Source organism: Camellia sinensis, chromosome 4 (assembly GCF_055761805.1).
Source record: "Camellia sinensis isolate YWXY chromosome 4, ASM5576180v1, whole genome shotgun sequence".
Classification (NCBI taxonomy): domain Eukaryota; kingdom Viridiplantae; phylum Streptophyta; class Magnoliopsida; order Ericales; family Theaceae; genus Camellia; species Camellia sinensis.
In genome coordinates this window covers 85,104,366-85,176,454 of record NC_138964.1, presented here as the reverse complement: position 1 = coordinate 85,176,454, position 72,089 = coordinate 85,104,366, and the positions used below count along the sequence as shown (strand labels likewise).

General features: G+C 37.0%; 3 protein-coding genes across 5 annotated transcripts; 2 read left to right on the top strand and 1 right to left on the bottom strand.

Moving 5' to 3' along the window:
- Positions 1 to 14,930: 14,930 nt before the first annotated feature.
- LOC114315782 (histone acetyltransferase HAC1) lies at positions 14,931 to 57,706 on the bottom strand. 3 transcript variants are annotated; one of them, XM_028262388.2, is made up of 18 exons: positions 57,413 to 57,706; positions 56,843 to 56,928; positions 56,515 to 56,711; positions 54,635 to 54,746; positions 54,069 to 54,384; positions 53,495 to 53,986; positions 51,518 to 53,355; positions 48,046 to 48,342; positions 47,694 to 47,972; positions 46,825 to 46,953; positions 46,527 to 46,727; positions 46,000 to 46,142; positions 45,592 to 45,904; positions 44,986 to 45,125; positions 30,952 to 31,030; positions 30,424 to 30,816; positions 15,980 to 16,197; positions 14,931 to 15,842 (listed from the first exon to the last, which is right to left on the bottom strand). In XM_028262388.2, exons 2-18 carry the CDS (start codon positions 56,876 to 56,878, stop codon positions 15,728 to 15,730), a joined length of 5,298 nt encoding a protein of 1,765 aa, XP_028118189.2. In that variant the 5' UTR covers positions 56,879 to 56,928; positions 57,413 to 57,706; the 3' UTR covers positions 14,931 to 15,727. The 3 variants fall into 3 exon arrangements, with proteins under 3 accessions (XP_028118189.2, XP_028118190.2, XP_028118191.2); XM_028262389.2 differs by having other exon boundaries at positions 56,515 to 56,699; positions 57,413 to 57,692; XM_028262390.2 differs by lacking the exons at positions 14,931 to 15,842; positions 15,980 to 16,197; positions 30,424 to 30,816; positions 30,952 to 31,030 and adding an exon at positions 40,068 to 40,374.
- A 2,964-nt stretch (positions 57,707 to 60,670) lies between these two features.
- Positions 60,671 to 61,409, top strand: LOC114315790 (uncharacterized). Its single transcript, XM_028262409.1, has 2 exons — positions 60,671 to 60,995; positions 61,129 to 61,409. The coding sequence occupies exons 1-2, from the start codon at positions 60,671 to 60,673 to the stop codon at positions 61,407 to 61,409; spliced, it is 606 nt and encodes a 201-aa protein (XP_028118210.1).
- Positions 61,410 to 62,238: 829 nt separating this feature from the next.
- LOC114315791 (uncharacterized) lies at positions 62,239 to 63,096 on the top strand. The gene is made up of 2 exons (XM_028262410.1): positions 62,239 to 62,943; positions 63,046 to 63,096. Exons 1-2 carry the CDS (start codon positions 62,239 to 62,241, stop codon positions 63,094 to 63,096), a joined length of 756 nt encoding a protein of 251 aa, XP_028118211.1.
- The last annotated feature ends 8,993 nt before the right edge of the window (positions 63,097 to 72,089 follow it).

Here is a 72,089-nt window from a genome sequence, read left to right as displayed (position 1 = left end):
TAGGCAGATAACCCAAGCCAAAGGTATGCGGGTTGTGTGGCACTTCGGCCAACGCTGCAACGCCCTTCCGGCCGCTCTTTCCCAATCCCATCCCGGGGATATGTTGAAGCTTGTTCATGAGGTATACTGATTGTGCGCTAACATATACCCCCTCATTAACAGCTAAGATGTTTTGCATGATCCGGGCCTCAGCCAGGGTAAAACCCGACATGAACACATCCTCTATACCATGCTCAATTTCCAAAACTGGCGTAGATACTTCTAGCGGTGGATGGATCGACGAATTTCCAAAAACGATGGCTACTCCCTTCCCATGGGGGTATTTCACCATCTGATGCAAGGTGGACGAAACTGCCTTTACTTGGTGCAACCACGGCCGCCCCAAAAGTAGATTGAAGGTTGCAGGAACTTCTAAGACGTGAAAGTCTACCTCATGCTGTCCCGGCCCAACCTTGGTCTGAATTTTCACTGTTCCCATTACTTCTCTACTTGTCTTATCATATGCCCCAATCACCTGGGCTGTCGACACAAAGTCCGCGGTCTTTAAACCAATTGCATATGCAGTCCGTGCCGAGCACACATTGATAGCGGACCCTATGTCGACAAACACCATGGGTATCCATTTGTTTCTGCACTCCACAGAGATGTAGAGTGGCTTGTTATGTTCGCACCCTCAGGTGGCAATTATTTGTCGGAGAAAGTCAACATCGGGGTAGCCCCTCCCGGAAAAACTAAGCCCACCAGCTGTTCAGGCGTGGTGTCTATTGAGAGCTTGGCCTTGTCCATGGCCAATAAGACAGCTTGTCGATGCACTCGCGATGCCATAAGCAGTCCCCAGACGGAGATGTCTGCCTGTATCTTTTTCAATTGCTTCAGTACAGCCTCTTCTTCGAGTTGCTTCTCTTTCCGTTTCTCCGCCTCCTTATCTTTCCCAGATGCCTCTGGCTGATCTAGATGTGGGGGCTTGAAATACCGCCCGCTTCTAGTCATATGATTGACTTTGCCGATGTACCAGGTATCGTCTGGCTGGTTGCTCCCCCAATCCTCATCCGTGTGGGCAAGACATAGATCATCGTCCTCCCATCACATTCCATCGGCAGCTAACAGACACCTGTTTGGCTCCGGTTCCACTATCCTTGTACTCGCAGTACCTTCTGTCCACATGCTCGCAGCATTCTCTATCCTCATGCACACAATACTTTCAGTCCTCACGGGGCCTTGGCTTTTCTAATTCTCTCAAACTCTTCAATTCCTTTTTGCTCCAACTGCATCAGTACAGCTGGCTGCTCTATAATTCCTATATTCAAAATGCCCAGATCCTGAGCGAAATTCTTAGCGCCGGCGCTCTCCGGCGATGCATTCTGATCTCCGGCCCTTCCAGCCACAATTGATATCCTTGCACCTACCGGGCCCTGTCCCAACTGAGTTTCGTCGACAACATCTGGTAGGTCATCAAGCCACCCGGTGAGCTCTGCTGACTCCTCAAAATCTGACCAGTTGACTACTATGCCCTCAGGATCTTGTTCATTGAAAAATTGGAGGTTAGTAAAGTCCCCTTCCACAGCTGCCAAGTCATCTATCCTCTGACCAGATTCATCCCCATGTATCACACAAAGCTCTGTCCCTTCCAGCAATTCCATATTTGGCCCAACCTGGCCTACTGATAGAATGTAGTCACTCGGACTGTAGACCTCCTCAGCAAAACTCCCAGATTCCTCAGATTCTGACTCAACAATCCCATTCTCCCCTGAAATCTCCCCTGTTCTGTCTTTGACAGTCACCACCATTGGTTCAGGTTGGGTTTTGGAGATGTCCAACATGCACAAGTCAGTGCAGTCAGGATGGAGCACCTCCGGCTTAGGTAGGTGGGACGGGGTAATATATATGCTAGGATCGTAAGACACGACCCCAGTCTGGATAAAGTTGATGCGTTTGGGAGGTGGAGCTTGGTTGTGCGGTGGGAGAGGGTTGGTTGTGACGTTGGGTTTCTCTGGAGGCACAATCACCCTGTTGTCAACGAGATCCTGAATCTCGTGACGCAATCTAAAACATTGGTTGGTGTCATGACCGTGTTGTTGGTGATATGCGCAGTATTTTGCCGAGTTATGAGAGGGTGGGAGTGGATTTGGCAATGGCCTCGACTCCAGGGGCTTTAAGTGCCCTTTCCTGATTAATACCCCCAGAGCCTTGGACAGGGGCATATATAATAGGGTGAAGGTTCTCTGGCCTCGAGGTTGGTATTTGGTGGTTTGTGTGTTGCTTCCGGACGCGCCGGAGAAAAGTGTAGCTGCCATGGGTCTTGGTGGGGGAATGGTGGTGACCATGTTTACTTCTAAAGCTCTAGCATTTGCGGCATTGCTAGTGCCTGTATTGTTGTTGCGGTTGAAGGTTCTTCTGGGTTGCTCTTTGTCATTATCAATCAAACCCTGCTTTAAGGCATCCTCAATCTGTACTCCTATCTTATGCAAATCTAAAAAGGTAGGGAAAGGGAGCACGATCATTTTCTGCATCAGCTTAGGCTGGAGATTGCGCACAATCATTCGGATTTGGTCTTTATCAGTAGGCCTTAGGGTCATCATCGAAGCCTTCGCCCTCCACCTGGCTACGAACTCCGAGAAGCTCTCCTTAGGCTCCTGCCTTGTTGTCTCAAAATCACAGGTTATAATCTTGATTTACGTGTTATAGGAGTACTGTGCAATGAAAGCCTCGGCCATCTCATCCCGATTTCGCTTAACATCATCTTCTAATTTTGCGTACCAGATAGCGGCCACACCCGACAGGGTCCAGCCGAATAATGAAAGCTTCTGCGATCTGGTGAAGCCCATCAGCGGTAGTATATCTGAGAACAACTGGAGATGCACCATGGGATCCCCAGATCCGTCAAAGCGGTCGATTTGAGGCATTTTGAACCTATCTGGCAGTGTCACAGCCACGTCAGTGTACCCGTCCTCAATGTCTGGGATGGACTTTACCCCTTGGGATTTCTTGAACAACCTCTCAAGTTTGCTCAATTTCAATGCTGTAGGGTCGACCTCGAATTCGAAGGGAGAGTCCGGTAGGTTGGTAGGTGTTTTGGACAGCTGGGGTAAGATTGGGGGCGGAGCCGACCCTATCGGAATGTCCATACCCTCCTTGACATTTGGTGTTTCCTCGGGTGTCTGAACCCCTGGTGGTGGAGAAGCTTGATGTGAAGCAGATGCTCCATTTTGTTGTTGCAACCTGGTGATTAGCTCGGCCTGCTGAGCCATGGTCGCAGCCTGCTACTTGGCAAATTCCGCTTGGCGGACGACGTCCTGCTGCATAAGTTTCATACTTTCTTGGAGTTGACGCATCATTGCCTCCATCCCTGATGTGTTCTGCTGATCCATTTGACCGACTGGTATATCTATTTCTATGGCAACAATTGAGACCTCAGCCCGACTGTCCACTGATGGGGTAGACCACTGCTCTGGCAACCTTTGCTCAAATACACTGCGTTTTCTCGGCCTTCGTCTAATAACCAGGGGTAGAGAGTGGAACACTGGTTGTCCGTCGATTAGATCCTCAGATCGATTGAGTCAGCGACCTCTTATCCAGAGTGCTTGGGGAATATCTGCTTGGTCTGAAGCAATTGTGCTAAACTACCTAGCAAAAAGATAAATAAAGCAATAATAAGGAAATAAACAACCAGACAAACAGACAGCATAACGACTTTAAATAAATACACAACGCACAGTTGGGCATCACAACACACAGTCGATAAGCTAAAAATACTGTTCTCAAACACTGATCATTATCCCCAAATCACTACCCCCAAAAACTGAATCTGATACCCGCAGATAACTGATTCCCAAAATACTGAACTGGTGCCCGCAGGCCTGATGCCCAAACTTGCAAACTGATACATGCATTCCTGTAGAGACGCACTCTAAAAGCACAAAACAAGCAAGTGAGAGCCAAAACACCGCTATGTTCGGGTAGGGTTTCCCTGTCCTATTTTGTCAGGAGCTAAGGTTTCACTATGCACGCAGCGGTTTCAAACAACCTATAATCGGGTAAGTAACCTGTCCTAGCTTGGAATGGTCACTATGGATTCCGAATATGCACTAGGTCGAATCATCAAAAAGGGTGCCCTGGTAAAATCGGGGTTTGTGTGCCCGTCGTGGCAGAGCCCGCAACCAGTCAACCTTATGGCACCCTTCTCAAAGCGAGCCTCGGCAAACCGTTCAGGAATAGCATACGGAAAACACGATGTCCTAGGTGCACCAATGCAAATGCAATGTAAAGAAACACACAAGTATAGTCAAAACCAGATATCAAAAGTTCGAGTTAAGTTCTCTAATTCCCCAGCAGAGTCGCCAAAAACTAAAGACGTCCCCGAACGTCCCGAGGGAAATCCCCCCGTTTTATTCGATGGGCTCACTATAGTTCGGACTCAAAAGTCACGGTCCTGTATCTAATCTCGCAGAGTGCAATGCAAGACCGATGAATCATCAAAGAGTCCAAATCTGGAATATCGTTTTGGAAAACAGATTTTTAGAAAGAAGTGTCAAACATGGACTGCTTTGCCAGATATAGAGTCACCACCTAAATATTTTATTTTGGAAAATTTAGGAAACCCTGACTCGTGCCTAAGGCCACCTGTCCGTCATCACCAAAGTTGCCTCGGCTCAGGAAATTGGATACGATTGGGGAAGGTCACTTCGTGAGCACCCCCACTCGCCCGATCAAAGATCGGCCTCTACTAACCATGATATCGGGTTTTGAAAACATTATGCATTCTTATTCTGGTTATTAGCCTAGATTTACTATGTGATGCGCACAACATACAAGTATAGACTGGATTGCCTAAGTTGGAGCAAAGCATCGCACATCCGAATGTTTTGAAAATGGATCGAAGTTTGCTACTCGCAAGTAGGCTAAAACACGGGTTTCGACGAATTTATCTCAACTCAAGCAACCCAACCTTCACCCACAGGCATTCAGGCAGGTATATCACATAAGCACATAGCCTCATGGTAAGCATGCTATCATGGCGCACACATACAAGGATACTAAAGCATAAACACTTACCGAGTACTCCGAGCCAAAGAAAGAAGCTAATTAGAAATCATGCATGAATCCTAACTATGTTAAGAATGCCTAATGCAACACATGCAAAAATGCAACTACAATAGGCTCGGCTATTCTAAGATGGCATATGAGATGCAACAATCGATACATGTATTCAACTTGGAATTGAAATACAATGCAGTTAGCATGATGCGCCGAGCCCGGTGCATGCAATACAGATGAATGAATGCAAACATGCGAACATATAGATGCTAATTGAAACATGCCCTAATCTAACCGTCATAAGCTGGTAAATAAAAGGGAGAAAGACGTGGGGTTGGAAGACATACATCACACACACACACACACTTATTACAATTGTGCCCTCACTCGGAGGGTCCGAATGAATAGTACAAACCATTTAGCTAATCTAAGCTAAATAACAAATTACAGCTAATTATTACACAACATTAATTAATCAACATATTAACTAAGTAAGCAATAAACTAGCATGCAAACTAAATACAATGGACTGCCTCAGCTCTATTTTGAATGGCGAAGGGTGTATGCATGCTCAAGTCGCCTTGTCGGTAAATTCCATCGCGATGCCTCGCCTCGCCCTTGTTTTCAATTGATCTCAGAAACTTGCACAAAGCTCCCTCGCCCTTGTTTTCAATTGATCTCAGAAACTTGCACAAAGCTCCAAAAGGCTGAAACTCCACCTTGGGAGGGCCACCGACCAGTTATTAGCATGGGAGACCACCTGCCGACCACCCTTTATGGTGGAGACCAAAGAGGGTGGTCGGCCTGCCAGAAAATCTGGTCGGCCGACCAGTTTCCACCTCTGGTTTCTAGTTTTTCTGTAACAAAGGCAAGATAGAAAGAAGGCAATGTATTTTCAACAAATGTGTGCATGACCACTCTCCCGTCCTTGCACAAGCTCAAGGGAGTGTAGTCCACGATCCTCGTGCCACCAATCACGCATCTTGATGCATGATGGCTGAGAAGTCAAATTGCACGACTCAATGGGACGTGAATGCACATATAAGCAACTAAAGCCAACGACTCTATCATGGATAGTCAAGAGTGTCGGTGACCGAGAATCGAGGCACGTTTCGTCACTTGGAGTACGAAACGTCCCTCGTTTCCCGTGTTCGGACTAAACCCTACTCCAAACACAAAGCAATGTGATGGCATACACAATGCGACGACTAACATGCAACCTAGCATACACAATGCTATGGGCTAAAATGGCATACACAATGCACGTGACATAACATGGCATACACAATGCACTTACGAAGACTATCATGCGCACATGAACTAAATGGCATATACAAATGCAAGATGGACTTACACCAATATGAGTGGACCTCAGCCACACTCACATCAGTGGCCATATGATGAAAATGAGACAATCGAAATACATGCAAGCATGCACGAATGCAACGGACCGATCCTAAGGCACAACATGCAACTCTAAATAAGCATGGCAAAGGATGAAATATGGCATACAAGCATACATTTTCTAGCTCTGAAACATGATGTACAATGGTCCCGAATCATGCAAATATGTTACCCAATGCATGCTAGATGGCCCGAATACCGAAACTAGTGAAGTGCGTTACACTATAGGTACACAAAGCAATGCACGAATGGCAAAACCAACCCCAAAAAGACCCCAGGCAGGTCTGAAATAGTGGGAAAATGGCCCGAAATGATGGTTCAAAGTGCATGGAAATGAAGCTCATTCAATGTTCCGAAAACAAGGCATTCATGCACAACTCTCAAGCACACTTAAAGAGGAAAAAACATGAGGATATGGCATTCACATAGGCTCTGAAATATGATGCAAAATGACCCCAAAGCGTGAAAACACCTCAGTATATGCATGCAATAGACCTCAAATCTCAAAGCTAGGCAAGTGTATTGAACTACAAGCATGAAAAACAAGCGTCATTCGACCATAAAACCCAAAAACAGAGCTAGGGCAGTCCAAAATATGCACAAAATCAATTTAAGGCAAGGCCAAAAAGTGCTAAAATCAAGGGTCAACAAAGCATGCAAAATAAGCTAGTGAACCATGATTTGCACTACAACTATATGAAACACATGAGAGCTCACCAAACCAGCCAAAAATAGAAGTATTCCATGCCAAATAATGCCCAAAAACCCACTGAAACTCAGTCAATGCATGCAAGAATGATGTGTCCCTTTGAAAGGCCAATAAGAGGGTTGTTCTACACATGCAAGATAGACATACAAATTGGAAAAACCACCTCTGGAAAGATGCTATGATGGCCCTAAAACTCACTAAAAAGGGCCTAAAATTAGTCTAGGAAGCATGCAAGTGAAGGCCCCTTTGAAAGGCCTTGAAGAAGATTACTCTACACATGCATAATAGACATCTAATATGGAAAAACCACCTCTGGACAGAGGTCATGCAGGTCACAAAACTCATCAAAAATGGCCGGGAGCATGGCTTTGAAATATGCAAATAGGGGCTCCTTTGGAAGGCCAAGAAAGCTAGTAAAGAGAACAAAGGGTGAGAGGGTCACCCCTCTCTGATTTTGAGGCTCAAAGACACATGTTAGCCACTGAAAATCCACTGGATTTCAGTGGCTAAAAGGCCAAACCAAGGCCGCCACAAATACTCTAAAGCATAGCTCAAAACATGAGGAAATGAAGCATGCAAGGGGGTAGATGACCCCCAACAGAAAAATGGTCTTAAACAAACATGTTTAGAAGATCAAAATAAGACTTTTTTCAGTTTATGACAAAGCCTAAATATTCTTTCAAATAGAGCTAAACTATGAAGCAAAACAATGTCAAAAAGAGGGAAATGGAGTGTTACCCTCTTAGCCAAAGGAACCAGCAACTTTTGGACCAAGATAGCAAGTCTTCAACCTCCGCAAATGAACTCCAAGGTGCTTGGATGGATGATGGAGAGGTTAGGCTAAGAGGTGTAGTGCAATGTTGCAAGAACAAGGGACCTTTGGAGCTTAAATGGAGAGAAATAGGGAGGGAGGTGTATGTATGCCTTGAAGCAAAATTTTGAACCAAGGCCAAGGAGGGGAGGCCCTTCCTTTATAGAGGAGAAGGTCTACAGCTTCTCAAAGAAGCTTAAAAGCTAGGCCAAACATCCTCCATACACGTGTATGGAGGATGCACCAAATGCCTCCCAACTGGCACAACTGGAACACACTCAGAGAGAGGAAAAAGCAGATGGCTAGCCGACCAGTTCAGGTGGTCTGCCGACCATGCCCCCTGGTCGACCGACCAGGGGTCAAAAGGGTCAAGCTCAAAAGGTGGTCAGCCAGCCCATATTGGTGGTCTCCCAGGTGAATGCAACTCAGTGGTGGTATAGAAGACCAGAAAATGTGGCTCAAAAGTGAGGGAGACCACCTACCTGTCAAGAAAATCGGCCTACCGGGAAAAGGTGGTCTCCAAGAAGAAAAGGTGGTCTCCCACCCCACTACCACCTTCCTAACAATGAAACTAGGGTCCATGCCAAAAATGAACCCACACCAATGCGAAACAAAGGTTTCGGGGGCCAAAACGCGTAGCCGGGGGCCCCGAAAACTGACTATTAAGCATCGAAAGTGGCGTGCGATCATGAAGGTGGTCTCCCGGGCCACAGTGTCCCTCTAAGAAGAGGAAACAAGGTGTGTGCCAAAAATTGGAGCAAACGGAGGTAGTTAAGCAGTCCCGAACCGAGGCACACGGCCGATGGCTCCGAAAATCGGAAACTGGTCTCCAAACGGGAAAAATGGCCTACAACCACGAAACGTAGCCTACGGCCACTGAGAGATGGTCTACGAAACCTCTCCCTCCCTTCAGGAAAAGAAAACAGAGAAAACAGGACCTGGTTCGCAAACCAAGGCAAGGCACAAAAAGTTTCCAAAGCCCGGAGGCAAGGCTCTCAGCCGAGACTTTGCAACCTCAGAACGAGCACAATATGCAACATCACCGAGCGCTCAGTTGGTGATGTCTGAGTCTTAAGGTCAGTCAAAAATGGGGTGTCTACACCTATATGATGATCAAACTGCGGCATGCATGCTAATTATGTGATTAAAATAAACCTAAAAATATGCTATTCTAACAGGATGAGAAGAATACAAAAAGGAAGTCGAAGAGAATAAGCAGAACGACTAAAATATGTAAACGACATGATGGTTACGCCAAAAGAAACTACCTTACATACTTATTGAGAACACAAGAAGAAAATATGACTACATTTTTTTTAAAAAAAAGTTAAGAGTACCTGCTAGTTTTGCTTAAACCGAAGAGCAATCCAAGAGATGAAGATACCAAGCTTTGCTTGCTTGCAAACCTCTCTCAAGCTTAAGTTTCTAAGTTTGGGCCCAAGTGCCAAGTCTTTAGGATGTTTTCAGAAGTTTGTAAAAATTGTAAGGGTGAGAAGTTTCGTGGCTAAGGTTAAAGGTGAGGGAAAATGGGTGATTTTGCTCTCAAATGCTCTCAAAAGACTCAAAATTCTGAACTCCTTCAAAGATAGGGGGAGGTGCTCTATTTATAGAACTAGGGAAGCCTCTGAAACCCTTCTAAGGTTTCATCACTTCCCCCTTCGCCATTCCCACCAAAAATGCACCCAGATTGAGTTTCCAAAAATAATTTTGCGATACTTCAATGTGCGCACATACAAACTAAGTGTGCACGTGTAACAATGTGTGCACTCACATCTAATGTGCACACACACATTTTACCTTGGTACATGTGCCATGCATGCATGCACAAGTACGTGGTCCTATGCTCTTGGCTTGCTTGTAGCACAAGTAAGCTTGAATTGCATTTTGATTAATGTTTTTGATAAAAACATGTCACTAATTTTGACAAATACAATCAATCAAAGCACAATAGGGCTTTTCAAGGTTAAGACGTTGGTTTTTGGCTAAAAACGGGTCATGGGTAAAATGGTCATTTTTACAAAAAGTTGATTTTTGACCAAAATGGGTTTATTACGGCATCTCTAAACAACTTTAAACTTTTTAAGGATGAAGTAAGTACCATTTCATCATCGGAAGACTTACAAGCGCCTGAAATCTTAGGGTCAGTGAAAATGGGGTATCTACAATCATCCAAAGCATTGGAATTGGCATTAGCATTGGCATTGGCACACAAATCACTTGGCATAGCAAAAATATTCCTCAAAATCACATTTGGCATCATCGCATCACTTGGTAAATTTCGGCACCCACTTGGTAAAACTTGGCACTATTTAATACATTTTGGCAAACACTTGGCAAAATTTTGGCAAACACTTGGCACCATTCAATACACTCAATTAAAAAGTTGGAACCATTTCGTACAACTTCGCACTTAGATTCTCATGTCTTGTCAATGCAAGCATGGAAAGGAATCACTTGGCAATTAATTTCCTACATCTTGTCAATGCAGGCGTGAAATAGCATCTAAACCTCCAAGTCTTGCCGATGTGAGCATGGAAAGGAATTCTTGGCAGTTAAATTCCCAAGTCTTACCGATGTGAGTGTGGAATATTTAAACCTCCATCTCTTGCCGATGAGAGCATGGAAAGGCACCACTTTAGCATTTAAACCCCCATGTCTTGCACCCAATAAACCCTTATGTCTTGCTGATGTGAGCATAAAAAGGCACCAGTTGGCATTTAAACCCCCTACATCTTGCTGATGCGAGCGTGAAAACGACATTAAACAAACCTCTGTGTCTTGCCGACGCAAGCATAGAACGACACCTAATAAATTCCATGTCTTGCTGAAAAAGTAACAGCCCAACCAAAAAACGTATATGTTGTTTTATTAGGATTCTAACCAAGAATCTACACCACATGGCTGGAAAACCATCAAATACCCTTTAAAAAGGGTAAACTATCAATAAGTCCTAGTAGTTAGACTTAATTCCCATCAAGTCCTATTGAAAATAAGTCCTAGTAAAATCGTCACTATAAATAATTTTTTGTGACGATTTTTTGCATTTGTCGTTAAAAATGGACAATTATTGACTTTTTTTCACGATTTTTGTAAATTGTCGTTAAAACTTACAATTAGTGACTTTTTTTGTAATAAATTTTTCAAACTATCGCTGAAAGTTAAAAATTAGGGACTTTGTTTTAGACGATTTTTTTAATGTTGCTAAAACTTATAATTAATGACATTTTTGGGACAATTTTTAAATTGATGCTAAAAATTAATAATTAGTGACGTTTTTTAATAGTGTTTGATGAAAAATGCTATTAATTCCCATATGACTTATTGGATAATAAGTCTACCTATTAGGACTTACACATAAATCCCCCCTATACAAATTCCACGAGCTTGTTATAAAGCTTACGATAGCATGACAAAAGCTAAAAGAGCTTTTTACAATGCACCACACATGCCTCTGATAAACAAACAGTTTAATCGGATGATAACTGGACCCAATTCAGTTGAATTATTGAATCTGTCATCTAGACAAGATGAATAAGAAATAAAAGATTTTTTCAATCCAGTTATTCTCAGAGAAGTTTACATTTAACTTAATGTAGTTTGGAAAACTCACATTGTGAACAACAAAGTGAAGTTTCAAAAACATATGGGAAGCCTAGCCAACAAACTAATTGAACAAACAACTAAGTTAAATGGTTTACAAAATTTTGCTTTAGTATCATCATTAAACAACTGAATTGGAATGAAGATTTTCATTTTGAAAATCAAATAATTTTCTTCAATTATCTACCCTCATAGTAGATCAGTTTTAGGATCCAATTTTTGAAAAAATAAAAAGAATTTGTCTCTTTAAACAAGCAAGAACTTTACTTTCAAAAGAGATTTTTTTTTTTTTTTTTTTTTTTTCCTTCCCTAAAATAATAGGTCGAAGATCATCGCAAAAAGATTAAACAAATCTTTTTGCAATATTTTCACAAAATCAATTACAATGATGGAATTCCCAAGTTAACCATTATGACAAATCATGAAGAATGGTCTTTGGAAAATATTGATTGGGAAATTACTAATCAAGTTATTTTCTAAATATTAGATCCTTTACAATGGCTTAATTTTCCGATGATGATTAAGGTTATGCTCTTATAGGAAGTACAAAACTACATTTGGCGCAAATACTTCACATTTTGGATATTAAGCACAATTTGCTAGAGAGAACGAGAACATTTTTATCAACCTTATCAAATTTGGTACCTCAAAGCCATGGAGGAATACTAGTTTGAAAATAGTTTACCAAATAAAGAAAAGGAACAAGAAGAATGGAAGAAGGTCCATAATCTTAGTGCAACACAGTATAAGACAGACAGTCTTTTAACTGTGTCACAAGCTGCTTCAAGTAATAATGACAACAGATGGAACAAGACTATTTGTTACTAATTTTTCCATGACATTTCGAAGAACTCTCGAGCAAATGCATGAGGCACATAAAATGTTATTGAACATGGCTAAACAATTATCAAACCCAGTTCAAGTTTCATTAATATTAACGAGCTGAGCTAAGCTCGATAAGTAAACGAGCCGAGCTCGAGCTCAGCAAAACTCAGCTCGGCTCGGCTCGGCTCGGTTCATTTGCAGCCCTAATGATAAGCAGATGAAAGAAGGCTCTTTGTTACTAATTTTTCCATGACATTTCAAACGATTCTCGAGCAAATGCATGAGAGACGTAAAATGTTATTGAACATGGATAAACAATTAATTTAGATCCTCTGCTTGATCTAGCAATGACTGCGGATAATGTAGAAGAATTTAGAAATTGGCAGTTCAGTTAAAATCCTGATTCAGCTCCATCAAAAGATGATGTTGAATATCTCAACATTATTAATGCAATGGAAGCATAGTGAACCTCAATAATTAATCCACTATTAATTGCAGAAGACTCCGAATTTACTGTAGAGTAATCTGCACAACTTGGCAGAAGTGATTAGATAAGTCACAGCAGCCAACGTTACAAGAGAAAATTACTTTAGATAAAAGTAAATGTCAGTAAATAATAGTTATCTCCTCCAAATAGAGAGTATAACGTGTGTAGTGAAATAATTATGAAAGTGGGATCATTAATAAAGTAAAGGGTACTTACCTGTAAGTCCTAATAGGTGGACGTATTGTCTAATAGATCTTACGGGAAAAATTTGTCATAAAAAAAGTCATTAATTGTAAGTTTTAGCGACAATTTATAAAAATTATGACAAAAAAAAAGTAATTAATTATCAATTTTTAATGACAATTTTACCAAGACTTATTTTCAATAGGACTCGATAAAAATCAAGTTCAACTATTAAGACTAATTAGTAGTTTATCCTAAAATAAATAGATAAAATTGTATGCTGTGAACGTTAAAATGTTATTTTGAAATCCGCTATACTCTGTATAAATAGACAACTTTGCCATTAGTAGTACACATGTAAATTCTTACCATCATAGTCTCCTTCCTACCTTTGCCTAACTTCATAAATATCATAAATATTAGTCTTGTATAGTGTAACGACTACCACCGTCAATAAAAAAAAAAATTATTACCTAACTACGTAATCTTTGACCAATGAACTATTGATTTATGCAAACAAAAATTTGCCAAAAATATAACAAACCAACACCCACGTAACTTAGCTGGTAAGGGACTATGCTAGTTTAAGCAAGATTTTGGATTCCAGACTTGAGAATGCAGCTGTGTTTAAAACCTTGTTGGGAGAGCTCTGCCGCCCTTATCGTCTTACACAGCTCAAACCGGATTAGTTGGGGTCCTGTGGCCTTCCAGATACCGGTGGTTTATACCTAAAAAAATATATATATATATAACAAAAAAATATAAGGGTTGACCAGATGAAATGAATTTGATTTTGACATTTGAAACTTTGAATTTCATTATATATTTGTAATACATAATTTTTATTTTATAATTATCTTAAATTAAAAAAAAGGGTCCAGTTTGTCTCAAGTTGAGATCAAGACTGGACCCGTCCAGTTCGGCCCATGGGACCCATTTTTTGGGCTCGTTTTGATAATCCGAACTGTTCAATGTGTAGAACTCGTCGAGTACTACATTTTTGTAAAAAATCACGTTGATCGGATATCAATAGCTATGTGATCAAATCAATTTTGTATAAAAAAAAAATAGACGGTGAAACAATTAACGATTAATAAAAATTGTTTTGTTTACATAGCTATCGATATCCGATCAACGTGATTTTTAACAGACATAGTTCTACACATTGAACGGTTCAAGTTATCAAAACGAAACCCGTAATGAACCCCCACAGACTCAACAACACGATCCAATCCGATCTTGAACTAGATCAAAACCAACTTGCCTTAAAAAAAAATATCATCACAAGTACAATTCTGACATTTAACTCAAGCGGATGGGCCCACAAAGTTTAATTTCATGTCCGCTATTTGTTTGCACTCTTGAATTGAACCTTCTATTTTCTTAACTTTTTGTGTGCAACCACTCTTGATTGACCCCTTATGATTTATTTATTTATTTATTTTGTGCAACCGCATATCTAAGAGCATCTCTAAAATCATCAAATTAAAATTTGATAACAAAAACTACATAAAAATTATCTCATCAAATTAAGAGTAATTTTTTCATCAAATCTAAATTTTATAAAAATTTAAAAAGATGAAATATTAAAAATGATTTTATATATATATATATATATATAAATTTAACGGGAAAAAAAATTGGAGATAAAGAGATTTTTTTTAAAAAAATTATAAAAAAATTGATGATGAATTAAAGTAATTCATATAAAATTAAACTTCTTACTCAAATTTAAAACATGAAAAAATTGGTGAAAAGTTAGTAATCTTTAAAAGTTTTTTTTTTATCGCATGAAAGGTGAAATGTGAAGTCCGCATAACGTTCATAGAAATAAATAACCACTCAGCAGCATTATTGAATAAGTAAATTCCAGAAGAGAAAATCAAAATCAAAATCAATAAATAATAGATAAACGACTGATCGTCGTTCCAGAATCACTACGTTTCTTTATCATTATTTTTTTTCCCATCATTAAATAAGAAGACAATCTACAAAAGGGGATTTTAGGAGGGAATGACAATAAACCCAAACAAAAAAACAGAGACTTGAAAACTTACCTCCCTCCCAAATTCCCCATGTGAAAAAACATTCCTAGACAGACCATGAAAAAACTATGTAGCACACGGATGGTTGGATAAAGGAGGATGATAAAATCAAAGAATCACCAAATTGGCCACAAAACAAAGACACTTTGGACTACTATTTTCACTCCAAAGGGCATAGTAGTTAGTTAGTGGATGATGCAGTTGCAGTTGCAGTTGCAGTTGCAGTTGCTGTTGCTGTTGCTGTTGCTGATGCTGATGCTGATGCTGATGCTGATGCTGAGGCGGCAGCTCTGATCTAATTCTGATCAACAAACTTCATTCAGTCTTTCCTTGGGTTGGGAGAGAGGGAGAGAGAGCCCCATGACCAGCCAACCAGCCAGCCAGCCATACACGAAACGATACCAATGAAAGAATTACTCACTATCACTATCACTATCAGTATCACTATCTGGTGATTACCAACCAATCTGTGCAGCAATTTCTTTTTGCAATCTCCCTCTAAACTTCTAAAATCTCCCCTTCAGCTATCTTGCTGCCCTGCTCAAAACAATTAACTGGAAGGTCCTCTGCAAAACATGTACAACTTATAGATATATATATATATATTATGTACAACGCACGGCGGTTCATCATCCAGCATTGCCAGCAACCTCAGCAGCCCGTTGCCTCATCATCTCCATTACTGCTGCCCTTCGTCGGGAATCAGATTGCTGTTGCAGCCTCCTCAAATGTTCTTTCAAATCTCTGGAATTATTTTTAAAAAATCACTATCATATACAAAAAGTATTTATGACATGTTCAAGTCCTAATAAGTAAAGCCTCCATATAGAGGGGAAGGGGAAGGGGAAGGGGGAGGAAGTTGATAATGATGATGTACAAACCTGCAACGTGGTACATGGCATTCAGATTCCTTGCAAGCTCGAGCATGAAGTTGAAGCAGATACCACATTTTCCTACAGAGAACACAACCTCCAGAAGCACGTGTTTTGCATTGTATACCATGGCGGAAAAGACCCTTCACCTTGCGACAATTTGGATATTGACAATGTGGAGAACGGCACTGAGATGCGTGCACCAGAAGGTCAAGCATTTTTCTAAGCTGCATATCAAAAAAAATAATCAAAATCATCATGTCAAGCATTGTGTAGAAAACATGAAACTTTTTTTTTCAAAAAAAAAAAAAAAATCATTCTATTAACAACACTTTAAATGACAAGATTTAACAGGTAATGGAAGTACATGGAAAATTGACCTACAGATGTAAACTATTGAAAACACTGATGAGAAATTTTTGATTTTTGATGAGTGACAGAAGATAAAACAACAAAACTTACAGTATGTGAAAAACAGAGAAACTATAATTCATAATTCTTTATGCTGAACTGATCATAAGTTAAGAACAACATAGCAACACATATTCCAAACTTCTCAAACCATCAAACGTTCTTTCTATTGTTAAAATATCAGCCATAGAGTGCTTGGCTGTGGACAATTGGAATAACTAGATGCCTATCTGACAATTGTTTTGTTTCCTGTGTTTATATTTCATGATTTCTATGAAACAAACATAATTTAATGGTGGTGTTATTGCTTTTGTAGTTTAACTGTGTACCATATTAAGAGCCAAATATGGGCACAAAATAGAATCTGTTCACTTGTTTCCAGAACAAGTTGGCATCTGTAATCCATGCACTTAGAAATACAGAAAAGCCTTATTTGGTTCAGCACCCACAAGCAACAAAGACAATTTTTTACATGCTAAAAGGCCTTCAAACCCAGCGTTACCAGAGAACACTAGTAACCTAACAATTTACATCTTGGAATGCACATTCCGAAACATAGTCCACTTTGTGCCAAAATGGTAAATTTAGCGATCCAAAATAACCCCAATTTTTCCCCTATTTATTTCCTTAAAGATTTTCTCATGAGGGGAAAAAAACAAATTCTGATATAACAAACTGAAGTACATGGAGAATGGAGTTTTGGCCAGACAAAATGTTTAAAAAAATGGGCCATAATGCTCTTAAAAATGTGTTTTTACATAATTAAATTGGAAAAAAAAAACAAACTACGTCATTAGCCATCTAATTGTTAAATATGAATGCTTTTTTTTTTTTTTGGGTTGATAAATTGGTTAAAATAAGAATGCTTTAAAATACCTTAAATTCTGATGGTATAATGAATACAAGTCTACCCTATTGTATCACATCTTAGAGCATGTGATGTACCCACATTTCATTCATGTTCTACCTACTAGAACGATCCACATATTTGAACAAACATAATGCACCGAATTTAAACCAAAAACACAACTTTTAATGTTAGAAAAGTGTAAGGTGCAAGAAATTAGGGTTAGGGTTAGGATAGGAGAGACTGAGAATGAAGAAGAAAAGAGAAGAATTCAGACTAAGAGGTTTCGGGTGTACATGAAACCCTCCACCGAATATGATAGTATGACAATAATACTTAAAGATGCTTATAAACTCTTATCTTTGAATTAAAATCGGTGTTTCATAATGCTTATGGAACCCTTGAATGAGATTTATGAGTGTCAAACCCTTGAAAAACAAGTATTTAATGTTGAATTTGGAATTTGACACATTAAATTCATAGGGATAAGTTTATCAATCACTATTTAAACTCATAGAAATAAACTGGATACAGAGCCCATGATCAGTTCATGCTTTTCTGGCCATAACTCTATACATATAATTTTTTGTAGTGAGATCAAGACCAAAGTAGACATCCATACCTTTCCAATGATAGGTCACAGAAAAAAATCCGAGCTCAAATGAGAGAGATACGCTTGTTTTAAGTTGCAACATCAAATATTAATGTTAGTCATGAGCCCAAATTGATAAAGCAAGTGTTCTCTATGTCTAGTCGTCCTAGCGACCCTACAAGTCACTCCAGCGGCCAGCAACAATTTGTACTTTTGTGATGCTTAAGTGACTTGGACCCTACCTATGTATACAAATTGGACTTATGAATGAAGTATTTGACTTGTACTGGGAAATAACCTAAGAATGGAAACAGTTGAAGGGAGATAATAGCAAATAGAAATACCTTGTAGCACAAGGCAAGTACGTGTAGGATAATGTGATGCAAGAAAGCACTGTAAGGGGCTGTTCTGGGCCTATGAAAGCACTGGAAATTTAAGAAAGAAATAATGGAGAAGAAGATAGGTCTAGGAATCAAACCTAAAATCCCTTAGGCTTCACATCTAGGATTTGATTGCATCACACAATCCATAAGAAAGCTTCAAAACTCTGAAAAGTATTACGTAACTTTGTATAGTCTTTAGAGATTTCTTATTTCAACTAAACTACTAAAAATACTTTTGACTTCCCAAGCCAATTTAAGGCCAAATAAGAAACATAAATAAAAACTAATTAAAAAAAATAAATACTTCGAATTATCAAAACGAATCCTGTAATAAACCAATCCTTTGAGAAAATAACTTCATATCAACTGTTTGTAAGCCTATGTAATTAATTATAAATAATATAAGAGAAAATTGGTGAAAAATCTATTACAAACGAGATACAAGGAATTAGATATAAGGTAAAATCTTATTTGATAATAAGGATAAACAGGAAAAGTTATCAAAAAAGTTGTTAAAAAATTAATCGTAAAAGTCGCCGCTGATTAGCCAATCAACAGTGGCGGTGGTCGGCAGCAGTAGGTGGTGGTAGTGAGTAGAGAAATGTGTGATATTTAATAGATATGATGTTAAATGAGTGACATATGTCACATTTCAACAGATAAATTGTTGAATGAGTGACATGTGCCTTATTTTCAATAGATAAGTATTTTCGTGAATTTCAACAGATAGAGAGATATATTGATTTCAAAAGATAGATAGATAGGTTGATTTTAACAGAGTGATTCTATTTACACACCATAAATTGTCTCAATAGACACCATTACTTAGTTCCACCTTTGTTATTTTTAACTTTTGATATTGTACTCAAAACACACAACAATCTTCCTTTTTTATCCTAAGAGAGTAAAAAAAAAAAACAAAATGAAGATCTCAATACACACCACTATATACATCATATTGTATACACAGTTCACCCTCACTTTCACCATAACTATACATGGGTGGTGATGACGCATGAACGAAATGATTGCTAGCATTAAAGATCTTGGACTCTAACCACCGAACAAATATGAAAATTACCAAAATAACCCTAAACTAAAAATCCTAAAAAAAAAAAAAAAAAAATACAATAATCATAAAATAAGACTAATAATCTTAGACAGATACAAGCTTCGAAATTGCAACGACGACTTCACATTAAAATCTTCAAGTTATCTCCATCTTTTCTTCGTTGGAGATAAAAAGAAAAATAACGAGAGATTAAACTTTTCAATTCTGCCACTAAATTTGCATGGAATAACAAAGTCAATTGGCATAGGGCACACATCTGTGAATTGATCCGAATAAGCGATGAAGGGGGTATACAGCGAAAGAAGTATTGAAGGGGTCATCTTGGGTTACTGTCTGATGCCGATGGTGACACTGGTTGGGTAAAGACTCTAATGGTGTGGCCATGTGCAATCGAATGGGTCATTTTATTCCCCCCATGTGTGCGGGAACACAGAAAGACATTATCGCCTTCGCGGCAGTAGAGTATATTTCCATCATTACCAAAAAGTACACGGATAGCCACCCTTTCCTAGGCCAGACAGGAGGTGAAGACCATAAGTGAAGATAAGTTACTTTCTTTCTTTGATATTCCCACCAACAATCTTGATGCCTTTCATTTTATTCTCTTTTCCCAACACAAGATCATCTTTCGATACCGTTTTGGCCACTTCACAGATTATGATTGAAGCAAATTCACTAGGTGACTTTATGGGTTGGAGACCTCAAATTGCAATATCATGACCTCTAAAGGCATAATAAGTTCTGGACCAGCAGCAAGCTGATTTAATTCTTTAGAACCAATCATCATCTTGAGTAATAATTAGATCTTTTTGGGGTGCTTTTGAACCATCAATAAGAGCTTTTTCACCCTCATTATCTTTGTCATTCATCATTTTGGTTTGATTTCCATTCTCTTCCTCCACTTGTAACTCTTAACAGCTTAGAGTATTGATGTTCAACAACATTCATTGTCTTCAATGGTTCATCAGAGGACTTTGGCAACAAATTAGCCACATCCAAGCACAGATTAGATGTAGGACCAGCCGTGGAATTTTCCAATAGTGCAGTTACCTTGGCACAAATGTCATCCAATTTGTTACTTTCAACTTTTTGTGCTTCCAGGACAATACTTTGAAGCAAAGTCCCACATCACCGAAGTGCTAAAGTAATGTTAAGCATATAAACATGAGGGCACCTTCACCTTAATAGCTAGCTTTTGGGATTGAGTTCTATCCAAGATTGTGTAACATAGTATCAAAGCTCCGAGGATTGGTAGGGTGTGTCCCTAGCCTGCACACCGCAGGTGCTGCTGAGTGAGCACGTTGGGCATAAGGGAGATTGTGAACCAAAGTCCCACATTGCCTGAATACAAAAGTAATCTTAAGCATATAAGCGTGAGGGCACTCTCACCTCAATAGTTGGCTTTTGGGGTTGAGTTCTACCTAAGACCGTGTAACAAATACATCCAACCTCAATTGGAGGCTTCTCAACCTTCATAATCTGGTTATCCTTCATCTTGTGCAAATTTTGATTGTTCTCCTTCACTTGTAGCTTCAATTGCATAAGCTTTTGATCTTTCAACTCTAGCTCTCGGTTTTGGAGCAACTTCTTATGTGTATTTTTTTTTTTTTTGATCAGCAACAAAGAAAGATTTTATTAAGGCACAAAGCCAAAAGAAGGGAGGATAAGGCATCCTCTAAAAAAGAATACCAAGTTAAAACTTACAAAAACAACAAAAGGAGGCGAAAACCAAAACGATGAAAAACACTACATGTCACAAACTGACACCCAATCTGCTGCAATCAAAAAAGAGTAATTCCTTTGAACAAAGGATTCCCTGACACCCAAAACGATACTAAATGTCAAACTTTATCCCATAAAAAATCAACTTCTAGAGATACTTCTTCAAAGGCGTGCCCATTTCAAGTATTGGGCAGGTCGAAGAGGGCCAAGGTGCTTTGGCTTTGTGCTATCTTTGAGATTTTCTGGGTCATTTGTTTGTATCTTAATTGATGTGGCACTTCTTACCTAATAATAGGCCTTAAAGTAGGTTTAAATTCAACAAGTTTTTGACATGATTCTTCCACAACTCAATTTCGAGTGTTGTGGCACTTCTTGCTATATCTTGGACTAACAAGTTTCTCAAGGAACTCTACATGATTATTTGAAGGCATATACTTCTCGTTAGCTTTCATCTCTTGCCAAGGGTTCAGTTCATTGCACCTCTTTGCTTACTCCATCATCTATTCTTCATGTTCCTAATTTTTCCACTTACTTTTTGTTAGTAGCATTACTAACTGCTCTCACTCGATTGCTCTATAACATTTTTTCTGACTCATTGTGTCTTTCAGGAACTGGCTATGGGGAAAATGATTGGCAGTGGTAGAGCACAAGGTGGCCTATACTTTCTGGATGCCGTTCCTCCTCCATCAACTTTGTCCTCTCAGGCTCTTCAATCCACTTCCGGCTCCTCTCTTTGTCTTCTTCATCAGTGGCATCGTCGTTTGGGGCATCTTTCCTTTCATATTTTAGAGAAACTTTTTCCTTCATCAGTTCGACATTGTCCTTGGAATCACTAAGCATTACAAACAAAGTGATTCCTAGAATCACTAAGCATCACAAACAAAGTGAATCACTTGGATTTCTTTACTTTGCACTAAACATGAGATTTTCTCGTGCTTCAAAATTTTTCATAATATGGTATCTAATCTCTTCAATGCTACTATCAAAATTCTTCAGAGTGATAAATATCTTGCTGGAGCTTTCAGGGTATACCTTGAGGAGCATGGCATTATTTATCAGACTAGTTGTATTGGCACTCTTGAGCAGATTGGAGTTGCTGAACGCAAAAATGGCCACCTCCTTGAAGTTGCTCGCTCTCTCTTGTTTACCATGAAAGTTCCTCAATCTTTTTTGGGAAATGTTGTTCTTACCACTCTTTTTATTAACCGTATGCCCTCTAGTGTCCTCAATTTCCAACTTCCTCTTGAACTTCTTCCTGTGGCTTATCGCACTTCTTCCCTTCTCTCTCGAGTTTTTTGCAGTGTTTGTTTTGTCCATCTCCAACTCGTACTCGTGAGAAGCTTGATGCTAAGGCTATCCGGTGTGTCTTTCTTGGTTATTCTGCTACTTACAAGGGTTACAAATGCTATGACCCTCACACTCGTAAGCTGTATGTTAGTATGGATGTCACCCTCTGTGAATCTGAGTCTTTTTTCCCAAATCCTCTGCTATCTCCTCAGGAGGAGAGTGTTACGGATGAGGTGGCTTCATATCAGCACGAGTTGTCTTTGTTCCTTCCTAATCAAGGGGCTGCTATTTGTGGTAAGGGGGAGCCTAAGAGTTCTGTTGATGAGACTGATATTGGTGGTTGTTTGGACAGAGCTGATCTTAAGACTTATTCACGGCGTCAGAAAGAGTAGACTTCTCTTGTGCCACTCGGTCAATCATCATTTCTCATGCCAGTTCCATACCCAGTTTCCATTGACTCTACAGGTAATGATCCTCAACTATTTCTTCACCAGTTATTGATAGCCCTGTTGCTGTTGATTTGAGTCTTCCTATTGCTCTTAGAAAGGCGATTAGAGCCTGTACTCAATACCTCATTTCTAAATTTGAGTCATATGATTCACTGACTTCTATATATCATGCCTTTGTTTAGTCTCTTTCTTCTGTGTGTATTCCGCAGGGTTGGAAAGAAGCTATAAATGATCCTAAGTGGAAGGTAGCTATGGTAGAAGAGATGCCAACTTTGAGTAAAAACAACACTTGAGAGTTGGTGTCTCTTCCTAATGGAAAAACACCAGTTGGATGTAAGTAGGTGTTCACCATTAAGCACAATGCAGATGGGATGATTGAACGGTATAAAGCAAAACTAGTGGCCAACGGATTTACCCAGACATATGAAATAGACTATCAAGAAACTTTTGCTCTTGTAGCGAAGATGAATTCCATTCGAGCTATTCTTTCGCATGTTGCTAATTTAGGATGGCCTTTACAGCAACTAGATATGAAAAATGTCTTTCTTTATGGGAATTTGGACGAGGTATATATGGATGTACCTCCAGGATTCTCATCTCATACTACAGTTGGAAAGATTTGTAGATTGAAGAAGGTTTTGTATGGTTTGAAACAATCTCCTCAAGCCTAGTTTGGTAGATTCCTAAAGGCAATGCTGGGATTTCGGTATAAGCAAAGCAATGCAGATCACACCATGTTTGTCAAACGCAATGTACATAAGGTAACAGTGCTTATTGTATATGTGAATGACATAGTTGTGATAGGTAATGATGAGGAGGAGGTGACTCATCTCAAGATGCAGTTTAGCTAAGGAATTTGAGATCAAAGACCTTGGTCCGTTGATGTACTTTCTTGGAATTGAAGTTACCAGATCTGATAAAGGGATCTTTATTTCTCAAAGGAAGTACATTCTAGATCTTCTTGAGGAAACGGGCATGTTGGGCTACAGACCAGTTGATTCACCGATTAAGACCAATCATCACCTTTGTAGTGGGGTTGGTGAGCTTGTGGAGAAGGAAAAGTACCAAAGACATGTGAGAAGACTGATGTATCTATCTCATACTTGGCCAGATATTGCCTATGCAATTGGGATAGTGAGTCAGTTTATGCATGATCCTCATGCAACTCATTTGGATGCAGTCTATCACATTTTGAGGTACTTTAAATATGTCCCTGGAAAAGGAATTTTGTTCTTTAATCATGGTCACTTGAGGTTGGAAGCATTCACCAATGCAGATTGGGCAGGATCTATAGATGACTGACGTTCTACCTCCGGTTGCTATGCTTTTGTAAGGAGAAATCTAGTCACATGGCTGAGTAAGAAGCAGGCGGTAGTATCCAGATCTAGTGTTGAAGCTGAATACAGAGCTATAGCACATGGAACATGTGAACTGATGTGGCTTCAATCTTTGTTGAGTGATATAGGGCTTGACTGAGTGATCCCATGACTTTGTATTGCGATAACAAGGCTACCATTAGTATTGCGTACAATCCTATTCAACATAACCAGACTAAGCATATTGAGATTGACAGACATTTCATTAAGGAGAAATTGAATAAGGGCGTGATATGTATGCCTTTTGTTAAGTCTGAATATCAACTGGCGGATGTTTTTACTAAAGGTCTTAGTAGTAAGGTCTTTCACCCCATTGTTGCAAGTTGAGCATGAGAGACATCTTTGCACCAACTTCAGGAGGAGTGTTAAGTGTTAGGAGTAGTTTGGTCTTTATGTCTTATTCTTATTATTATAAATAGTTGTGTGTATGAGGGAAACCCTATGTTTTTTAATCAAATAATATACAGCAGCTTCTCCCTCTCTCTCGTTATGCTTCTGCAACTTCTTCTTCTTCTTCTTCTTCTCCTCATCTATACATTCAACACTTAGGCCTGACACCTAGGGTTTGATTGCATCACACAATACATAAGAAAGCTTCAAAGTTCTTAAAATTCTCTAAAATATCAACTTTGTTGAATTAGAAGCATTATATGACTTTACATAGCCTTTATAGACTTCCTATTCCAGCTAGAACAAAAAAAAAGGAAACTTCCGAAGCCAATTTAAGAGCAACTAAGAAACATAAATAAAACTAATTAAATAACTTGACCCACTAGACAATCAATACGCAACCCCTACATCCCATGTTAGCAAATATGAAAATTACCAAAATGCTCCTAACCTAAAAATCCTAGAAAACATAAAAATAATCATAAAATAAAACTAATAATCTTAGAAATATGATTATGTATGGTTCCTATTAGTTTCTCTTTGAAATCGTTCCAATTTTCAAATATTGTCGCTTCTTTGAATTTACTCTTCATTGAGCTTCTTATTGCATCATAATGTTCGCATTTAATTCTAGAAAATGTTCTATTTGTGAATAATTTGTAAAATCTTTTATTTTTTGATATCAGAGCATTATGCTTGTTTTTCATGAAAAGTAATCTTGATTCATACAATTTACAAACCATATGAATATGATATGCTCTAGAGTCTCATGTATATGATATGTTTGGGCTAACAAGTAGGGTAGCAAATGATTATACTCATTGCTCTTCTTATTTGATATGGATATCTAAACTTCAGTATACGAGACTCAAGTTATATGGAATGATCCGCCTTGTATGATATGTAGTGTATCCCATGTATCATCCAACTAGGGCATCTAGCCCCACAGACATTGACTATTGGAACATCAATAGTGGCATTGTCTGTCTATGATTAGGAGTTTGAGATATTCACAAAGTTTTTAAAGGCGAATGTGTAACTCAGGGCTTTTTATCCCTGATACAACGAGGCATAAGCATTTCAAAATTTAAATTTCAATGGTTAGTAAATAAATTAATTAATTTAAAATAATAAAAAAACTAAATATAAAGGAGTAAATACTTTTCTTCTTAAGGCGTTGAACATTTCACTATAGAGAAGAAAACTTGCCTTCATTAATGAAATTGACATTCTTAGTTTAGCGATTGAGCTTCTCACTTTCGCACTAACTTTGTGTTGTTCCTTGATTGGTCATTTACTCATATAGAATATAGTTGCAATAAAGAATCTTTTTTTTTTTTTTTTTTTTTGCTTTGTTATGTTTCAACCATCTACTAGACTAAGTTTAACAAGAGCCTGAGGCAATCTGTTCATATGCGTACTCCCCATATACTTATGCACAAAAGGCATACAAGGCACTCCTAAGGTGCATGCCTCAAACTATGATGCGCAACCCTTTGGAGAGTATAACCTAAAAATCAAAGTCTTTATGAGCTTTACCTTAGCCTCAAGGCAAGTCACAGTAAAGCCTTCTAAAACTTTGTATATTCTCTAGATATTATGTATATTTTGTAGATATCGTAGATATTATAGAGATTGCTTTGTGTAATATTCTAGGAATTATGCCTATTTCCTTTTTCGTTTTAAAGTTAGCCCACGCTATATGTAGTAATGTAATTCTTCTATATTAGACACACAATTGAGTGTACGATTTCTCTTTTCCTCCGAAACTTTCTAGGTATTAGGTTTCTGAAAAACCATAGACCTAAGTTGTCTCTGTTTCAGCACCTTTGACAATCTGACTTTATTTTTTCGTCTCTGCTTCTTCTCTCTAAGAGCAGTAGCCGAATGCCACTACACCTTCCCCTGCGCCAGTTGACCACCATCAGCCCCGCCGAGCCCTAGTTCTACCTTATTCGACCACCACAAGGTCACTGTGACCCTTCCTAGTCCGCCGCAATTCTTCACAGTCAATCCCAACGCTATTCTCTATGTCCTTTGACTTTGTCCAACCCTAAACCAAACAATTTTCAGCCCTAGTTGACCCTACGCTGAACCCCTTTCTTGATTCTTTTTTTTTTTTTCCCCTTGTTTGAGCTCTCTCACAATATCAGATGACAAGATTCAGGCCAGCAGTTGCAGACTCATTGGCGCCAATTACACCTGTTGGCCCAGTGTTATGAAAAACTTCATTCTTGGTTGCAAGAAGTGGGGTTATATTTCTGATTCTATACCTTGCCCATAGGATCCTAAGAAAGGGGTATCTAGCCCTGCATGCGAAGCTTGAGATTGTGATAATTCCCAAGTTTGACTTGGTTCCACAACTATGTGGCAAATCATATTGGAATGATGTTCTCAGTACACTACTGCAAATGAGGTGTAGGACCATTTACTTGGAGTTTATCAGTAGTCTAACTTTGCCAAGCGGTATGAGTTTGATAATGCTATTTAGAGTGCTCGCTAGCGGGACAAGTCCATTTAGGACCTATGTTACATGGACTCGGCAAAAGTGTTAGGCTCGGATATGTGTCTTAAGAGTTGAATTTGAATACAGGTACGAGGATACATTTATTTATATATATTTAAAAATATATGATGAGTTTTAAAGAATAATTATGTAAGACTTAAAGAATAATTTACACATAAGATTTAATAAGGCCCAAGTTATTCTTTTATGGTGATGAAGGTTTTTTTCTTAATGAGAGCTCAACATTTTTATTTAATATTGGATTATATTGGGCCAAGTATTTGGGATTAAAAATATACACATTTTCATAAACCTCTAATCCAATACTAAAATACCCTAGCCTATTCAAAATAAAGCTGAAAAGGGTTCACAAATCTTAAAAAATCCCTAGCCACTAGTCGTTACAACAAAGAAACTATAAAGTTCATCATCCGCGATTTCGAAGCAATGCCAAACAGGTACATCTTTGATCCTCCTCCTCCTCCTCCGTCTTCGTCATCTATGGTCAATCACGTCTGTCACAAGGTTGTGTCCGACTCGAGTCTCGCACCCGTATTCGTGTTGTGCTGTATCGTGTTGACTCGAATACTCCGGCTAAAATCGGCAAGTCCATGTAACACAGTCTAGGACTTCTATATCGAGATGACTGGTCTCTGAGATCAATTGGCCTTGATGGAACTACTTAGCGTCAAGGCGCTAAATGATTATTTGAAGTTTTGAGAGGGCTATTTGTTGCAGTTTTTTATGATCCTTTCTCCCAGTTTGAGGCCATCCATGGTGGCATCCTTCACTAATGTCCTCTCCCCTCTGTAGATGCTATTGTTTGTGAGCTCCTCTCCGAAGAAACCTCGGCTCAAGACTGTCAATTAGGTTTTGTCTCCATATGTCTTCTTGGTTCCTACTCAGCTTCTCCTGTTGTCGACTCTATGTGCTCATTTGGGGAGCTTCTATTTGCACACACCCATTATACTTTATACACATCTTTTTCAATAAATAATTGGTTTAGAAGTAGCATTCTGAAAATAAACAATTTGTTCGGAAGTAGAATTTCGAATTTTTTTTCATTTTTTCAATATTCAACTTCCGAATGTGTTTATTTGAATTGTGTATGATGTCCATAATAGTAATTTCACTTGGAAATAAAATTATAATAAAAATAATTATCATTAAGTGTGTGCAAAGAGGAAAATGGAGATGTGCAAATAGAAGCTCCCACTCATTTGCTTCAGATTACCAAAAAGCCCAAGTCCAAGCTCTCTTAGGACGTGTACTTTCCGCCATCAAAATGGCCACTGAAAGTGCAACTGCCCAAGAAGGGTTGTCAGTCTGGACAATCTTCTCCCAGTGACTCTGAATTTGCTATGCTCAGATTGCTCAGTTTTAACACATGATGTCCTCTAACTAGCCATCTACTCTGACCTCTACTTTGACCTCTGTTCATTTAGGTTTGATTGAGTCCAAGCTATGAAGGATGAGCTGTCTACTTTGAAGAAGACCTTTACTTGGGAGCTAGTGCCTTTGCCTACTAGCAAAATTTTGGTTGGATGCAAGTGGATCTACAAAGTCAAGTCTCATTCAAATGGATCTCTAGAGTGTTACAAAGCTCTCATAGTGGCTAAAGGTTTCTCTCAGAAGTATGGCCTTGATTATGGAGAAATTTTTGCGCCTATAGCCAAGATGACCACTTCCTATACCTTGATCTATGTGGCTATTGTCCGTTGTTGACCTCTTTATCAGATGAACATCAAGAATGCCTTTCTTAAAAGTGGTCTACATATGTTCTCTTTCTAGTCTACTTCATTCTTTTGGACAAGTGTGTCATCTTCTCCATGCCCTTTATGGTCTGAAGCAATCTCCACATGCCTGGTACAACCACTTTCAGACTATTGTTACTCAACTTGAGCTCCATCCTAGTGCCCATGATTCTACTTTGTTACCCTTTTGCTACTTAGGTCAAATAACATCTTTTCCGCACCTTCAAGATAAAGAATCTAAGTCCTTTGCGCTATTTTCTTAGTATTGAGGTTGCCTCTTCACTAAAAAAGTATATTCTCTCTTAAGCCAAATACGCTAATGAGGCTTATCCATCATGCCTGTCTCTCCAATACTAAGACTTTTGACACCCCGATTGAGCTTAATATGAAGCTCAATACTACTGATGGTGTTCCTTAGGGTGATCCCTTCGCATCAATAACTTGTGGGTTGCTTGGTCTATTTAACTGTGACTCTCCCTGATCTTGCCTATGTTGTTTATGTGGTCAGTCATTTTGTTTCTACTCCTCGATCCACGCACTAGGTTGCTTCAGTTAGACTGCTGCACTATCTCTAAGGTACTATATTCCAAGGCTTACTGTTATCCTCCACCGCTTCTTTAAAACTTCAGGCCTATTCTGATTCTGATCAGGCTGGTAGTGTCATTGATTGTAAGTCCACCTTTGACTTCTGAATGTTTCTTGGCGATTCTCTCATTTCCTAGTAAAACAAAAAACAAACTATTGGTTCCCACTCTACTATTGAGGTTGAGTACCGTGCTATAACTCATACTACTGCTAAGATTATAAGGCTTTGTTGCCTTCGGTCCGATTTGGGAGTTTCTTGGTCTTCTCCAACCTTGCCTTACTATGACAACAAAAGGGCCATCCACATTGTCCATAATAGTCTTTCATGAGAGGAAGACATACATTGGGATTGATTGTCGCTTCATCCATCAACATCTTTAGTCTGGATCAATTTATCTTCCCTTCATCACTTCAATTCTACAACTTGCTGATTTCTTCATGATGACTCGCACTATTGCTCGATTCCGGATCCTTCTAGACAAACTCTCGATGTTTTTTGGCCAAACACATTCTCTAGATATTATGTATATTTTGTAGATATCATAGATATTCTAGAGATATTATCCAATGTTCTATTCTAGGAATTATGCTTGTTTCTTTTTCTATTTTAAGGTTATCCTAGGCTATAAATACTGATGTAATTCTTCTCTATTGGACACATAATTGAATATACAGTTTCTCTTTTCCTTAGAATCTTTCAAGGAGACCAGGTCAACACAGTCCTCTTGTTTAGTCTATCAAAAATATGAAAGATATGGGAGATGTGATACATGTTAAGGCGAAGTTAAACGACAGACAAGTGGATAGAATACATGATATTAGCATGTTCATATGCTCTTTTTATCTATGATTTCGATGATGCTCAGGTTCGCATTCCATCCAGTTCAATAGGCCAAAGGTAGCAAGTGCTACTGGCTGGTCATGGTCCTAAATCAACAAAAGATGGAGTTTGGCTCGTGACACAAGAATTTCCCAACAAAAAGGGAAAAGAACAAACCACAAACAGTAGCAAGTGCCAACAGAATGACAAAAAGAAACTGGGAAAATAAAACTAATTTATTTTAAGGAAAAAAAAAAACCTCTGAAACTCGTAGTTGCCTAGCTTCTTTGTTCTGTGCATCACAATCGGCCATCGATGGATGGTTTGTCAACTTATGAGGATGATCAATTCCTTCATCCTTTTCATAACAAGAATTGCATACATCGTAATCGGGGCAAATCTCACATCGCCAACCTTGACCAGTTTCAATATCAAGATGACATATATAGCAAGTTGTCACAAATGCAGGAGCAGTGGGATTGTGAAGATGGTAAAGTACCATCATAGAAGAATGTTTAGCCCGGCGGAGTGTATCATATTGATAATGATTTCCTTGACAAAGACTCAAAAATGCCTGTCTTGTATCAAAGAATTCGCTCTCAAGAATCTCATCTTTATCCTTCGTATCTTGAGGTACATCATTGATTTCAACCTGCAGGATTTATCCATCTCACTTCACAATCAGGACAGTGACAAAATATCCATGAAGTAATAAATAAATAGAACTCAATGAATGGCTCCTAAAACATCAACCAGAAAGTAAAAACTCACGGCTAGAACAGCTTACCTGATAAAGCATGTGTCTATCCCTATGATTGATGGGATGTCTCTCTCTCTCTTCAAGTTTTTGTTCAGTTTCATAACACCTGTAAGAACAGAAGCACAAACATCAAATGCACATTGTAATCAAAGTCACTAAGAAAGTGTAACACCCCAAGTTATACCAATTTCGATAATTATATTATTATCCTTCATTGATTGACTTAAGCCAAATTAATTATATTAATTTATATAAAATGGATAAGTTAATGTTTAGAAAGAGCATAATTAATAAGTTAAGAACACATGAATTCCTTTGTCAAACTAATTTTAACATATATAAAAATATTTAGTTGACTTTCAGTACCTTAAAGTATCAAGGAATAGAAATGAAAATTAGAGAATAGAAACTAATTAGAAATGAATACAATTGGTTAGGAATGTGAAGGAAATACATGTGTCAAGAATTATAAAATTAAGGAAAAATTAGATCAATTTTAAAACGTTTGCGTAATCCTGGTGGATCAAATTAAGCCAAGGAATAACTGCAGACTTGAAATTGAAACGTTTATAAACCTTAGAAATATTAATTGAGAAGCCTGATAGCATTAATTTGACGTGAAGAACATTTTAGGCATTTTGTCGAAAAATCGATTAAGATTAACGAAATTACGTAAAATTAAATTAGCTTAATTGAGATTAATCTACCATCTCTCTCTCTCTCTCTCTCTCTCTCTAAAAACGAGACATTCTCTCTCTAACCCCTTCTTTCTCTTAGGGTTTTTGTACGGGAGGGGGAGGGAGCTTCGGCCTCCGGCCACCCCTCTCCTCTCTCCTCCTTTTCTTTCCTTCTTGTTTCTGCTCAATAACTCTTAGGAGATCTCTCTTCCCAACATCTCCCTCTTTGTGAGGAGTTTCTTCCCCCATGGTGGAAGTTTGTTGTGTTGCTCGTCCTCCGTCTCGCCAGTGGTAAATCGGCCATGTTCCTCCTCGTCCATTGCTCACTATAGCCGTAATCTCCATCCCACCGCCAGATCTGCTTCAGATCTGGCCACCTCCACGGATCCGGCCGGTTTCTTCGGGTATGAGGTTGTGTCTTTCATTTTTGTTTTTGTTTTTTTGGTTTGGGTGTGTTTTTTGGAGTCCATTGATGCTAGGCTGTGACTTACCCACTCTATGGTTGTAGCCTATAATCTATCTCAAACATGCTCTATGGCCGATTGTGTTGACCTTTGCTTCACAGCATGAGCACAAGCACAGGTTGTGCGTCTGCATTTTTCATAGTTTTTACTCTTGTGTATTTTCTGATCTAATTTTTTTTTTGCTTGGTGTAAGTTTATAAATTGGATGGATTCCTCTTTGTAAGTGCCGTTTGGCTTCAATATTGGAAATTTCTTTCTTTCTGATCAAAAAATAAATAAATAAATAAAAATTGAGATTAATCTAATAATAAGAATTAAGAATTAATTCTAATTGATTGGAACTAGACATGATTACTAAATTAGAATTCATATAGTGATTCGTTTATTAGGAGATTTTATTTTGAATCAGAAATTGAAAGGCTAGATGATTTAAGAAACCATAAGTGACGAGCTTTAATTGATTCAGTTTATTGTATAGAATCATATGAGAGTTTAATTAAAAATTTGATTCAGATTAATAAAATTAAATATGATTAAATTAAGCCTTAGGTCTCGTGTGTCAACTATACATTTTAGCCAAAAAATCAAAAAAATACTATAAGTTGTCACATTACTCTCTACGTTTCTGCGCATCTTTTCATAAAAAATCAAAAAGTTACTAAAATAACATGTTCCTAAACGAGGCCTTAATTGGGATTAATTAAGTTATGTGGGATTTATAATTAATCAAGATTAAATTGTGTTTAATTGAGCTAATGGTAATTATGTATTAAGTTAATCCTAATCTCAATTACTTAATTATAAAAGATGAAAGTTGCAGAGAATTCTAGAATTTTTTTTTTTTTTTTTTTGGGGGGGGGGGGAGAAGAAATCAGAAAGTGGTGTAAAATATAGAAGCCTATTCCTTTTATTGAGCTGGAGGAACCATAGGAGAGAGAGAGAGAGAGAGTTCAACTTGTATTTGCTGGAAATCTACAGAAAGAGAGACAAAGAAATTGAAGACAAGAAGAAGAAACTCAAAACTTTATCAAGAGACTCAACAAATTGAAGAACCTAGGTAAGAAATTGAAACTTGAATCTTGTAGATAAGTCACCTAAAAGCTGAAATTAAGAAGTAATTAAGTTTAATTTCATGTAATTAAAAAAAATAGCAAGAAGATGAAGAAAATTGAGTTAGGTTAATGAATATGGAAATTAATCTTAAAATATCATCAAATTGTGTTTGATTTTGAACACTACGAAGTATTTGAGTTTTATATGTACATGCATCATAAATTTTGAAGAATTTGAACTATTCAATTTCATATTTTGAAGAGAAAAATGAAAAGTTTTATAAAAATCAAGTTCATGGAAATTTGGAGGTAATCATGAAGTTAGATAAGGTTTTGATTTTATAATGAAAATTAGGAATTGGTTTGATTTTGATCTTTAATCCATGCATGTAATGTAATTTAAGAGTTCTACTTAATTTAAACATATTTTAGAATATCTATGACTATAAATTAAGTTTTGCGTTAAAAATTGAGTTAAGTTCAAATTCTAAGAGATTGATTTTGTAATTTATTATTTGAGTTTGATTTTTGTTATTTTTCATGAAGTGAAATTCCATCTTTACATGCATCATAAGTTTTTAAAAGTTTTGAAGATTTAATTCATGTGTTCAAAGGAAGAAGAATAAAGTTTTGAAAAATCATAAGTTTATGAATATTTTAAGTTTAATTTTGAAATTAAAGGAGTATTAATGTAAATGATTTGAAATTGATCAAATATTTAGGTTTTCTGAAGTGTTTTCATGTGTTTATAATCAAGCCATGCAAGACTTCAAGTTTTGAAAATGTGTTTGGAAATTATTTTTGTTGATTTTCGGAATAGAGAAAAATTACAGACCGCTCGAGTGGTAAAGTCACTGCCCGAGCGAACATTGAGACCATCCAGAATCTATTTTTACAAACCAAAGTATTGAGAACCCGTGCTACTCTGTTTCAGCATATTTTGAAAAATTGTCTTAAGTTTATATTTTCATCATCATCTCTTTCTGAGCATCTTTAAGCATGAGTTAAGCCTCATTTAGAATTAATAAGCTAAGAACCAACACAAGTTAATTGGTTAAAGAAGCAAACTAAGAATTCGGTTTATTTGAGAAGAAAGACTAAGAGAAGTAAGATTCGATTAGATCAAGAGAATAATATAATGTTTCGATGTGTATGTTTGTGTGCTATGTGTAGGTTGGACATCCGAGGGGTAATATTCGTTCAAGCCCACTATAAATAATATCTCTATAATATGTTCGAAATGTGTTTTGAAAATTGTTTACATGAATGGTGTTATGAAATGTTATTTTTATATGAATGAATGAATGTCTTATTTGAAATGTATTTGTGGCATCCTTTAGTGAGGCCCTCCCCTGGGGGAAACAATACCATGGCCCTTCGATTATTGGATTGACAAAGATCTCTAATGATTTGACCCAAGTGGTCCCTTCACTAGACCTTATGGTCCCTTCGTTTAGACCTTCATGGTCCCTTTGCTAGACCTTCATGGTCCCTTTGCTAGACCTTCATGGTCCTTTTGATTTAGGCCTTTGTGTCCAATTGTTACTCTATTCGATGTACCACATATGATGAATGATTAATGGATTTTGATATGGAAAATGTTTGATTTGAATTCGATATATGATTCATTTGAAAATGTAAGATATGGCAAATACATTTTTTTGAATTGTAAAACATGTTTTATATTATGATGGACTTCATTCATTAACCTCTTTATTTTTGTATTACTCACTGGGCTCTAACTCACCACTCTCCCTTATATATATGTAGGTGAGCATCAGGAAGATCAGTATTAAAGTTTGCTTTGGAGTTCACCGTTTTGTCAAGCCATCCGAAGATGTGCCTCCGTATTAAGGTTTTTGTTTTTGATTTTGACAAGCTTGTTAAGCTTTATTTGTCAAAGTCTTATACGTATGATTTGAGGTGTATAAGATATGCATTTGTGTATATATATATTAAAGTGTTATATGAAATGTTTTAGTATTTCAATTTATCATGCATTCAATAGACAATTTTATTTTTGTTTTGCTTCCGCTTCAAACTCGATATTATTTAAATATTTTGAAATTTTGTCTTTGAAGCCATAGGTAATCTATGATTACTGGCCGGTCACCACTCTAACCTCTAGGGGTGGGTTGGGGTCGTGACAGAAAGTGAGGTTAAAGAATGTACATGTTATCTTTCAAGAACCATTAACTGATATAAAGCAACATTTCATAAAGGGAGCCTCTATTCCCACTTCACTTTGCTCCAAATACACTCTCTTCTTTGTCCTTATTTTACATAGAAGGGAGTGTATTTAGAACAAAATGGAGTGGGAATAGTAACTAAGGGATGTATTTAGAGCAAAGTAAAGTAGGAATAGTGGCTCCCTTTCATAAAAGCCTAGTCTGTTATGTCTACATACGAGATACGGACACGGTGATACGATAAATTTTTTTTTTTTTCAAAAAAAAAAAATACAAGTACGGCTAGGGTACATTTGTAAAAAAAATTAATAGTCTTATACTAATCTTTAAGAATTAGGTATTAATTCCAAGCCAAAAAAAAAGAAAAAAAGAATTAGGTATTAGTTGGTAGCCAGTTTACTTCTTTTAGTTTTAAAAAGTCTTACAAGTATTTCATTTCAACATCAAGTCTAATATGTATATATCACAATAATAGAACAACGATATCTAATCTAATTTTACTTTCTAATTCTTAATTTCTATGTAGTTATAAGGGGCATACATGATACAATAAGAATAAGTCAATTTGACAAATTATACTACTTTAATTCACTATATGTTCTTCTTATCAAAGAACTAAACAAAGTATTAGAAAAATATTCTTATATTATCCTCGCAATTATATTATATTATAATACTATGCAAGAAATGCTACAATTCTAACTTCATTACGGTAATATGTGACTTGAAGTATCTGATACTTCAAAATTAATGAAAAATTAATTAAGAAGTATCTAATACTTTTAATAAGTATCCGATATGTATTTGCGAGTATCCAAGAAGTATCGGTATCCGATACAAATACATAGCCCTTGCCCTTTTAGAATTAATGTTTTGCTCTACAACATTTACTTTTACCAAAAATTTTTGGGAGGCCAAAAATACTTTCAAAAATTTTAAAAACATTTTTTTGATATTTATTTTTATCAAATATGATTTTTTTTTCCAGAAAAACAAACCAAAATATTGTTATTTTCTTTTGTCTATTAATCAACAAATTTACATATATATAATTTTTTCTCTTTTCTTTTTTCTTTTTTCTCTTTCTTTTTTTTTTTTTTTTTTTTTTTTTGTTAATCAACAAATTTACATTATTTTGGTCCAATGGACATCAAGTCAATACATCCATCAAACCATGGGTAGCAATACCTGTAATTATTTTCCTTGTATTTTTTTGAAGCAACAGCATATGCTTAAAAATTCATTGGAATGCATATTTTGACCCTATTTTGTCTGATTTTAATGTTTGTAATGGTTTCTGATCAACATTATGGCACCTAACAATGTTTACTACAAATGATATTCATGTAGGACCTAAGAAGCACAAACACGGATACAGATGAAGACACAAACACGGACACGGCGATTTCAAAAAAAAAAAAATGGGAACACGGACACGGTGGGGGACACGGCAATAAAATATGCTTTCATATATTTTTATTTGCTATCTAGATTCATATTACATCCATAAACAATTATTATTAACAAAAACTAATTCTAATTTTTTTTTAAAAACACTTTTAAATTAACATTTATTTTTATAGATAATCTATTAAGTACTCAAATCTAAGAATAATATAATAAACATTCAACATTCATCAATAACGCTAAATAAAATGGGGAAAAAGACAACTTGGCATGTCCCTCATGTGTCCCCTGAAAATAAATTAATTAAATAAAGAGATATGCCATGTCGTGTGTCCCATGCATGTCCCCGCCATGTCCGTGTGTCCCCAACGTGTCCGACACGGATACAGCACTTGTTTTTGAAGTGTTGGTGCTTCATAGTGTAGGACTGATTAGGTAAATGGGGCTGCCTACAACAGGAGTTGTGGTGTGTCTATGTTTCCATAGGGTAAAATAAGTTGGGGCTAGGGTTCTATAAGGTAGAAGACGACATCAGAGTTTCTAAATAGAATAGATGAATTTTGGCTTAGTTTTCAGAAAGTTTCAGGATGCAAAAAATTCAGAATAGAGGCTATTTGAGGCCGTAAATAATGGTTAAAATAGGGTTTTACTGGTTAAATTTGAGGTCAATGGGTAGGGGAAGGAGTTAGGGTTGATTTGGGCGAGTAGGCTTTTGGAGCTAAAAAAGGATTTATGGGGCATGTAACCCGAGAATAATGTTGATGTGGAAGATGAAGGGGAGAAAAGAATGAGAAATCAACGGCTCTAGAATCCCACCATAGCAATTGCCCCATAAGGAAAAGTTACACAAGACATCACACACAGTTTCAAACAAGGGTTAATTACGCTTACCACCTCTGCACTGTTACGGCAATCTCACTTTGGTCCCCTTCACTTTCAATTATGATAGTCAACATTCACATTTTAAGTCAAGTTGCAATCTCACCCTTCAGTCCGTCTACCATTACTGAGGTTGGCAAAAATTAGAAGTGAAGGGACAAAAGTGAGATTTTGAAGAAAGTGTAGGGTGGTAATGAGACCATAAAAATTTTATGTTTGGCTCACATGACAAGTTCCGTTAGCCTTATTAACCGTAGATCGATAGAAGGGCGACATTGCAACTTGACTTCGTCTATGGGATTGATTGTCACAATAGAAAGTGAAGAGACCATAGTGAGATTACAATGAAAATGCATACATATTTATAAGTTGTTGGTATAAGATTTCTAGATGAATTGTATATACAACTTGTATCTTTGATTACAACCAAACCTTAGATTTATATAGCCCTAACTCCGCCCTAACTCCTAAACCAAATAGGAGAATACAATCAAGCCTCTAATAGGACTCTAATACAATCAAGCCTCTAATAGGACTCTAATACAATCACTCCTCTAATAGGACTCTAAGATTAAGATTCACAATATATTCATACCCCCACTCAAACTCAAGGTGTTTTAGCAGAAAACACTGAGAGTTTGCTAAGAAGAAACCGAAACCGAGCAGTAGTATGAGTCTTGGTGAAGAAGTCTGCAAGCTTCAAAGCCGAAGAGATAAAAGGAAGCGAGATAGAGGCCGACTGCAGATGCTGACGAACAAAATGACAATCAATCTCAATATATTTTGTCCGCTCATCGAAAACAGTATTATGGGCAATCTGAACATCACTGCGGTTGTCACAATAGAGAGGGGTCGGAGAAGACTGAGAGACACCCAAATCAGACAAGAGACAACGAAGCCAAACAACTTCAGCAGTGGCATGAGCCATAGCACGATACTCAGCTTCGGCAGTAGAACGAGCAACGATTGATTGTTTCTTGTGTTTCCAAGAGATCAAGGAATCACCAAGAAACATACAGAAACCAGACATAGACTTGTGATCAGTAACATCACCAACCCAATCAGAGTCAGCATAGGCCACCAAGTCCAAAGAGGAAGTAGAGGACAACAGTAAATCCTTAAAGATGGTACCCTTGAGATAGCGAAGAATGCGAACCAAAGCAACCTAATGGGTAGAGCGAGGAGTAGAAACAAACTGACTAACCACATGAACAGCATAAGCAAGATTAGGGCAAATGACAGTCAGATAAACTAAACAACCCACAAGTTCGCGATATAAAGTGGGATCATCTAGAGAGACACCATCAGTAGAGTTAAGCTTCACATTAAGCTCAATAGATGTATCAGAAACCTTAGTATCAGTAAGACCAACACGGTGAATGACTTCATTAGCATACTTGGCCTGAGACAGAAAACAGCCTTTTGGAGAAGAAGCAACCTCAATACCAAAAAAATACCGTAATGGACCAGATCTTTCATTTCGAAGGTGCGGAAGAGATGCTACTTAACCTCAGAGATAGCAGAAGAGTCAGAGCCAGTGATGATCATATCAGCCACATAGAGTAAGAGAGCAACAAAACCAGCCGATGTACATCTTAGAAACAAAGCAGAGTCGGAAGCAGAAGGATGAAACAACTAGAGGTGAAGTAGGAGGAGAAGATGGAACAAGCTCAGGAGGAACAGTGGAGATGTATTCATCAGACGAGACCTCAGAAGGAAATGGGTCAATGTGAACCAAATCCTTTTTGGAAACTGGAACAATGAGAGGGGGAAGCTGAAAGTAAGACAGACGTTCGAGAAAGGCAACATGACGGGAGACATAAAGGCGACGAGAGATAGGATCGTAACAGCGGTAGCCTTTCTAAATAAGACTGTAACGCAAAAAGACACACAAAACAGACCGGGCACTGAATTTGGTTCTATCTTTACGAGAAAGGAGGACAAAACAAGCAGACCCAAAGACACGTAGGAGGGAATAATTGGGAGGTTGGGAATACAGAGCCTCATAAGGAGATCGACTAGAGAGTAAGGGAGTCGGCATGCGATTAAGGAGGAAAGCAGCGGTAAGAACTGCCTCACCCTAGAATGATGTCGGAACAGAGGTAGAGAGAAGAAGAGATCGAGCTGTCTCAAGAAGATGACGGTGTTCACGCTTAGCACGACCATTTTGGGCAGGTGTATCAGTACAGGAGGTTTGGTGAATTGTGCCCAATTTGGCCAAATACTCACAGAATTCAGTTTTAAAGTATTCCCCACCCAAGTCAGATCGAAGTATTTTAATTGTCGCCCCCAAACTGTGTAGTGATCATAGACTGAAACGTACAATATATTTGGTAGAAGTCAGATTTTGAGCCATAAGAAAAACTCAGGTATAGCGGGTACAATCATCAACAAAGGACACATAATACGCAGAACCCCCTTTAGTGAGAATAGGAGAAGGTCCCCAGACATCAATATGTACAAAAGAAAAAGGGGTAGCAGAAATAGAAGTACTGTTATTAAAAGGTAAAGCTGTCATTTTAGCAAGTTTACACCCTCGACACTCATTAATTTGACTAGGAGAAACTTTACCCAATAATCCTGACTGAGCTAAAGGCCGCAAGCGGTCAACAGACAAATGACCTAAACGAGAATGCCACAAATAAAACTGACTTGACTGAGAATCTAACTGAAAAGATGAAAGTGCAACGGGGGAGGTAGACTGAGGAAAATGCAAGCTTTCCACCACATAGAGATCTCCAACTCTACGGCCAGTCCCAATCTGCTTCTTGGATACCCGATCCTGCACACAACAAACAGAAGAAGAAAAGATAACATCAAAACCAAAAGCATCAAACTGACTGATAGAAAGCAAGCTAATAGACAGTTGAGGAACAAAAAGAACAGAGGGAATAGTAACAGCAGACATAGCAGTGGGTAAAACCGACCCAATAGATAGGACAGACATACTAGACCCATTAGTAGTATTGATAGTAATAGGAAAGGGAAGGGGGATACAGTTTTGGAGTAAGGAAATGTGAGGAGTCATATGATGAGAGGCACCAGAATCAAAAAGCTAGACAGAGGAAGGAATACCTGAAGAGGACCCAAGCAAACCTGAATGAGGAGAGGTGAGAGCAGAAGCAGAGGAAGATGACTGAGAGGTGGACCAGAGATGCTGAAGCTGAGCAATTTGAGCACTCAAGGAAGCCAAGTTAGGTTCAGAAACCGGGGCAGAGACAGTATAAGTAGCAGGAGGGCGAAAAGTACTTGGAGCAGGACCTCAGGACTGTGGTTGAGAAGACTGAGCAGACTAATAGCCCTTCTTGGGACAGTTGTACTTCCAATGGCCCTTTTGATGGCAAAAAGCACACTCATCAGAGGCTAGTGGCCCCTTTTTGGATTTTGCATTGGCCTGAAGCTGATAAAATGGGGGGTTCGGTAGCAAAGGAGACGGAGTAGGAGCCAAGAAGTCAGATGAAGACAGAGTCTGACTGGCCGTCTTAAGACGGGTTTCCTCAGAGAGGAGTTCACGAACAATAGCATCCACAGAGGGGAGAGGAGACCAATGAAGGATGCCACCACGGATAGCCTCATACTGAGGGGAGAGAGCCTTTAAGAATTGTACTAAACGACCTTGCTCCCGAAACTCAACATAAGCGTCAAGTGTCTTGAGGCTAGATGGTTCCATGAAAGCCAACTGGTCCCAGAGGCCTGTCATCTCAATGTAGAAGTCTTGAATAGACAGATCCCGCTGACGAGCTCCCTGAATAGCTATTTCCAACTCATACTGTTTGGCAAAGTTGGACTACTGATAAACAACTTTGTAAGTAATCCCACACCTCTTTGGCAGTGCTATATTTAGAGAACATCATCCCGATCCAGTCATCTACAGAGTTATGGAACAAGGTCAAAACTTGAGCATTATCACAATCCCAAGTGTCACAGGAACTCAAATAGTCTTCTTCTTTGGGATCTGATGGACGAAGAACAGAACCAGAAACATATCCCCATTTTTTTCGACTGAGAAGAAAATTTCTCATAACACTAGACCAATAAGCATAGTTGTCACTTGTAAGCTTACATTTAATAGCTTGGATTTTATCTTCCGACATTGTAATGAACCAGAAGTAAAGAAGAGGACTGATGGGGCAAAGTATAATAAATAAAAGAATGCTGGGTCAAACTGAAATAAGCCTAAAATAGGGTTTAATAACCCAAGTTGGTAACCAGAAGTACACCAATCTGTTAATCTGAGAACTCGAATCAGAGAAAGAGACGAGAGGAATCAAGAGGGAGAATCGAACAAGGCTCTGAGTCGTGATGAGGGCTAAGTGGAAGGAGAAGTGCCGAAGTCGAGGTTGAAGCCCTAATCGCGACTTGAACTCGCGAACAGATGAGTCACGCCAGAGAGGGAGACAACTCAGGGAGGGAGACGTCTTGAACTCATGCACAGATGGGTCACGCCAGAGAGGAAGACGACTCAGAGAGGGAGACGACTTGGGACAGAGCGAGAGACGACTTCACGACCATCAATCATGAAGCAATGAACCAGAATTCCGGCGACAAGGGTTTTGGCAGACTGAATCAGAAACGGAGGTAGGGTTTTAGTAGCTCTGATGCCATGTAAGATTTCTAGATGAATTGTATATACAACTTGTATCTTTGATTACAACCAAACCTTAGATTTATATAGCCCTAACTCCGCCCTAACTCCTAAACCAAACAGGAGAATACAATCAAGCCTCTAATAGGACTCTAATACAGTCAAGCCTCTAATAGGACTCTAATACAATCACTCCTCTAATAGGACTCTAAGATTAAGATTCACAATATATTCACATTTGGATCTCCTAATTCTACAAGGACTAAAAGATTAGGAGACTTTTTAATCACTAGGCTATTCTGTACTGTACCTACTTAAAATCAAATCACTCATAAATTTTTATTTTTTTTTGATAATAAACCTACTTTATAGAAAAGCATCAAGATGATACAAAGAATACAAAAATTCAGTCCCCTAAGGGAAATAATGCTAAGATATCAAATCCTCCACAAAATCTACAAAAGCCAAAACATCTAGATAAGCCAAACCCATAATGAACCACTAAAGAACCCATAAAATAGCCATGGGCACCCCTATAATCCAAGTCCAACAATTTGCAATATTACTAACATACTCTTGACACCTAAAACCTAATCAAAGAATCCAAAACCATTCTAACCTATAAAATACATAAAAATAATGCTAAAGTTGACCCTGAGCATAATTATCCAAAGCCCTGGACAAGCCACATGTAAAATTTAATATTATCCAATTTTCTTCTTTTTAATCAAATATTGAATTTTATATTAAGGCAACAAAAGAATAGAATTTCATCTATTAAGGAAACGTCATTAACTACAATAATTATATACCTAATTTTAAAGGCACTATCAAAATCATAAGAAAAAGAGAAAACACAGGCAAATATTAGTCGGTCCAACGGTAATACATATAATACAACAAATATAATGGCCAACAGATGCTATTGGCTACATCAGTATCTCTACATCACATATTTTCCACATCAAAACAAGAAGTACAAAGAAAATTGCACGTCAACTTTTAATTTTTTATTTTTAAAATGAAGCGCTCTTCATGGTAAGATAATTTTACAATTTTTGTCTTCTAAATCTTCAATCTTAACACGAGAAACAAGACCGTGCAAATACCAAACACAATTCTAAGTAGAACAAAATACCTCAAAATGGCCAACCATTACATACAGTCATAACAGCAGCAACAGCTACTGTGACAGTCATAAACGGCCTTTTTACATGTGTGATTTTTATTTTCTTATATAAATAGATATTATTACTTAACCCTTTTTTAAACATGCCATCAAATTATTGGACTTTGGAATTCCAGCAATCCATGACATTACCATTTTGAGACCTTGCCTTCTATGAAGCACAGATACTTCTAGAAGGGGTCGTATATGTATAATGTATCGTAGATTCGTACGCATTTCAGATACACCGATACTCCTATACTTCCTAAACGGATGAGATACTTCATAATAATTTTTTAAAATATCATATATTGTTCAAGTACTCTAGGTTGTATCTGAACTACTAGAAAAATTTTAAGATTGTAATAATTATTGCATAATATTAGAATATAATTGTTATGATGATAAATACATGTTAAGCACAGACATGCACAAGACACGGACACGTTGACTTTTTAAAAAATGCAAGACACGACAGGCTTGGAACACATTTATTTTATAATTTTTACAAATTTATTATGTCATATATACGAATAATTTACTTAGAGAAAATGAAAAACATATAACATAACACTAGTTACATTAAAAAAAATTATATATTTCATAAACATCATGAAATCATTCACATAACAATTACATTCTAAACAATGCAAAACAATTATAGAACATTGTAATACACTTGGTGTATTCATCTTATAAATGTTTCAAACATACTAGAGTATATAAGTTGTGTTATGAAGAATGCAAACATTGTTATTATTAAGAGATTAATAGGGGGTGTTTGGAGAGTTCAAGAAGTATCATCTAAGTGTCCTTGACGTGTCGGTAAAGAATCTGATATTATGAATTGGATTTATAATTAAGAAAAGTTAAAGAAATGTCAACACGCTTTTAGGAGTGCCCGAAGAGTGTTGGCGTTTGACAAAACAAGCTTTATACGCAAAAGTGTTTGGGCTTCTTTAAATACAAAAATAATTTTTCAATACTTTTCTTATTTCTTACAAAAGAAGAAAATCACAAGATTAAACTAGTACCCTAGTTTTTTCAGATTTTATCAAATTAATGAATCATTACTGTTTCATAAATGTGTTCCATATCCATATCCATACTTTCTAGAAAAATAAAAAATAAAAAATATATAATGATAAAATTAAATTTCAATAATTAAATTAGAATGCAAATTTACATAAAATACTTTTGCATATAGCACTTTGTAAGTCTAAAAGAAAAAAGCACAAGGGCAATATAATCAATTTTAAACTATTACATAATTCAAATTATTCTATTAGTATAATACAATACTAAAAATTGTAAATTTTTTCCAACGTATCCTATATTTTAAGGTTTTGTCGTATTGCCATATCTGTATCATATCATATCGTACCCGTATCCGTATCCGTATCCTATATCCATGCTTCATAGCATGCCTTAAATACTTTTTCACTTCCCTTTCCCATTAATTTCCATTTTTGCTACAGCCTTGGCAACCAAAGGCAAGTCAATAACGCAAGAGCTTGACATGTGAATGGACTCATAGTAAAGAATTTATCAAGTAAAACATGTGAATACATTTGCAGTAAAAAAAAGAAAGAAATATGGCACTAGAAACAACAATACAGCTAAGATTGCATGACTCTTACTTGTCACAAAGTTGAAAATTTTTGCACTGGTTGCAAACCCAACGGTTTCCAGATACCATTAGAATACAGCAATGCGTGCATGCATGCTGCAAGTGAACCATAATAAAATCTTCCTTCATTGGGCAAATCGTTTCACCAAGCTGAAAAAAAAAAATCAATAACTTGTAAGAGCAAAATAGTAATATCTCCAAACTAATAAATATTCAATTTCAAATGGCTTAACAGTATTAAAAACATCGTAGTCAAGTCAACAGCCTCAGTCCCAACTAGTTGGGGTTGGCTACATGAATAAAGTCTCTCCAGCTGGCTCAATTCAAGGCCATAAAAAAGTATAAAACATAATAACCATAAAAAAAAATCAAGAACTACAATCTTTTTATGGTATGACAGCATTACAACAATCACAACATAAGTTTGACACTACCAACTATAGACAGGAAAATTGGGGGGGGGGGGGGGGGGGGGGGGGGAGAGGTGGAAATCAGATAAACAACAGCAATAGTTAAGAAGTTTTAAGTTGAATAACATAACTTAGTTAAAATAAAAGGAATGTGAACACAGGTCTCAGGAAAATGATTAAACTAACACATTGGATATTAGTATTACTTTGTGCATCAGTAGCAAATCCTTCGATGCATTTCCAGAAAGATCAGATTGACCAGATGCTTTTAGAGCCCTTTTGGTTATGGTCTTTTTGGTTGTCCCTTTCTTATGTTGTTTTCTGCCATCTTCTTCTTGACGAAGCTGATAGATCATATCCTCTGCAGCACCAGGCCAGTAGTCCCCATCAAAATAAGGCAACCGAGCTGCAGTTACCTTGGCCTTGCATTCCCCAGTGGATACAAAGAAATGATCATATAAATTAGTGAGCTCAACCACAATGCCTTCTTTTGCAGCCTTTCTTAACATTGACAAGTACCTAAATTAAAAAGAAAGTCATCCATGAAAAAAATAAAGCTTGTTTCATAATACAAACATCAAAATAATCACATATCTGAAGGTTATTTGGCTCACCATTCTCTGAGTTTATCAGATTTTGGTGTTTTTTGAATTTCTGGATGGCAATATAAAATATAGTCTTCACCCTTCAATGGAGGGCAAGCCCATATATAGCAACTTGTGAAACCACGTTTCTTGCAATATTCCAGATATCCAATCTGGAAAGAGAATCAGATACGGAAATCAATAATAATGATGCTGATGATGATAAATAAAAAACAAATAAAGGAGACGAATAAGAAGTGCCAACAAGACAAACTATATATTAATCAGCAGACAAAAATGAAGTATAAGAGCTGAATCCGGATCCTCTAGAGTGATTTTTCATAGAGTGATTTTTCAAAGACTGATCTTAGAGTGATTTTTTGAATTGCTGAGATTTAATTCTACAAAATTTGAGGGAACAATAGTACTAAATTGATGGTACAATAATGTTGATAATAACTTTAAAAAAAATCTCAACCATACAAACAAAAAATCATTCTAAGATCACTCTACGAAAAATCACTCTAGAGTATTTGGACTCATAGTTAGAAGCTTGCCAGAATTTCATGGTAAACAAATGTGCGGAGTGCCTCTCCTGTGACTGCTCTAATCTCAGGCCTGAAATACTTAACGGAATCCAGATATGAGAGATAAATGCGGCGGTGATTGGGCTGGTGACACTCAGATCCAAATTCTTGAACATACATGCCAAACAGGCATACTTCCACACCTTCAATATTCTGAAATAACAATACTACCTGGAAGAAGAAAATTTTCTTCCATAATTAAAATACCACAGGTGACATAGTCACCAATGCAACACAAAAATACTATGGGTATTCTACACTTGCATACCTTGGATTTATATGGGTATTCTATTGTATAATTCTCTTCTTGAAAAATCTCGAGGAATCGCTGCTTAACATCCAACCTTTTGTCAACTGATGACACAACTCTAACTACAAGTGATTCTGCTCCTAGAACCTGTCAATATCAATAGCAAAAATAAGATCAAACCCTTCGCGTGAATTAGCAGTCTGAGCTGCACACTACGAAGCAAATCAAACACCGAAATGTGATGTGCAGCAACTCCAACCCATAGAGAATCACCAACCAACCACAAATGTCAATGTCATGCAGATATAAACAAAAACAAAAAGATCAATAGCAATTGCCTGTAATATGGCCTAGACTAGTCTCCGATTACATGAGAATGAATGTAGAGAGGAGGGTTTAACAACTAAGTTTTTCCAAACATTAGAAACAGTGGAGAGGAATTAAACAACCTTTCCAAGCATCAATTTGAAACAATCACCTAGATTAGTCTTTTAGAAGAAGAAGGTAAAAAGGAATCCATCAGCTAGTCAAATCACATGTTCATGCATGCGCACACACATAGATAAAGAGAGTTTAACCAAAAGCAGGGGTGCAGGGTTTAATAACTGATTCTTACAGAGTGACACCCAATATTTTTTAAAATGAAATGAAAGGAGCTGGAAACGAAACACTGTTGATTCAATTTTAGAATTGAAGTATGAAATGTGCAACTATTTGGCAATTCGTCCGCTAGACCTAATAAAAATTCTTGAGCATTTCATAAGTAGAAATTAATGGATTTCAGCACATGTACATCATGCAAATAACATTCATACTTGTAACATATTTAACAATAAAGCATTGACCACTATCCCATATAACATCATGTGGAAAGTGAAATGAATCACCTCATCATAACTCTTCCCCTGAACCCTTGCCCTCTCTTGTCTTTCCTGCCTCAACCGCCTAAATAATCGCTGCTCTATGTGGTCACTGAGAATTGTTCTAGGCAAATCTTTTGCCCCTAGAACAGCACTCTGCGGTAAGGGCATACGCTCTCCTCTTTCAACTTCGTCTATATAGCAATTCGGACACGTGTATTCAGCTTGCCCACCATCATTCCTTCGACCATTAAACAATGCACAGATTTGATGTTGCCAAGCCTCACACTTGTCACATTGAACCCACTGTATAAAGAGCCAAAGGTTAGATACAACAAAGCCCATGTAAGGACCATCAAATAAAAAGGATATAGCATACCCATTCTTCAGTCTCCTCGTCGTTTTTCTTCTTCTCCAGCCTTGCCTTCGGAATAACAGTTCCATCTACAAGGATATTGTCTCCACGGGCCTCATTATAGCACGGAATGCAAAAGTAGTGCCGCGTATCACCAGCTCCTATGGTGTAGTACATTGCATTTCTTTTAATACGAGCACCACACGGCGTACAATATATAGGTGGTGGCTCAAAAGTGAGCTTCTCAACTGCACATAACTGACATGAGTTCTCACTCATTGAATGTTCCATTGCTTGATTTTTTTCTACCTTTGCTTTACTCTGTCAAAGACCAAAAACAATAGGAATAAAATCTCATCATCCAAGAATATTGACCTACTTGGTAGAAAGGAAAAGAAATGAAAAAACAAAAAGACATTAACATAAAGTCAGAACCAAGGAAAGACAATCATTGTCCAAATTCATGCATATATAGTATCATTGACATATGGGTTCAACCAAATCTCAGGAATTTTTCCTACCCCCATAACCAACTAACTTCACCTTGACTAATCCTCATTTATTAAGAGATTGTTGAATAAATTTTTAATTAGAATGCAAAAATAAATAAATAAAGGAAAAGGTTATGTTTATACCCAATCTACCCCCACCAAAGTTTTTAAAGGTGAATGCGTACCTTGAGGCGTTTACCCCTCATGAGGCGGGGCGTAAGCCTCAGGGCGTTGAGGCGTAAACATTTCAAATTTCAAATTTTAATATTTACTGAATAAATTAAATATTTTTAAATAGTTTTAAAAAAAAATTAAATATATATGTGTAAATACTTTTCGCTTTAATGCGTTGAACATTTTACTACATAAAAGGAAGTTTTCCTTCACTAAAGGAGAAATTGATATTCTTAACTTCAGTGATTGAGTTTCTCACTTGACCATTAACTGTGTTTTTCTTGATTGATCATTTACTTAATTTTTCCTGTAGAATATAGTTATAAAAATGGATTCTTTTTAATTTTTTAGGTTTGAACAATCTAATAGACTAAGTTTAACAAATGCCCAAGGCAACTTCTGCATGTGTATACTCCCCACATGCTTATGTGCAAAAAGCGTAAAAAGCGCACTTAAGGCGCATGTCTCAAACTATGGTGCGCAAGCCTTTGGGGAGTAATGCCTAAAAATCAAAGCCTTGATGCGTTTTACTTTAGCCTCAAGGCGAGGCGAGTATCGAGGCGAGCCTCAAGAAAGCCTTTTAAAACTCTGACCCCCACACAGACCCCCATCCAATAGGGACTGATCTGGTTGTACCTTTTTACTGTCTAAAAGACACTGCACCTACAGCCACATGAAGCTGTATTGTGAGGTTTTCTTGTTGAAACAAATTTATTGCAGAAATTCAAAATTAATTACAAAACTAAAATACATGACATGACATTCTTTAACAAAGCCTGATGGCACCAAAGCACAACAGAAAGCCTTCCAACACCACATATACATGCATAGAATAACATAGCATTCCTCAACTAAACTAAGGCATGATGCCCAAAGCACAAGAGAAAGCCTCCAAAACCACATATCCATGCATCATTTCTAAGAAATTCAACTATGGAAATGCAACTCTCTAATAGAGGAAAAATTAATCCTCAAAACTATAATTTGAAGGACATCCACATAGTTGTCACTAGATTTAATTTTCCATGAAGCTTATACAGATTCTTCTACTAACATTAGAAGAAAAAGTGACAAGGTTTTGCACAAAGTCCAATATTATGGCAACCAAACACTCATATAAATCAGTCATCGAGCATCTAAAGATCTAATAGTAACGACAAATATAACTCCAACTGCTCTCATCTTGCTTACGGGGAGATAGTTCTCATGGGCCCCAACTGAAAGAAGAAAAAAAAATGAAGGGAAGAGAATTCAAATATTTTTTAGGGAGAGGGTGCAGGGAGCAAAAATGAGAAAGTGAAAGACATCAGTAAAGAATAGGTTCAGATAACAAATTGAAAAATTCAGGGAACTAAATAAAGAATTAAGAGGAAAAAATGTTTTTTGAGGTTTAAACACATGGCTCTGGGGAAAATGTTCAATATAAAATCTATCAAAGGTTGACCTATCAAATCTGCAAAATGATCCAATAATTATGTATTGTTCCACTGCTACTCATGTTTAATTCTTTGGTGTACCAAATATATATATTTAAATACGAAAAATTCAATTATTGAAAATGATATATTGTTCTATCGTCTGTTATGTAAAGAGGAGTGCAACCACTGTTTCTTCTCCGAGTGCCAGCGCGTTCTGCAAAATAGTTGTGTATTCATGCAGGTCCTGTTAAGGTAAACTTTCTACACTTTTTTGGTGGCAATGGGTGAGTTCATGATCATGGATTATTTAAAGGATTGAAATAGGCAAACTCTGAATGGGTATTTCATATTTATAGATGGTACCCATATCAATGAATCACTTATTTGCTTCTAGTCAGATGAAGAGGAATCCGCATCAGCTCATGTTCACAACTGCAATTTTATGAATTTTGTGTTGCCTCATTTGTCTTTTCTGATTTTATATTTTGTACCTAGATTTGAATTGTAAATAAATTAAATGGATCCCATTTGGGAAAGAAGGGTTCTGCAGTGCATGTACATGGGAATAATCAAGTATTTTTACCCCCAATTATTTCCTATTGATGAAGTGGACTTTTGTTCCCTATAAACTTAAAAATACTCAACTTGCTTTCCCTTTATTCCTTCAGTCAAAATTCAATTTATTTCAAAGATAATTGAGTCAGATTTAAATATATATACCATTTTTGTAAATACTTTTTTCTACAATTAGTGCTGATGGATATATCATTTTCATAATTTTTCTGTATGATTAGTGCTGATTTATTAATGGTAAACATGTTTCAAATTAAGTGTGATCCTGACATCGTCTAATGGTCTTCACTATGCTGAATTGCAAATAAATAGTAGTACAACCTGCTCCATTCGTCATTATATTGCCATACAAATCTTTTACCTTCTACAGTTTGCAGGCTTCTACAAACACACAAGTCTACACACATACATATTTGTACATCTGTGTATATAAGTGTCCGCGCGTGTATTTATTTCATGCCCACAGAACTAATATACTATCTGAAGCACATATCCTAGTTTTGTTCCAACTTTTTCTGACACTCGCTATTAAAAAGCATAGAACATTGCGTTATTTTGAGGATGCTTAAAGAGAACCATAAAAAATGAGGGCAATGGGATCTACTAAAAAAGTGCAGGAAAAATGTGATGGTTGGGAAAGTAAAATCTTCAAATCCTCCTGGATAGCAAGCCACGCTTGTTATCACTATCAAATACCTAGGACATGACACTCAGCAAATTGCATGTTGCTTGACAGCAAAAATAAACCTAAAGGTGCCAGTCAGTTTTCCCTAGTCCAGAAAAAGTAATATAACTGATGACCTTAAACAAAATTTAACATAAGCAGATGCATAAACTAACCTGGCCAACCCACTGCCTGAGACCTATAATATGCTGCCTCACTTCGTCAGGAGTGAATAGCTCAGTCAGTGATACTCCATTTATTTTTGGCTTCCCAGACTTGGATCCAGTTGCATTTTCAGCAGGCAGTGTTACATTTTCCTGTTTAGCTTGGTCCATCCCTTTCTCACTTTTAATGCACTGTTGCTGATCAGAACCAGCAGGATTGTTCAACATAACAGTTTCACCTACAGATTTTTGGCAGTAGGAATCATCCATATTATCCTTCTTCAGATCACTAATATTAGGACTTCCTTGCCCAGGGTTTACAGGAATTTCCATCACTTCCATAACCTCAGCTTTCAATGGCATATAAATGTCATCATGTTGGTATTCCTCACATTGTGCATCATGAAGTATGTGAGGTTCACTGCTGGTAGGAACTGAAACAGCAGAACTTTCACTCTCAGGAACAAGAGACTGAGAAGATGGCTCAGTCTTCATGCGTTTCAGCGAAGTTTGTAAATCTTCTGTAGTTTCAACAACTAGTGGACTTGTCTTTGAAGTGAATCGAGCTGCCATGTCTCCACTATCACGTGATTTACAGGATCCGTTGACCAAACATGGCAAGCCAGAATTAGAATCTGAATGAGCATGTGCCTTCAGTTGTGTCTGCAGATAATTCTTGACTGGAATGCAAACAGGGCAACCTGGGTCCCTGCAACGCTTGTGATGATTAAGTAGTATCTTCGTGTGGTGGCAACGAGGGTATGGACATTGAGATACATTGCAGTGGTCCATATGCATCCAAAGTTTTTGAGCAGTTATGCAGTTAACTTCCTGGCATTTCCCTTCTGGGGCCATACAACGACGAGCATGCCTCAAAAACAATAGCCACCTTTGTTGATTCCTGAACTGCCGTTCACGGTTGGCATTACCAGATCTACAGGTAGCGCCACCTGAGTTTGGGGGCTCTACTGTTCTAGTAACAACAATTTGACAAATAGATCCTTCTGATGATAAATTATTGCGTTGCGCTTCATCTTGCCCAGTTATTCTCTGACGGAATTCTTCTTGAATATTCTTCTCATGCGAGAAGTTCCCTGCTATTTGAGACCTGTCCTGTGACTTCGGATGCCATTGGCTTCGCAGTAGTCTCTCTGACTGTGCTCCAACAGAAAGACAGCTAAAATCATTTTGAGAGTCAACAACCAGCATGTGAGGATGCAACAATTGTTGCATCTGTTGTGAAGTTTGAGTCAGTGATGAGCATATATTCTGCGAGACAGATGGAGGAGAAAGAAACTGTGTGCCTCTGGAATGATCTTCAGCAGAACTTTGCTGCCATTGGTTCTGCAACTCAGAAAATTGTAACTGTTCTAAAACTTGTGAGTGCATAACTTCATCGTGGCACTCGATTTGCTCAGGCTTTAGCTGACTTCCTAGATCAGAAGTCAGCTGAGAATGACCAAAAGAATCATTCTTTAACAATATCTGGTTCTGCTGAATTTGCTGCTTTTGTTGGCATTGATGTTGAGCAAATTGGGGTTGTAACTGATGGGGCTGCTGCTGAAATTGTTGCTGATGATGAGATTGTAAGAGATTTTCTTGCAATGAGCTCGATGCTTGGAAGTTCATCTTTTCTGATGGATCAATAGATTCAGATTTTATATGTGCACCCTGTTGGGTAGTGTGCAGATTTGACTGATTAGTCATCAACGAAGAGTTGGTTCTTGATCGAGACTGCAAGCTTGCTGGATTGAAATTCTGATTATTCATTGCTGAACCAGCAGAGGTTACAGGACCATAGAAGTTTCCAGACCCAGAAGAATCAGGAGTGATCATCCCATATCCATCACCTGCCAAATAAATTATGAGCAGTGAGAACACAGTTTTAGATAAAAACTACGACATCAAGGTCACATCTTCCACATACTTCTAAATGAGTGACATGTCAGACCTCACACAAGATGTACCATACTGGGAATGAGAGAGTACCCTGCATCATTGGCCGCTGATGTTGATCATACTGCTGTTGCAAAGGTTTGGGTGAACTGCCATATGATGCGGCTGTCAAACTGCCCTCAGAAGTTCCAGGACCATTGATCGTCTGTAAGTTGCTCCGCATCATACCCAAACCACCATTTAATGCCCCATTTGAATATCCAAAAGATTTCTGTTGCAAACCAGACCTAATTCCGCCACCTATATGGCTACCAAGGTTGTGCAATATCCGACTGTTTTGACCACCAACATGCTGCTTTTGTAGCAGAGGCTGTGATACCATAGTAGTTTCAACAGTTGAAAAAGCACCAGCATTATTAGAAGATTCCAAATTCATGAAAGACTGATTATTGTTGCCATTAAATCCAGGAGTAGGGATCATTTGGCTTGTCATTCTTTGTACACCAATTGAGGACAGCATGTTGTTTCCACTGGAACTTATGGAAAAATTGGAAGGCGACTGTTGATATCCATTAGACATAGACCCTGCAAAAGTATATTTTTTTACGTCAGTATGATGGAAGAGCAATTGATAATAATTGATGTACAAGATATAAAGTCTAAGTACCATCAGAGGAATTGAAAGGACCTCCGTGCATCCCAACAGCAGGCCCATTGGCAGTTGGCAATAAGCTTCCAGTATTGCCAGTTGCAGGTGCTATGTTATTACCACCACTGGCAGCAATCATGGAAGCATCCACAGATGATGTAACCATCATGCTTGAATTCCCAATGTGAGTCATGCCCGGAGTTGGTATCATTGTAGCAATAGGAGAGGAAGAATTAGCAAGCTGCGGATACTGTTGGTTATGATTACTCGTTGGTAAACGCTTGATCAAAACATGCAAACGATTCTCCAGAGTCTCCAGGCTCAGATACTCCTCCTAGCAATACAAGAAAGCTCATGTCATAAACAAAACATAATAGAATCAACATACAAATGTAGTCTACTAATTAGTTGTTTTCATAAAATTCTTGATAGTTGTTCAGTACTGCAACAAGATCCCTATGGCAAAAATACAAAGATAAAAAGGCAGTTATTCTATGCTTCCATTCCATTGAAAACTGACAAGATATATACTTCACCAATAGGATTGCATAAAAAGGAGAATACGAGAGACAACATTAAAGAACCTTTGAGGCAGCATTTCTGAATAGACCTTCATCCAGGCGTCTTACAATATCTTGAACCCGCTTTGGTTGTATATCATGAGCTTGTTGCTGCCGTTGCATAAGATATTCATAGCTGGAGAAAAGGAGATAGAAATTCTGAATCAGTATTCAGCTATATTGAAAATCTTCTATATGTGTATTGCACAAACAATTTAATGAAGCAACCACTCGAATACAACATTAAATAGCCACAACAGAAACAATACGGAAAGGAGAGAGAGGCATGATAAAGATTATGAGGCATTGGTATCATAATTTAGTGGGAGTGTCTAATTAAAGCAGAAACCATTGCTATGATAAAAGCTAGAACTCAAAAGCATGTGGATGCGCGTTCACGTCTTGCAGCAGCCACTTTGGGGCTTGCACAGATAAAGCCAGAGGTTATGAGTACCCAGTCCAAATTGAGTTATTTACACCAACCTTTCTTCTTACAGATCAATCCAACCTCTTCGTCCCTGTGGAAGGGGGGGGTGGTGGTGGGGAATCTCTTTTTGCACATTGGAGTCCATAGCCTGGGGGAGGAGAGAGTGTTTTCTGTGGCAAGACTTGAAACCTTGACCTCCTAGTGAGGTGCAAGCGCTCTAACCAACTAAGCTAGTCCTGGTTGATTAGAAAAGAAAAAAGAATTTCATGATATTCCTATCAGGAAGAGAGAGAATCCTCTTGATTGCAGCTTTCTTCAGATCCATGGCAAAAGCACGAAAAAAAAATTTTAAAATAAAGGTATTATCCTCAGGCACCATAGAATGAAGGGGGTTATCCCATATTTCTCAGTCAGAAACAAATTATTAGGGGCCTATTTGGTATTGTTCTCGTTTTCGTTATCTTTGCTTTTCTTTTTCTTTTTTTTGTGTTTTTGGAAACAAAAACAATGAAAAACTAGCTTGCTTACCCATTGTTTTCATTATTGTGCAAAAACAAATTTTGAAAATTCAAAAGTAACTTTTTGGCATTTCCTAGAAAGTGGTTTTCATAAGATTTTCTTAATACAGTTTTCCATACAAACTTCTTGTGTTTTTCCAGAAAATAAAAATAGAAAACAAAAAACAAATTGATACTAAAGAGGCCAGCAACATCAATGCTACAAGCATAACATGCAAATTATTTCCATCAACATCATGTTTCCACCTTTTGTTCACTATAAGGTTGGGTTGCAGGTCAAGCTGGTTGGATTGGGCGCAGAAAATTAACCCAAGCCCAATTAGGTGTTGAGCATGTTGGCCCACCTCCAATAAGTCCCTTTTAAGGTGGAGATTGCTAAACCCAAACACTTGTCAGGTCAAATTATATCTGTGATTTGGTTATGGTGTAATTTTCTTCAACACTAGTGTTCCCATGGTAAAATCAAGATTTAAACAGCTAGCAATTAATTTGAAATTAGACAATTGATACTTGATCTTTCCAAGCACAAGTTTCCGACCTTAGACTTAAGTCCAATACTCAAACAATATGAATAAGATATCCAGCCACTTGCTGCAGCTGCGCTATGTCCAAGCTATACAGAGACTGCCCCAAACAATAGTCTAATTTGGTTGGCATTCTTGGTGACAATGTACAGAGAATGAGTGTCTCTTTTACTTTCTTTTTTCTTTTCTTTTTTTTTTTTTTTTGAAATAAGATAAGATTGAGAAGTATAATTATCAGTTGACATTCAACAAAAGCAAAGAATGAATAGTCTCATGATCACATTGAAGTTGCCTATGTTAATCCATGATTTCTTACATAGAATTTCTAACGATCCATAATTATGCAATGCAGCCATAAATCATTATTTGCCCAATTTCAAGCCCCACCTCTACAATACACAATAAAGAAAACAGGGAATAAATAACAGGGCTTACATCTTCTCTTGCATAAATCTGCGTGCTTTCACTAACTCAGGTTCCATAATCAGTGTATTACGACGACCACTTAAATTTTGTAACTGTGTAGAAAGAGAACTTCCATTCTGCTGATGTAGTCCAAGCACCTGAGTGCCAGCTTGATTAGGTGGTACCTGCCCTGAGATTTGTCCAGACATATGTGCCTGCACATTCATCTTTAAATACCAAGTACTTCACTTCACTTACGCAACAAATATAAAAAAATAAAAATAAAAATAAAAATACTAAGTATAACTCAGGAATTTTACAATTCCACCATCTACATGAAAATTCCATATTAAATCACCTGCAATGATGCATCTTCATCTACTCGTGCCGTCATGTATAAAGAACTCGTACATATTCATGAACTATGTATTTTTTTCCACATGCCTGTACCCAAAAAGAAATATGAGAACAAGCCAGTCAACTTAAAAAATAAATAACTATTTTGCAAACTAATCAAAACAATAAATAAATAACAGGGAAAAGGCAACGACCCAAAAGGACAAATATCTTTGTCCTTTTCAGAATTATGTATTTTTTCCCATATTTTACAGCCTCAAAATCCTCTCCTACCAAGTATTGATTATGATAGTCCCAAGGGAAACCATTTCTAGAAAGTGTTTGCAACAAACAAACAGAGTAGTAAAAAAAAATTCCATACAAGGGACTTGGAAACTTTAAAAAATAAAAAACAACCGACATGACAATTATCATACTCTGGTAATTCGTCCCAATTAAGTTAAAATTATGACAAATTGTGGAAGCAATTTAATGCTATTGAAACGTAAACAAACACGTATCGATCGAGTTTTTTTCTGGAATCACGATTCATCATGTATCGTTGGATTGAAAAAAATAAACAAAATTGAACCTTTTGATTCACAGATTCTGCACAGATCCACCGAAATCAGCCATGCCTTTGCGAAGATAAGAGTGAATCGTCGGTATACGGAATGGTTATGTGCTAATTTTCTTATGCGAAGATGGTTTGATGTAGCGTTTTCGACTTCTCTGGTTCTGCTAATCAACGAAGACGATGAAGATGCTGAAATCGCACAAAGGGAAAATTAAGGGTTTGAGTTATATTATGGGCTGTTTGGAAACAAGACGTACTTTATTATTGCCCTTAGTTGAGTCTATAACCAAATATCTATAGGCTATGTTTGGGATATACATTTGTCCTAAAATAGTATTATATGATGAATTGGTGTTTTGAGAATTTCATAAAGAGCTAACTTTTTAATTTTTTTTAATTTTTTTTAGTTAAAAAGGTCATAAAAAATTAATTTTTTTAGAAAATTCTATTTTCACCTGCCTGATAAATTCAGGAAACACACACTTAATAAAAAATGATGATTCTACTTACACCACTACTTTATTTCTTTATACCCTCCATATGATTTTTTTTCCCCTAATTTTATTCATGTGTGAAATTTACCTTTAAAGACAAAATACTAAAATTAAATATATTTTGTTATCTCTTTACATCATTGATCTTCAATCCCTACTCCTCTTTTTCCTTTCTTAATTTTTCTTTTCTCTTACGCATCTCTTTTCAAAAAGTGAGAATCGTACTATTTTGATCATAGAAAGTAATGAATGAAGAAACGGTAGTGAAGAACCATCAAAAAAGTGAAATTGTGAGTTTTTTTATTTATTTGGTAGGTTTTTGTTTTGTTTTTCTGGACTGGTGTTCGACTTTCGTTCAGTGGTTCGAAATCGAATAAAATAAAATAGTCCGTCATCACATTGCTGAACAAAAAATATAAGTTTGGTAACTAACTACCGAATAAAAGATACATTTCCAGTAATCCCAAACCGAATTTTTTATATTTGTTTGGCTTCTCATTACCATGTATTTTCAGTTTCATTTTTTTATATTTTTTATTTTTTTGCCTGGAAGAATTATACTTATACTCATTGCAACAATGCAAGTACTGCAATATTAGTGGACTCTAGTCATGAATTCATTACATATGAGGTTTGTTGAGTTTTTTTTTTTTATGAATATGATTTTTTCTTATTTTTAATTTGTATTGAATTTTATTAATAATTTGATGTATAAATATATTTATTATCTTTAGATTTTTGGTAGTCATGAAGCAATAATTAAATGGGCTTATGACATTGGCAAGAAGACTAGATTTGTCATTGTTATAAAGACATAGATGCGGGAGGCAATGGAAGAAAACCAAGACTTACACTTGCTTATGAAAGAAGTGGTTACTATAGAGACAACATGAAGATCAAGAGGGAACGATTGAGATAGACATGTTCTAAAAAGTGTAGATGTCTATTTCTAGTTAAGGGAAAACTTACCTACAAATTGCCAAGACGAATTGTGATAACATGTTTGATTGATAGATGCAAACAATGACATATTTTATGGATACTTTACAGATATTCGTACACTTAATGTTTTTATGAATAATTTTATGGATACTTTTTATGTATGATTTTATGGATCCGTGTTTGATTTATGAATTTTTTTATGAATGCTTCAAGGAAAAAGTAAATCTTTCAATGTACAGCAGCGGGGGTCTAGACAACTCTATTGTAGTTTGGTAACATAACCCTAGAGTAATCCCATTTGTATAACAATGTATCATTGAATAAGCACTTCACAAGTGGTTAAAATTAATTTTTTGTTATCATCTAATTGGACAGTAACATAATGCTGGGAAAAAAAATATTGTCCAGTAACATAGTACTGGAGTAATTCAAATTAATTAGAGTTGTATTACCGAACAGGCCTACCACAAATTAAAAAATCATTGTTTAGAAGAAAGTGACTCTATAAATGTATAGTAACAAAATGCTGAAGAGATCTATTTTTTCCGTCAACATAACACCGGAATAATGTATATTATTTAGCACTGTGTTAACAAAATTAGTGGTATAAAGAGATGAAATAGTTAATTTAAGATTAGTTTTGATAATATATTGGGGTGTAAAAAGAATTACATTTTTTTTTAGTGGTGAAATGAGATGGATGGTGTAAAGAGGTTAAATAGTGGTGTAAGTAGAATCACTCAATAAAAAATTAACTTAATGACAATCATATCCTAATTAAAAATTACTATAATAGATATCTATCAACACCCCTAATATTATATACATAAATTCTCTATACACATCTTTTATGAATAAAAATATCTCAATATACACCTTTTGAATGAAAATAATTAAACCCTACTTTTTATATTGTGGTCACTTTGCTTGTTACAAACTCTGTACTCCTTTGTTACTTGCAAAGAGCAATACTCTCAAAACATCTCTCATATTGCTTTAATCTCTAGGTTTATACTCAATTATTAACATCATTTAATTATTAGTTCAACAATTTTTATTTGATTTTGCTATGGAAGAGTTGCAAACCTATGGAAGTTCAAACTCAAGCAATAGTAACAGCAAAATCAGTGATGAAAAGGTAAAATCGCGTAGTAATTTTTTTGCTTTTTTGCGTTTTTTAGTCAAATACTCAGTGCTGAATTTTATGAATTAATTCAGAAATCAACTTCCGAAATAAAATTAATATTTCGTTACAAAAGTACCGATTTTTTTTACATATTTCGTCACTTTAATGTAGATTTTATTAATTTATTTCGGTTTTTAAGTTTTGAATATAATTAACTTTTTCGGTTATAGAGTTCCAAAATTATTTGTTATTTTCGTTTTTGTAGTTCTGAATTTTTTTACTTATTTTGGCTCTGTAAAACCGAATTAAATTTTTCCCCCATCCTTTTTAGATGGCATGCACTGAAGAACTTGAGGTTCGATCAGATATTATGGTGGATTGTACTAGTCATTTTACAGCTAAACATGTAACTTTTAACATAAAATTCATAAGTTCATAATTTGTATTAGTTAGGTTGTTTAGTTTGTTCTTATGAAAGTTGTGTGACATTATATATAGGTTTTCTACAACAAAGATGAATTGCCCACTTGGGTGCGTGACATTGGAAGGATAAATGACTTTGTTATTATTATAAGGACGTCGGACCATGGTGGCAGTCGTAAGAGACCAAGAATTTATCTTGTTTGTGATCTTGTTTGTGAGCGGAATGGGAAGTATAGATTGTGTTAAAAGTTGAAAGATGGCTCAAAAGACTTATTGAGACAAACTGGTATGAAGAAGTGCGAATGTCCATTTGATTTGAGGGCATTCAAGTTGAAAACAAACGATGAATGGATATTGAATATAGTTTACGGGCTACATAATCATCCAGCTGCAGAGCATCTCCAAGGGCATTCATATGCAGGGAAATTGTCAGCCAATGAAAAGTCGTTGTTAGTAAATATGTCAAAGAGCCTAGTAAGACCAAAAAAGATACTCATTATACTCAAACAGAGGGATGCCCTTAATATGAGCACAATGAAGACAGTTTACAATGTACGACATCGATGTAAAGTTCTACAGAAAGCTGGTAGATCCCAGATGCAACAACTGCTAGGTAAATTAGCGAAACATAAGTACATTGAGCGCCATCGATGTGAGGAAGGCTCTATGACTGTCACGGACTTGTGTTTGGGCACATCCAGTGAGTTTGGATTTGCTTCGTACATTCCCTTGTGTATTGATTATAGATGGCACATATAAGACGAATAGATATCAACTTCCTCTTTTTGAAATTGTGGGAGTGACATCAACTTATATGACATTCTCCGTGGCTATCACATACTTGCAAACTGAGCGGGTTGATAATTATGCATGGGTGTTACAAACATTGCGTGATCTTATGGACAACGGTGTTTTACCTGAAGTCATTGTCACAGACAGAGAGCTTGCTTTGACGAATCCATTGACAACACATTTCCAAATGTTGGACATTTGTTATGTCGTTGGCATATTAATAAGAATGTATTGACAAAATGCAAGAAAATGTTTGAGACAAAAGAAAAATGGGACAAGTTTAACACTGCATGGAACTATTTGATATTGTCATCGACTAAAGAGGAATACAATGATCACCTCGCAACACTACATAAGGGTTTCAATAACTATTCGAAGGCAATCAAGTATGTTACTGTGAGTTGGTTAAATCCGTATCAAGAAAAATTCATTGCGGTACATACAGACATGTGTATGCATTTTGGCAATGTTACAACCAATCGGTAAGATTTTTTTTTTTAATTTATTATAAATCGTATTGTTATTTTTAATTATTATGCTTGACTATTTTGGTTTACATCCATATGAACAAGGTTGAGAGTGCTCATGCTCGATTGAAGAGGCAATTAGGTTCAAGTCAAATTACATTTGAGATTTCATTTGAAAAAATACATTGTCTACTTGAGTTGCAGCACATTCAAGTTAAAGCATCATTCGAGAAGAGTTTGACAACTGTACAACATCAATTCAAACCTTCTCAATTCAGAGAGCTCCGGGGTAATGTGTCTATTTGTGCATTGGAGTACGTGTTGGCAGAGAGTAAGAGAGCAAATTCAGTTGGAATTGATGTTGCAACATGTGGGTGTGTTCTTAGGCGCACGTATGGTTTACCTTGTGCTCACGAGATTGCAGATTACATGAGACAAGGCCGTCCTATTCCACTCAGTAGCATACATGTACATTGGATGCAACTTACTAGATGTGTGCATAATCCGAAGGTTGAGAAGTTGGAATTGACTTGTATCCCAGAACTTGAGATGATTTCAAAGCAGTTCAAAGAGTCTGATATTGCCATGTAATTGGATATGTTGAAGAAGTTGAGGGAAATTGCAAATCCAGCAAGCACTTTTCTTATTGAGCCTGATGTGAAACCTAATCCATGTCGAGGACATAAGAAAATTGATATATCTTGTCGTCGTGACCCGCGTGCATTTGAGTTGGTTGACGATGGGCATGTTAGCCAAAGCACATTAGCTTCCAGTCAGTCAAAAAAACAGAGAGCTTCAAAAGTGCTTGAGAAGCAGCGGAATGTGAAGACAAAGACATATCGTACAAGAACAAGTTTACCGAGTGCATATGTTGGTGACTTCCCGTCTATGTTAATATTATTCATAAATTTGATGAAGGATGTAGATGGTGATGGGAATTGTGGATTTAGAGCTATTGCGGGTTCACTTGGTCTTGGAGAGAATGATTGGGTGCAAGTTAGGCGTGATCTGCTACTTGAATTGAATAATCATAAAGATGAATACGTCGTACTATACGGGTCGCATGAGAGGGTTGAGGAACTGACACACATCCTTTCATATTTTGAAGATAGCCCAGGCTTTGATCGTTGGATGACTATGCCTGACATGGGGCATCTTATTGCATCATTTTATAGTGTAGTCTTATACCACTTGTCATTGCAACAGTGTCTCACTTTCTTACCTTTGAGATCATTGCCAGTAACCCTAGCTAATCGTCGTGAGATTGTCATTAGATTTGTCAATGGAAACCATTTTGTGCAGGTATAAGTTATGAAAATAACCGAACATTGTTGTCTAATATTTGTGTAACTGCAAATTTTATGTATTTGGTAAAGATATGTAATTTATTGGATGTACGTGCAGGTATTTTTGGAGGTCGGTCATCCAGTTCCTCCCATTGCTGTGCTTTGGTGAGTTCACCATCACCCTTGTGCATCAGAATGGGAGAATGCATATGTTAGTCGCATTCAAAAATTCAAAGACAACATAGGACCTAATGTAGCTACTCGAGAGACATTTGATGTAGTTGACGTAGATTGATGTATTACAGAGTAGTAATGACAGCTTTAAGACATTAGTTTTTATGATTTACTAGCATGGAGTAACGAGATGGATATCATTTTGCCATTAGATTTTGTAATGGTCAATTTTTTTTTTATAAAAAAAATAGAATATTATATGCATTATAGTTCTCTAATTTATGAAATGGATGTCATATTATTTTTACATTGTCTAAACACAAAATGTAATGAAAATAATATTAACCAAGTGCAACTGCTGTTAAAATGTAATAAGATTAAACAAGTATGTAAAAAAAATAATAATAATATTAAATAGTAGTTCAATCCATTCACACCATCACAAACTACATGTGTGCTTGTACATAATCCAAAAATACATAATCCAAAGATAATAATAATATTTGTCTCCTTATACATCAGAAACTACTTGTGCTAACATTATAAATTACTATTAACTACGTGACCGGCGAGTGTAATGTGCTCCAAAACGATGTGCAGTGGAAGAGCTGGGTGCAGACCGACCCTGAGTGGATGTGCTGGGCGCAGCTTCAATAATGTGCTGATCTTGAAGAAGTTGTTCGATTGCATCAATTGCGTAGTAAAGCCTATCAGGATGTTGAACACTGTCCTCATAGCCAGCCTTACCGAAATGATGAGTAATCTGATATATCTGTGACATACGCTACATTACGAGAACAAATATAACATTATATACAAACTTGTAACAGTTTACATAAATAATTTGCAATGTAAATGAAAAAAATGATACTTGTGCGTCTTGGCTAGGATACTGATAATGATGGATATTAGGGTCCACTTGAGAACGACGCGCTAGGTTTCGTACATACATATGGGTAATGGTTTGGTACCAATCCATGTAACCAAGAACACAATCCCAAGGTTGCCGTACCGGTGTACTCCTCCTCCGATCAGATAACACATGGTTGTCCCATGCCTCCCAAATGATGTCCAAGTATACATACATAACATTGTAGCGTGGAGTTGTGGCTCCTCGAGAAGCACGCATAGGGCCAAGTGGTGGATTAGGGATTGTTTGCACTCTGCCAAACTATCTCAAAACTCTATCAGGGTGATATGGTTCAACTACTTCCAAACACTTTAGGCAACCGTGGTAGAACGTAACTGGGTGACACGGATGGACATCACTGCAATTCTGGTACGGGTCCCAAATAACCTGCAAACAATAATAACTGTAAGATATGACAATTGTAATTTTTGTATGATATAGAGTTTCAAATTTTGACGGACTTTTCAACTTACATCATGTACACCCAACCTATCAAGCTCCTCTCGAAAAGCTTGCAACTGTGTTTCTTCACCAGACTCTCTCCGAGAAGTCCAACAGTGAACATGTGGTATGTCTCGAGTGTAATTCACATTCAAGTGTGGTCGGAATCCACGAAAGTGCTCATAAATCCATCCCTCAAGGAGTGTCATGTAACCAGCTAATTGTTTCACGCTGAACCTGCTAGCGTACCCCATTTGTCTATATAAGTATGCCAATGCAGCAGCACCCCAAGCATATGAAGATACAGTCGTCAAATCGGATAACAAACTCAAATAAACAATGGGGACCCTAGTACAAGTCTTGTCACTGAAAAGTGTACAACCTAACAAAAATAGTAAGTATGCTCTACCTGCCCATGCAATTCTTTCCATTGAATTATTTTCTATGACATTATGAAAGTGTGCCCTCAACCACTCAAGCCTCATTGAATTGCCTCCAGCACTACACATCTCATGTCTAACGTCATGCTCATCAATTTCCAAAGTATTAACTACTAATGCAATGGCCCGCCTTTTTGACAACTTACGCACACTAATAGATTTGCCTACAATGGGAAGCCCTAAGATAGTGGTGACATCGTCCAATGTGATAGTCATCTCTCCAACAGTCAAATGGAAGGTGTTTGTCTCCGGTTGCTATCTCTCAACAAAACTAGACATTACAATTTTGTTGACAAAGCGGTACGTGCAACGAGCTGATTGTGCAAGTCCTGACATCTCCACAATGTTTACAAATGTAGCGTTGTTTCCTTGTTCCCACTAAGGCCACGAACGAATCTTAGACGAGTGATTACGACACTTCAAGGGCCCCCTTTCATCAGCACCATTCCAAATAGTTGCGGTAACATGACTTTTTAAACTTTTAAGGATTGATGGATTAGTTGGCCCTCCCAGAAATGGCTGAGTAAGGATATCTTCATCAACAACATCAGCATCATCACCAGTAGGGTCATCATATATAGCAATATCATCCAAAACTAGTGCACCATGTATAGGATCATCATCCATGGCAATGTGCATGTCATCATCATGAACTCGAGCACTTCCATGTCCACGTCTTTCTAATTGTCACGACCCAAACTCGCCCCTATGGGTTTAGCATCGTAACCGGCCAGTAATCCGTGATTACCGAAGGCCTGCTTAACAGTAATGACAGTAATACAGAGTAAAGGGGTTGACGGAAGCCAAAATAGTATATAAAAAATGTCCAATGAGCTGTGACAATTTGAATGCAAAAAGATTTTATGCACAAGTCACGTTGATAAACAAAACATATATACATATCAGACATATACATAACATCCAGGTTAGGGACCAAGTCCCTTCAACATAATCGTACAGTCAAAAATTATTCATTTATTACAAAACAGAGACAAAAGGGTGGTCCTGAACTCCCCAAAGCAGCCTTGGCTTGAATGAACTGGGAACCTCGAGGTGAGGCACAACGGTTGGCTTGACAAAACGGGAGCTTAACCTGACGCTCCTAGCATCGGTCCGGTGCCTGGACACCTACATATAAATATAAACAATGAGCTAAAGCCCAGTGAATAACATATGCGTAAAGGGGTTAAGAATGAATGTCCTTTCAATAATTAAAACAGTCAATTGTATTAGTTATTCAGTCAATGGCTCATATTTCATGCCATAACGGTCATTTAGGAAACATAAAGTCATATGTGGTACATCCAATAGCAAAGTAGTACAGTAGGTCTTAACAGACCGAACAGTCAGTTGATGGCCATTAAACAGTGAACAGTAATGGTCCCAACATTGGGGCCGACAGAGATCTCTGTAACAGTAGTAGTAACAGTAACAATAGGTTATTATGGATGCCACGAGTACAGTTTACAAATAGGATAAACATTCATTCATTGAACACTAACATTTCAGTAAGCAGTACAGTTGATCATTCAGAAAATAATCATAATTGAACATATCTTTACAACATTGTTACTCACAGAGCACTGGGCTATAGACAAGCTAACGAGCGTCCTCAGATGCCAACCCTACAGAGTAACAGAACGAACACACACTCGGGATCAATAACTTAGCCCTTAACTATACATGGTGTGGTTCTATAACATTATCCTCATTAAGATGCCTTAAACTTGGCCTAGGAATGCCTAGGATGGAATGAGGATGCCAAAATGCACTTTATAACACTTTTCAAATTTTTGCCGAAACAGGGGTCTCACTCGAGCGTGGCTTTCTATGCTCGAGCGAGCGTGCCAAAATAGAGGGGTCGCTCGAGCGTGGACTTCCTCACTCGAGCAGTCTGTAAAAATGCAAAAAGTGCTGGATGTTGAAAATCTCCGCTTGACGCTCGCTCGAGCGTGAGACACAATCCTCGCTCGAGTGTAGGTTTCTTCGCTCGAGTGTGCGTCTACACATGCAGAAAACTTGAGAGCTTGCAATCTACGCTCGAGCCAGCATTCCTTCACTCGAGCGGAGCTCTGAACAAAAGATGGTTGCTCGAGCGTGGAATCCTTCGCTCGAGCGTGGAAGCCAAAATCTGGAATTTCCAAATTTGCCTCTCAAGCTCAAACCAAGCATTCAACACTTCAAAACTCAACCGTTTGGGCCCATTTTCTGGAAAACACTTGAAAACTCATACTAAAACATATTTTCTAGATCAATTTTGTAAAATAAAGCCCAAAGGTGAGCTAATTGAACACAATTCAAAGAAACTTTCATGAACTAAGCAAGAACATAACATGCATGAGTTCTAATGGACTCCAATGCTCCAAATCATGATCAAATGTAAGATTGAGATCAAAATCAAGGTGAATTCATGGACTACAACCAAAATATGAACTTGCATGTAAGAATTTCATGAAGAACAACTTCAAAATGCTAGAACATGTACATGCATGCATAAATTAGCTCACAATTCAACTCTTTAAATTAATTCTTGACTTTAAACTCTAAATTTTCCATGAACCATGCAAGAAATAGCTTAAATTCACAATTAAGAAGATGATTTCCTTACCTAGGTCTTGACTTCCAAGTATGGAGGTCTAATTTTGCAATTCCCCCTTCAATTTCTTCTAAGTCTCAAGCAACTCTCAAATGAAATCAAGTTTCTCCTACCTCCCTCTCTCTCATGGTTTTTGGCAAGAAGATGGATGAGAATGGTGCAACAAAATGATATAAAATCAATTAATGGCCTAAAGTGCCCACTAGTGGCAAAAATGCAAATAATTCAAGTTAATGTAATTTAACATTAACCATGCTAATTTAATCATTCCAAATCAAATTTAAATTAAATCTACCATAAAATCACATAAATTCTTACTATCATAAAACACTAATCAATTTCTGATTCGGTCGCCGATAAGGCTTTCAATTTGCAGTTCGAAATTAAAACGTGAACAGATCATTCAGAAATTAAACAGATAGAAATGCATTCAAAATAATACACTCATACAATTGATTCAGGATATCATTCTTATCAGTGACTTATCATGCTCAGTCACAGTTTAACATTAATCAGAGGTGAGGGTTGTTACACTAATTCACAGAGTCTTCTGTTCGAAGCTGTTACTGACCGACGTTCACTGGGACTAGCATCCATGTACATAAGGAAAGTTGTTCTCATCAACCCAATATAATGAAATAGAATAAGAACTCCCAGAAAAGGATCACATCAATGCAAGTAATAAGTAGCCTAACCATGCCACCTTAATGAAATCGAATACGCAGTTATAGACCATTAAATTCACAATTTGGACGATGTGAAATTAACAAAATAAGTTAAATACACAACCCTACTACTTATGAAAGATTTAGACTAGGATTTGTTGAAAAATTACAATGTAAACATGGATATAGCAAAACTATTTGTATTCTATACAGATCATTCACCAATTAGTTTGGTTGAAGTTCACAACATGCGAAAAACAGATTAACTTCATTTCGGCCAATTTACTAAGCCAACATGGTCATTAATCAATGCCAACATCATTTTTCAAACAATCAAAGGACTGCCCATCACTTGTCTTTGTACATGCCATTGATTGTTAACTTGTTGTAGCTGTAAGTATACAAACAAAGACCAAATTTGGCACCAATTTCAATGCTTTGAAAGGACAAACCCCAAAGGCAACATAACTCAAGCGTTAATATTCTATATAATGCAATTGTTTTGTTCAACTATTTAGCTAACAAAATTTCTGAAGACCCAACTACTAAGCTAACAATATCATGTGGAAATACCAATACTACACAGATTTTTGTTTCTATTGTTATGCATTGAATTTCGAAAAAAAAAAACATAAACATATCCATAAAATAAAATTGTTGGAAAAGAACCTAAAATAAAACCAATCTTGGTGGCCTATGTAACTTGGTGTAAATTTCTATATCATATATTTAAAAAAAAAAAAAAAAAAAAAAACCCATTCGGAACTTCAGGTTCGAACAAACACAAATATTTTGGAAAATAATTACCGAAATTATTGAATCTATTCAGAAAATAGAACCGAAAACATTGAATATATTCAAAATCAAAGTGCGAAATTATGTATTTTATTCAGAATAATTGAATGAAAATATACATATTATTCGGTAACTAAGTACCGAATTAAACACACGGATTCGGATACCCAATGCCGAGATCTACACAGCAAGCCAAAAATCGATACTTTTACGCCCATGAAGTAAAGAGATATTCGAAAATGGTCAATGTAATAACAAAATGATAAATGTAATAATAAAATGGAAAGATTCCTTACCTTAAATAAGGTTTTGAATAGTGTTTAGTAGAGATCCAATGAAGCTCTTCAAAGTCTTCAATGGAGGTGAGAAAAGTGCAAAGTTTTTTTTTTTTTTTTTTTTCTTTTAACCAAGTCACTTTGGTGTTCACCAAAGTGGGTGGAACCAGAAATGTGAATTAGGATCAAATAAAGTGTGTATTTGAGGGTAAAGTGTGTGTACCATGTTATGAGTGAAGGATTTAATTGTAATTTTAAGAATGTGGATTGAGAAAATTAATTAATAATTAAATTAATAGGGATGTGTATTGAGAAAAGATTTGCCTTGAGTTAATTAGGTGGGTAGAAATAGAATTTCCCAATTTTTTTAGCTAAAAAAGTCAAAAAAAGTCAGCTTTTAACTAACTTTTTAAAACACCCTAAAATTGCTTAGTTTAATTAAATAGAACAAAATGTCACATCCAACCTATAATCATTTTATTTTTTCTTTTACAAAAGTAAAAAAAAAATCAAAAAGTCTATCCCAAACGAGGCTTTTTAACCCCAAGCTAAAATAGCCAAAAAACTAAAAAGTCAAAAAGCCAACTCACATCTCAAATGAAGGCATAATATGCAAGAAATTCTATTTCAACTGACTTAATTATCTCAATAAATATCTTCTTTCAGTTCACATTTATTAATTTAATTGTCAATTAATTTTTTCAGTTTATACACTAAAAGTTACAATTATGCCATTCACTTATAATCATTATACACATACCACTCTATCCTTATTTTCATACACTTGTTGAGTGACCTTACTTTCCGGATTTGGAGACCCATTATAGATCCACGTGAAAACCATTCAAGACCACAGTGTGAAGTGAAGTGAAATGAATATAAAGTCCTCCATTGAAGACTCTATTGAACCTCCATTAAAGAGACCATTGAAATCTCTCGAAAATATTGTTGAAGATGGGGCATCTTTCCATTTTGTTATTGCATTTACCATTTCCAGATCTCTGTGCACTCATTACCATAAAACCCTCCATTTTTTTTCGGTTTCCAGATTTTAGCACTTGTTTTCCGAAATTATATATTTAATTTGAAACTTAACTTCCAAATAAAAGTGATTAGTTCGACAAATTTGTTCAAAAAAAAATAAATAATAAAAAACACTTTCGGCAGTTGATGTCCAAATATAATGAAATAATTCGGTACTGGTTGTCCGATTGAAAAAAAAAATTAGAGTTGTTATGAGAGTAACATTTGGAGAAAAAATGTTCTATACGAAAAAACTAACATTTTCATCACTAATAGAGTATAAATTTAGAGATTAAAGTAATATGAGAGTTGCTATGAGAGTATTGATTTGCAAGTAATATAGAAGTATAAGGGAGCTTCTATTTGCACACACTCATTCCTCTTTGTGCACATCTTTCTCAACATACAGTTAAAAAATTAATCCCAATTTATTTTGCTCACTTCACACACCTCTGAAGTCAATCTTAGACTGTGGTGTTTGTTGGCAAGACCACCCATCTGTCACACACACACACACGCATCTCTCACACTCTACCGTTCGTCCCTCAAAAGCTTCATCTATTCATTGAAGATGTCAAGCTTCATTTCCTCTCAATCGCAAAAAGGGAGGCGATGACGACGGCAATAGTTCGCAGACGAAAGGGGATTTCGGATGTTGATGGTTGAACCAATGTGTTTTGTTCGCATGTTGATGGCCGAACCAAATTCATTGGTTCGATGGTTGATTTTCGAATGCAGGCGATTCTTTCGATACTGGTATGGTAAGAAAATGAGTCTTCTTCCCAGATCTAGGTTCCACGATGCCCTCTCTCTCTCTCTCTATCTCTTTGCGAATTAAGGATCGCGAAGGAGTGTGAGTTACGGCGATGGCGGTGTTGCGTCGCGAAGTGGTGGGTTGTGGGGGTGGTGGGGAGGGTGAGTGAGTGGTGAACGATAGGGTGGGGAGCGGTTTTGATTCGAGAAGAGGGGGGCTGGGGAGGAGGCGACAGAAAGAGGGACTATGTTGAGGAAGGGGGTGATCAGAGGGAGTGGCAACCAGCAATAGGGATAGTTAGGGTTAGGGTTTTGGTTAAAGAAGAAATGGATATTTTGTTAATTTTATTTTAGGATAAAAATGTAATAAAAAAAATATCATTAAGTGTGTGGAAAGAGAGGAATAGATGTGTGCAAATAGAAGCTCCCGAAGTATAGAGTGTGTAGCAAACAAAGTGACAACAATGGAAAAATTAGAGTTTAATTTTTTTTTACTCAAAAGGTGTACATTGAGATTTTTTTTTTTTTATATTTTTAAAAGATGTGCGCAGAGAATATTTTCATATAATATTATGGGTGCTAGTGGATGTCCATTATGGTCATTTTAATTTAGGATATAATTATCATTAAAATAATATTTCATTATGTGTGTACATTTAGGTATTTAGGTATGTGGAAATAGAATTTCTCATACTATGCCTTGTTTGCTAAGTTGATTATTTTAGTTGGTTATTTGGCTTTTTAACGATTTTAGTATGATTAAAATAGTTGTGTTTGAGAAAATAATTTGTTTGCTTGTTTGTTTTTTTCCTTCTTTCTTTCTATAGTTGATTTGATGGTTATAAAAGAATAAATGAAATGATTATGAGTTGAATGTGACATTTTATCTTATTAACTATTTTAGCCTATTTTGCCTTTATTAGCTATTTTAGTCAAAAAAATTTAAAAAGCAAACAAGGCCTATATACTGAGGTGTTTGTTTGGTGGGTTTAGGGCATGGGATTGGGTTCCATGTCTAACAAAGTGGATGGTCTAATGTTTGATTGGAAAAGTGAATGTCAAACTAATAATCCCTCGTATGCAAGTAATT

Bases quoted from the DNA above. Each gene is read 5' to 3' on its own strand.
- LOC114315790 (XM_028262409.1), top strand. From the start codon at position 60,671: ATGAAGAAGTGCGAATGTCCATTTGATTTGAGGGCATTCAAGTTGAAA. The intron at 60,996-61,128 runs GTAAATTAGCGA...TATTGATTATAG, and splicing joins CCAGATGCAACAACTGCTAG to ATGGCACATATAAGACGAAT.
- LOC114315791 (XM_028262410.1), top strand. From the start codon at position 62,239: ATGTTGAAGAAGTTGAGGGAAATTGCAAATCCAGCAAGCACTTTTCTT. The intron at 62,944-63,045 runs GTATAAGTTATG...ATGTACGTGCAG, and splicing joins ATGGAAACCATTTTGTGCAG to GTATTTTTGGAGGTCGGTCA.
- LOC114315782 (XM_028262388.2), bottom strand. From the start codon at position 56,878: ATGACGGCACGAGTAGATGAAGATGCATCATTGCAG. The intron at 46,143-46,526 runs GCAAGCTTCTAA...TTCTCTTTCCAG, and splicing joins TTGTTTACCATGAAATTCTG to ATTGGATATCTGGAATATTG. The intron at 45,905-45,999 runs GTGAGCCAAATA...TTTTTAATTTAG, and splicing joins TCTGATAAACTCAGAGAATG to GTACTTGTCAATGTTAAGAA.